General features: G+C 38.6%; 1 protein-coding gene and 1 pseudogene across 3 annotated transcripts; both read right to left on the bottom strand.

Moving 5' to 3' along the window:
- Nucleotides 1-797: 797 nt before the first annotated feature.
- Nucleotides 798-3001, bottom strand: LOC148847167 (cytochrome P450 94C1 pseudogene; annotated as a pseudogene).
- A 1701-nt stretch (nt 3002-4702) lies between these two features.
- Nucleotides 4703-51915, bottom strand: LOC148847168 (phosphatidylinositol 4-phosphate 5-kinase 9-like). Of its 3 annotated transcripts, XM_088950693.1 has the most exons (10): nt 51646-51873; nt 48771-49040; nt 46276-47681; nt 42444-42611; nt 39965-40130; nt 10146-10256; nt 9277-9464; nt 7172-7329; nt 5358-5523; nt 4703-5197 (listed from the first exon to the last, which is right to left on the bottom strand). In XM_088950693.1, the coding sequence occupies exons 3-10, from the start codon at nt 47538-47540 to the stop codon at nt 4933-4935; spliced, it is 2487 nt and encodes an 828-aa protein (XP_088806819.1). In that variant the 5' UTR covers nt 47541-47681; nt 48771-49040; nt 51646-51873; the 3' UTR covers nt 4703-4932. The 3 variants fall into 3 exon arrangements, with proteins under 3 accessions (XP_088806819.1, XP_088806816.1, XP_088806818.1); XM_088950690.1 differs by lacking the exon at nt 48771-49040 and having other exon boundaries at nt 51646-51915; XM_088950692.1 differs by lacking the exon at nt 48771-49040 and having other exon boundaries at nt 51495-51912.
- Between the last annotated feature and the right edge of the window lie 9033 nt (nt 51916-60948).

Genomic DNA, 60948 nt, shown 5'->3' on the forward strand with positions numbered 1-60948 from the left:
TCATATGTACTGCAATCAAACAAAATAAGCTAAATTTTGAAATAAAAATAGGCCTGAATTTACACTCGAATACCCAAAGGGAGTACAGTGCAAATACAAAGTTTAGGAATACCGAATACAGGGTTTTGCACCATACATATTTGTACTTCCACTCTTCCCAAACTGAGCCTAAGAGTGCAGATACAAATATGTCGGGTGCAAAAACAAGGTTTAGAAATACCATATACAAGAGGTTTTGCACCGAATATATTTGTATTTATACTCTTCTCAAACTAGGCCTAAAGAACTATCATGTTAACACATTCTTATCCTTTTCTCGAATGTTGGCAAGTAATTAATTAAACCCCTGAAATGTACAGGGTTAAATAGAAATTTGTGAGGTTGGATTAACAAATATGGGTTTTGTTATCATTTTGAGTAGAGGTTAGGGTCCATATTTAGGGTTGGTCTTGAATTTTTTTACTTTATTAGAGAGCCAAAAGGGTTTGATATATTTAAGAGGAAATAAGAGACTTAACGAAAGAGGGGAGACATTACATATGTTGTCTATGGAGAGAAATATAAATAGTATTGATCTTATTGGAGAGAGAGTGTGTGTGAGAGAGAGAAGAATGATCTTATTAGAGGTTAGGTTAAGATATTGAAAAAACTTGTAACCAATCAACCAATATCATAAAAGTAGTAACCAATCAGATGACATTTATCAAAATTCTGAGGATATTTTCAAAGAGAAAGATCTTTCCAACCCCCATAGAGTTTCCTCAATTAATAACTATAAAGAGAGTTTTCATTTTGAATTCTCATATTTTTAATAATTCAATTTAAAAATAAATAAGTACATGACTGAGAAATGAGAGGAGGTATTTGAGCATTGTCATTCTCTTAACCTCTCATAAGAATTAAATCAAAGCATCAAATCATTTGATGTTAATACCTTATGTATGCTTACCCTTTTGTCTTTACATACATGTACAACATGTGTCGACATTAGTGTAAATGTGTATATCATAGTTGTCTTAAGTTATGAAAAAAAAAGGATTTTTATCAGAAAAGGTCAACTTTTTGTGCTGAAAAATAATATTTTTGTAAAATAACTAAAATAAAGTAACTTTTTTTTTTTTTGAAAAATATCAAGTTTGGGCAATAATACTGTTCATCGTCTTCCTCTTCCTCTTCCTCTCTTCTCCTCTCTCTTCTCTCTCTTGCTCTTCTTACTGAGACTGAATCTCTGGTGTAACTATGACGTCTGTCTTAGTTATCTCACCGCGAGCTGGTCGATTGAATTCGACCCTGTCTTATAACCTCTTTTGCGAGGACGTCGATTAATCAGATAGCCTTCTTCAGCTTTTTCCCTGACCCAAAATTCAGCAGCCGCTTTATCTTCCAAATAAGCAGAGATAGTGAAAACGCTCGCTGAGCTAATAATTTGGACGCCAAATCAAAGGCCATTGCGAACTCTGAGATGGGAAGCGATAGCTCCAGGCAATCGGGGTCTAGTCCGAACGAGAATCGACAAATGTTATCGAATGTGAATCTTCGAAACACGTCCTGTAAATCTAGCACGTGTCCTTCGCCAGCAGCCGATGATAAGAGCGGGACAAGCCGACGCTTGATCTCGGTGGTGACTATCTCGAAGGCGAATGATCTTATCGAGACGCTACCCAGCTCCAGACTCGCTAGTTTCCGCTGAAACTTCCATGTATCTCCGTCAACGTTGAAGATGCCATGACCCAAGAGGTCACCCAGGGTCACGGAGAAGGGCTTCCCTTTTGGGTAATTTCAAACCTCGTCTTCAGCATATACTCGACGTTATCCGCATTGGCTGTAATCGTGTTTCCGAGCACATGGACATGGATGGTCCTGCTGGGAGACTTCTTGAGGAGATGGGTATACCAGTCGCAGAGATTGTCGAATTCAATCGACCAGCTCCCGGTGAGATAACTACGACAGACGTCACAGTTACACCAGAGCTTCAATCTCAGTAAGAAGAGCAAGAGAGAGAAGAGAGAGAAAGAGAGGGCGAAGGAGAAGAAGAGAAGACAATGAACAATGTCTTGCCCATTCTTGATATTTTTCAGAAAAATTATCTTATTTTTGTTATTTTATAAAAATATTATCTTTTTTTTATGTTGAGGGCAAAAAGTTGCCATTATCTGTTAGAAATCCTTATTTTTTAAACACTATAAAACAATATTGACCTATATTTTATGATTTTTTCTTATACTTAATTATTATAAAGATTCGTAGCAAATAATAATAATGAACTATAAGTTATTATATTTTTTTCAGAACTCTTGTACCAAATTTATGTTCAATCCCATGCATTGCATGGGTTCAGTTGATGGGTAGCGTGGGTCCTTATTATTGGTCACAACAGACCGAAACATAGCCAACAGCTGCAGCTACTCCGGACTCCACGCTTTTCCCATTAATCGGTTGGTTGAATTCCGACCATCGAGATCCTCGTGGGAGGGAGGTTTAAGTCTTTCACCCTTTATTTTTTTTAGGTGTCGAGTGATTTTCTCTTTGTTTTTATCTCTTTATTGCTGTTTCGTTTTCTCTTTTGCTGGGGTCTGTAGGTTTTGGTTAGAGCATGAATACAGACACAAGAGATTCACGCCCATGGTGTCTTCTGCTATCTTTTTGTTTGTACTCTGGCAGTTGATTTGGCTTCTTTACACCACCTTCCTAGAAATCTGGGTGACTGACATATGCCTAAATTCAAGCTTGTGAACTGTGAAGCCCTAGCGAAATATGGATTGGTGAGCTGTTGCTCTGCAGAGTCTACAATGTAATGGGGCCAACAGAGCCACACACAATATTGTTCTCACTTGTTACCCCAAACAAATAAACAAACACCGCCTCTTTTTCCCAATAATCCAGCAACTGAGATAACCATTCTGTGTCTCTCCAAATATGTAAAATTGTATCATACCTATACCTTCTCAGCATCATAGGTCCACTGTTTCTCTGTGGTGTTTTCCACCTTAAGACCTTCCATTTGGGAAGAGTGAGACAAATGTAGGGTTCACGAAAATAAAAATATATGTAGGGTTTGGAACCAATGCCAATTTCTGAGTGGTGTTTTCTCAGAAAATGATGCCATTTTTTGAGATGTGTTTTTTCAGAAAATGGTACTGCATAAGCATGATGTTTTCTTAAAAAATGTTTGTCTCAAATTTTCTATTTAGTACCACTGCCATTGCTGCTACATAAGCATTTTTCAATGCCATACCAGCATAATGTTATTAACAAGTAGAAACAGTGGAAAAAAAAAAAAAACAGAAAAACACCAAAAAGGGTATTTTCTCATATCACACCTGTCCCTATTTTCAATGTGTGGTTTGAAAATTGCTTTTCAGAAAAACAACTCTCCAAACAGCATTTTCCCCAAAAGACAGATTTCTAATATGATGCTGATATAGCAAGATTTTCTGAGGAAACGGCTATTATTTTTTTTAAAAACGAAGGAATATCATCATATTAGATGTTTCAAAACGAAGGAAGAGTAGACAATGAAGTCCAAAAGAAAATTTTGTGGGCTAACGTCATCAAACAAATGCATTGGAAACATCATAATTCTGCAACGGCCTCATATATCATGGCTTGTATGGCGAGATTTATCATAAACTATGATTATAAAGATCAACCATAAATTAATCTATTAGATATTACTAGAACAAAAGAAATCCACGTCAAAGGAAATAATGCCATGAAGCGAAGGTGAAGAAATGATAAAACTAACGTGGGTGTGAAGATCTTGCGTTGTTTAAACAGAAATTTGATGTTACATGCAACGATGAACGATCCTATGCCGCAGATTACACGTCCTCTCCGATCATCAAAAGATTAGATGCCCTCCAAATTAAAACCGGACCGGACCAGACAGTCAGATTGGAAAAAATAGAAACCGGTCATATGACTGGTTCCATTCTTCCCCAAAACCGGGATTTCTCAAAAAACTGTTGATTTTGATCAGCAAACCGCTAACTCAGGCGGTTAACTATTCGAACGGCTTCAACTATTTTTTATTTTTTAAAATTTTTTGTCAGAATGGGCCGACCATTCAAGTCAAACGGTCAAACCGTCCGACCAGGTAACCAGACCCCTGACCATTTCGGTCTCCAGATCGGTTTTAAAAACCATGGCTCAAAGTATAAAATGTACAATATGCAAAAATTGCATATCACATGTTTCAAAGGATCCATACTCATGGATGCAAAGAATTCCAATTTACACATCAAAAAGCACTCACACCAACCTCAGCAAATCCTACCGTGCATTGAAAACATCTCCCACGAATTAACAACATACAAGTACAGAAAATATTCCCAATTTGCAGCTGGGATGTGCCGTGAAAGAACAGATCCAGACTCGGATGCAAAATGTTCGAGCTGTCTGGCTTTGAACCTGAATAGGAGGGTATTAACTATTGAATATAGCCATATGCCCTAAATCCCAATAATTAGCAAATTAGTGACCTTGAAAACCAATACATGTGATAGGGAGATGACTATCGATACTTTGAACCTTTCATTTTGTTCTGAGAGGGGTTTTTTTTGAGAAAATGGTGCCTGCATTGACATGTTACTTTCTCACAAAATGTTTTTTTTTTTTTTTTCTATTTGGGACCATTGCAGTTGCTCCCACAGGCATTTTAAGGGTTTTCTCTCATACTACACCTTTCTAGATTTCCAAGATATGATCCGAGAAAATATTTTTTCAGAAAAACTCATGACCAAACATCAGGCATTGTCTGAAAAAACTGAATGTGGTAGTTTTCGTTAAAATTTCTAGGGGAAAAAAACTTCTTTCTTTTTTCCGCATGCCATAGGTCTATATGGCTAAAATTAATCACATGAACAGAAAGTGGTACATGCAGCAGTTGGGGCATTCTGAGCACCAACATAACTAGATAGAAAAATTCATGGATCAAGAATTTGAAGGGAACACTTTCTGAATGAATTCCAAGAAGCGCCGGGAATAGAATATAGGGTCCACAGCCGATATGGACAAGGAATCAAACTGGATGGATTTGTAAGCGTGCTCAATCTTCTTGCTCATGTTGTACTCCTGCAATATATCAATAATGCCCAGATAAAGAACAACATCATATACTTCACCAAAATCTGGTTTCCCTTCTGTTGGAATACGCTCTGCTCTAGCAGGCATGTTCACTCCAAGCTGAATCTGCAACCTGCTTACAAATGAAGAATCAGATTTCAAGATGTAAAAAGGAAGAGCTTTCCAGACGCCATTGGTTATATTTGCTTTACAGATTACAGTGAATTACAGTGAACGTAGGTATCATTGACAGGGGTGTTACTTGAATCAATTTCAATATTGATAGTTTATACCTTGCTGTGCCTGGAAGTAGGAGATCCACTTCCTCATAGCCAGCAGCTGATGCTCTTAACCGGCTACCCCTAATGTGAGGGCCCACAACAACACTCCCATCATCAGTTCCACGTGGTATCAAAACAAGGCTCTGAGGGTAGTTGGAAATTTCATCTTCTTGAACATCTAGCATTGATATTATCACCAACATCAGTAACACTAGAGTATGCATGTCTAAATGGATATTTATATCAAGTTTAATTACAATATTTAGGACCAGTAACGAAGGTTCTAAGTATCAATATGCCCGATACGCTGGTAGAGGCATATCCAGCAGTATTGGTACTTTTTTTTTCCTTTTTTTCAAATCCGGTTCAGGGGGGCCGGTTTAAGGTTCGTCCACCTCTGACTCGGTCAAACCCCGATACACCCTCTGTAGGGGCGTATTGGGAGCACATGTATCAACCGATACGGGCCAATACATGTCGATACTTTGAACCTTGCCAGTAACCAGATGAGCTCACACCCTTCAAGGAGAGACAATAAGAAAAGGCCCCGAGGCAAAACAGTAAGCACTTCACTGATTGCTCCCCTTTTCCCTCTTTCTTGTTTTGGTGGGGATGATAGAGATGAAAGGCATGAAGATACAAAATAGAAAGAAAATATATGGCTATGATGGGCTATAAAGCAAAGAATCAAGATCAGTGCTCTGAGTCGCAATCCTGTTACAACACATTGAGCCTCAATTTTCTACGTCAAAACATGTCCAAATGCCTCAATTTTTGTACTTTCAGAAAGCTTATTGAATTATATATCAAACAAGGTCAAGAGAATTTGCACGTGACTTTAGCAAGTAATAGCTAATTTACAAATAGGATAGGTTGTTTTGGGATTTTTCTTTATTTATTTCAGATAAATGGATGAGATTGAATTTTTAGGTTTAAACTGGTGTTAGGGTTTCAGTTTCCTATAATTAGATATAACCTAAACATTGTAAACAGGTTTGAAAGGAAATTCTGTCTTACTTCTTTTAATTCCATTGATAAACTCTTGGGTGTGCTTGAACTAACACTGCTTATGAGGTCCGTTCTGTTCAGTGCCATATCCATTGTTTATGAGCACTTAAATCATTTCTTACGACTTCAACATATATACACATCTGTCTATCTGCCTGTATACATACACAAACACATTCTGAATCTGGCAGCAACAGGACTTTTGTAAAACTAACCTGGCAGATCCAGACCCCCTTTTTATAAGGGACAATCTAGATTCGCCATTTGCAGAATTCCTTGTGCACAACAGCCTTCGTAACATGCTATGAGTTGTAATTATTTTCTAAAAGATGAAGCTGAGGGAAATGGCCTTTTGTTATGTGGCAGAGGACTATTGAGCTCAAACTTGCCACGGGTAAGAGGCGGAAAACACAGAATAAAACCACTTTAGGTTGTGAATTCTGCTACCACATGTCAAAAATGTATAGACAGGAGACCAAACTCCAAACCCACTTAAAGCAGTAACCCCGGACCTACCATAGAGTTACAATGCTCCAAAGCTAAACTATCATTCTGGGCAAAACCGCAAAAGTGTATTCATGAAGTTTAGATGGAAAATGGAATTTACTTTGAGCATTTTTATAATTTCTATTTTCCCTTTGTTTTCTTTTCCTTTCCAAAATTTCCTCAAAATTAGATTGGCCCTAATCATTGAATAGCATCCAACATTTCAAATCCTACCACCACTCTCATTTTCAGCTTCCATATGGTTAAAGGAAACCATAAGTAATTTATTTTGCATTAATTACTAAGAACCACGGCTTGGATTGGATACGTACCTTCTTCTGCAACAATCCCCAATCCATCTGCTGACAAACTTCGTTGGTAAGATACAAGGGATAGCAAATGTTGGGGAGCTCGATAATGAACACCCAACAAAAGGCTGTAATCCATTATGTTTTGTGTTTCTAGAAATCTACTATCAATCTCTATCTGCCTGCATAAGAATAGAGTTATGAAAAAAGTACAACAACAACTGCAACAGTTTTCAAGGGAGAAAATGATTATAGATAGAAATTAATAACTATCAGTAACCACAAGCATATGAAGGGAATTTTATTCTACAGAGTACAATCTTTTCATATCCAAAATACATGTAGAGGGTGAGATAATGAAAATAGACATCCATATTCATGTGACAAGCAACATAATACTGTGTATAAATTATAAAACATTACTCACAGCAACAGAAACCATTATTTTCTTGTAATAACAAAAGTTAACCATTTTGATTAAAAAGTAAATTGGAATTGGGGTCATTGCCAGATATGAGCCAGTTTAAGTATGTGGTGACCCTAGTGATGGAGCAGACCAGGATATGGATCTTCAAACCCCATGAACAGATGTAGGCATCAACAAATCATATTGCTAACATCAAATTCAAAAAGGTCTTGATAGAGATTATAAACTCAGAGTTCATCTATTCTGATAATCGGAAAGGATATACAATTTGCTAACAAGAGTCCTTGAATATGCCATTACTTGGATTTTTTTTTTTGATAGGTTACTTGGAGATATTCTTAATCAACTATATGCATAATTAAATGAAACTAGACAGTATTGTTTCAATACCAACCAAAATTATATTCAAAGTTCATGGTATTTTTACCTAAAGCAGAGGATTTTATTGGAGTTCAACAGTGGGAGCAAAAGATCCTGTTTTTTCTCACTTTTTGATCTCCATATAACCTTAGACATATTAAAGTACTCGGATGCTTCACTCAAATGCTTTTCACATCAGTTGGATGGTTGAGATTGGAGAAATTTTTAATCAACCATAAGCATAATTAAATCCTTCCAGGCATATTAAAGGACTATTCCTCAACCTTGACTATGATTTTGACTGCTATTGAACCAATACTGTCTAATTTCATTTAAAACAAGTTTAAAATCTGGAGCATGTTTGTAAGCACTGTCTAATTTCATTCATAAAAAGGGCATTCCATCAAGTATCTGATGGGTTCAAGACCTCAGAAATAGAACACGATTAGAATGAATTGTAAGTAAACCACTAATAGGTTGTACCTTTTACCAGTGAGTTCTATTTTTAGGGTTACCTTTTTTCATGTTAACTAGGAGTGGCTTTTCCTTTATTGGCAAGCATCATCTAGGATTATGAGATAGGTCTGTCTACAAAATATTGGGGGAACTGATTGATGCAATAAAGAACTATTTTGATCTGTTTAGTAATTCTTCCCACAATGATTTCTCTAGCTAGAAATGTAGGTAATGAAATGAAGGCAGTTGAGAAACTTGAGATCATGGGGATAGCCATTTTAGAGGCAATCAAAGCCAAAATGACAGATGATATTGCAGCTATTACATTGAGAACGATCATATTGAGGCTTCTCTTTTGATACACTCAGATGCCCAATGGTAACATCTCCACAAGCCAATAGTATACTTGTGCTTGAAGAAATTCGAATTGCCTAATTAAGTGAACCACATGCCCAAAGTTAGAAAAACTGAAGGACTAAATATCTAAGAATACCAACTTAAATATGAATACGCTATATGATAAATTTTATTTAGTGAAACAATTGCAGCAGAACTTAGTTATCAATTCCCAAGGCGCAAGAAATTATAGCTGCATGCTGACTGGGGAATGCATAAACAAATAAAATCAAAACCCAATAAAGAGATCAAAACAAACAAAAAGAAACAAATTTACAAAACTTATGACACAAACATAAGGTTCACTGAGTGTGAGTGGTCAGCTTCTTTGAAGGATGATTTCCAGTAAAAATGCATCAGGGTCCACCATTATAAAAGAAATGATTGACATAAAACCATATTTCAGATGTTTCACAATTAGACCAATAATTCATGGACATCCAGAAGTGTGTAAAAATAGAAAAAATCAAATCAAATAAAGTATCCTTACTGTAACAGAGACTCTCGCCAGGAGGGTTCCAAATAAAAACAAAAGTTTAAGTCCAGATCTTTGAGTGTTGTATTCTCATCAATTTCAATATTCTCTGAAGACCGCCCCAAGGAGGAACCTTTCAAATCAAATCTTCGATGAATCCTTAACTCTGTGCAGAACATGTTTCCCATTACTACAAAGCGAAACTGCAAAAGCAGAATTGGTTCACAAAGATTACCTTCTTATATATCAAGGTGCATATTCCTAAAAGTAGGATTTAATAGAAGCATATCTCAATGTTTTTAAAACCAACCCGGAAATGAAATTTTCTGTCTGGTGGGCAGTTCAACCATCCAGGTCAAAACGTCAACCCATGACATGATAAATTAATTAAACATAAAGATATAAAAATACAGAAAAACAGAAAATGTAGAAAATTACAATAAATTTACAAAAAAAAAAGTCATGTCTCTAATTTCTTATATTCATCATATTAAATAAAAATAAGTGTGATAAATGATAATTATTGTTATTATTATGGAAATGGCTAAAAATAAATAAAAGATAAAAAGATAATAAATGTCTAACCCATGACCCACTGATTGGATCAAATAGTTCAGTGGTTTAACCAGCTGTGTCGGTAGACCATTGACTGAATCAACATTTTTTTTGCAAGTGAGCAGTTCAGGGGTAAAATGGAACCAGAAATATGGCCAGCTAACAGGTTAACCAGTCTGACCAGCCAATTCAACCATGGTTTGAAAGCACTGACATATCTATGTATAAGAAGAGGGAAATTGAATAATCATGTCCAAATTTTCATTGCAAAATAGACATCAGATATGAAGAGCTAAAAATGTGTTTAATGGTATCCACTATAGCACTACCTTTTGTCCACTTGATGGTTTAATCCTGTGAAGGCCAAAAAATTTAGTTATGAGTGTATTCTCATATGTGCGCACATGATGATGATAATCTGGAAGCATCCTCAGGAGAACCTATAAGGGAGGGGGCACAGAGAGAGAGAGAGAGAGTAGTTAGCATGACTTCAAAGATGGTGTATAAATGTACAGTGCATAAAATCTTCCATGTTCAGATGATTACAGTCAGAAACAAGCATGCTTAATTGAAGATGAGATACTAGGGTAAATAAAAAAAAAAAGCAAAAAAATTACTGTAAAAAGACTTCATAGGCATGACAGGAAAGATGAAATTATACAAGCAAGAGGTACATAAATCCTCAATTTTACATTTGTACTTGAACCTGAATCAGAACAATTGTATCAGAAGTCAGTATTTGAAGACTAGTTAATACCTTTTTTGTGTATTATGTTGGTTCGGCTGATATTTTGTTATCCTCTTGTCTGGGTTGGGTATTAAGTCTTTAGTTAATGGGCCTTAGTTACTGGACCTATTTTTATTTAGTGTTTTATTTGACTGGGTGTCCCATCACTAATCAGGGGCATTCTGGTCCTTTTATGTAACTTTATGTACTGTTATTATATAAGTGAACAGGGCCGGCTGATGAACTGTGCCCATTCGAACATTTCTTCATTTCTCCTCTTCTCTTCCTCTTCTTCTTCTCTGCTCACTTGACAGGTTCAGTTCGGCAAACATGATATCAGAGCACTAAAACTCGCCTGGTTATAGCAGCTGCCTCGCACCTCTCTCTCTCTCTCACCTTTCTCTCTATCTTGGTACTGCAAAGAAACCCTAGTTCTGGTCGTAGAACCCAGCAGAACCTATATCTAGGGTTTCTCTTGGTTGTAGGGTCCAAGGGGAGTTAGTCCCAGTAGCTGATGCCCTAAGAGACACACACAGTAAGTTGTAGCCATTCGGCCAAGTGAGATCTGTGTAGAACAGATCTGGAAGAGAGGACTGAGGTCCAAGGGGAGTTAGTCCCAGTAGCTGATGCCCTAAGAGACACACACAGTAAGTTGTAGCCATTCGGCCAAGCGAGATCTGTGTAGAACAGATCTGGAAGAGAGGACTGATCTCAGCAGTCCTAGAACAGTTCGTGGGTGAGGGTTCAGCCTGCGATAGCAGTGGTTAGCGCGTGGTAGAAGCCACAACAGCAAGGTCCAGGCTGCGGCAACAGTGGCTAAACACAGCAGAAGGGTTTCAGTTCGGTGCTTCAGCAGTTTGGTGGCAGCTTGCAACAGCAGTAGCTAGAGCAGTACAGCAGAGTGGAACTTGGTATTTCAGCCCTGATACGGACCCTCCAGTCTGAGTTTACAGTGCTGCAAGCTCCGTAAGTCTGTGGTTTCATGTAACTTGTGTGACAGTTTTTGGTACTCTTGCAAGTCGGAGAAGATGTCTTCCATATCCGGGGAAGCGTCTTCTAGAGATGTTAGGGCTAGTGGGAGGTCTCCTAATCTAGAGAACCCAAATCTGCACAACCTACAGATAACAAATGTGTTGCTAGACGAATACAACTTTAGGGAATGGTCTGTTTCAGTCATGCTCTTTATCACATCCCGGGATCTTACTGGCTACTTGGACGGGCAGAAGAAAGAACCCGAAATAGGGAGTGCTGAATATGCTATTTGGAGAAGAGAGACTGCTACAGTCATGTCCTGGCTACTTGCTTCAATGACTCCAAGGGTAGCTAGGACCGTTCAACACTTCTCCACAGCTGCCAAGATATGGGAAAAGGTGTCTAAGACCTATGGGCAGAAAAAAAAATAATGCCCGAATCTATAGACTGAATCAAGATATTGCTGCCCTGAGGCAAGGAGATATGAGTGTTGCAACATACTTTATTACATTAGAAGGACTATGGGAAGAGCTGGATCACCACCTCATCATTGACTGGGAGAATGCCAAAGACAAGGAGAAACATGACAAACAAGTTGAAGAGGGTAGAGCATTCAAATTTTTGGCTGGCCTAGATCCAATATATGAGAACATAAGGTCCCAAATTCTGTGAAGAAGATGAGATGCCCGACTTGCATCATGTCTACTACCTTGTGAGAAATGAAGAGGTGAGAAGAAAAAAGATGCAAGTTGATGCTCAGACTAAACTAGCCGAACAGTCTATAGAACATTCAGCCCTAATTTCTACAAATCAAAGGGGGAACAAGTTCTCTGACAAGAGACACCTGAAGTGTACTCACTGTGGGGGAGAAAAGCATGTGAAAGAGACCTGTTGGGTTCTCTATCCTCATCTGAAACCAGCTACATTGAGGAAAGATAAGAAGCACCAGAAGGGCCAATCTGCAAGTGGGAACCTGGCAGCAAGTCACAGTGATGAAGGTTCCAAACACTCATCCACAGTTGCTTCCTCTTCCATGGGACAAACTACTAGTTCCCAAGGACATGGGTCTATGGATTTCACAGCTGATGAAGTAGAGGTACTTAGCCGGGCACTGGCCCGCCTAAGGACAAATTCCCTTGCTTCCACCTCCCTTGCCAGATCAGGTATTATCTCCGCCTTTAGTGCAACTAGTTCCATTGATCCAGCCTCCCGGATTATTGATTCTGATGCGACTGACCACATGACTCACATGTCTTCTTTATTTTCTTCCTATCATTTAATGTCTGTCCAAGACAAGATGAAGGTTGCTGATGGTTCCCTCTCTACCATATCTGGGAAAGGAGTGGTTGACCTAAGCAAGGACCTCTCACTCAAATCTGTCTTGCATATTCCCAATCTCTCTTCAAACCTTTTATCTGTTTCAAAACTTACCAAGAATTTGAACTGTAGCATAACCTTTTTTCCTATTCATTGTGTTTTTCAGGACAGTTTGACGAAGAGAACGGTTGGGAGCAGTCATGAGCATGGAGGCCTCTACTAACTTGATGCTGACATCAGTTCGGCCCTACAAACATCTACTACTAGTGGTCAATCTAATGTGGAGTCATTAACTAAGCTACACCTGTGGCATGCTAGGCTAGGTCATTTACAGTTTTCGTCATTGGAAATGTTGTTTCCAGAATTGTTCCAAGGTGTTTCAAGTCAAAAGTTAGTCTATGAAGTCTGTCAATTATCAAAACAATGTAGAACTATGTATTCAACTTCTAGTAATGAAATTCAAGCACCTTTTGACTTAGTCCACTCTGATGTTTGGGGTCCTTCTCCCATTGTTTCTATTGATGGCTATTGATACTTTATCAGTTTTATTGATCACTATTCTCGATGCACATGGATCTACTTATTAAAGACATGAGATGAAGTGTCGCGGGTAACTACAGCATTTTGCAAAATGATTGAAACACAATTTGGCAAGAAAATCAAGCAATTCAGGTCAGATAATGCTGTTGAATATTTCGAAAGGTCCTTAAACTTGTTTATGGAGGATGTGGGAATGATCCATCAGTCATCTTGTGCTAGTACCCCCCAACAGAATGGGGTTGCTAAGCACAAGAATAGACACTTATTGGAGACTACACGAGCTTTACTATTTCAGCACAAGGTTCCAAAAGCCTATTGGTCTCAAGCAATCCTTACTACATCATATCTGATAAACCAAATGCCATCTAAGGTCTTGGGGATGAAGACTCCATTTTCTGTTCTTTGCCCTCACCTTCCTGTTTTTTCTCTTCCACCGAGGGTCTTTGGGTGTGTATGTTTCATACATGTCAAGGATCCAAAGAAGACCAAATTGGATCCTCGAGCTACGAAGGGAATTTTCTTGGGGTACTCTCCTACTCAGAAGGGATACAAGTATTACGATCCAATCACCAAGAAAAAATATGTCACAAAAGATGTGGTGTTCTTTGAGTCTCAATCCTACTTTCAATCTTCCCCGGATCCTCTTCAGGGGGAGACTAGTGGGATGGAAGAGGACCCTCCTGTTGATCCTTCTATTCCCTCCTTCTTTGTGCCCCTCTCTGCCTCGGATCTTCCATCCTCCCTCTTGATCCTCCTAGTTATGGTATCCCAGGTGAATCTAGTGAGGCTCCCATTGGCCCAGCTACTACTAGTGATGTTGCAAATGTTATTAAAGACTCCAGCAGGCAGCAGAAAGATATCAGAATCACCTACAATAGAAGGAAGAAGAGTCCTCCAAATCATGACAGCAACCAATTGGACTCGGATCAACCTGTCTCAATAACTCAAGGTAATCCTATCAATTCCTTTGACTTGGATCTTCCGATTGCCCTTCGTAAGTCTACCCGTTCTTGTACTATCAGACACCCCATTGCTGATTTTGTGTCTTACTCACATTTGTCTCCTCGTTATTGTTCTTTTGTGTCTGCTCTCTCTTCTGTGCATGTTCCTACTAGGTACTCAGAGGCAGTGTTTGACCCAAAGTGGAAAGAGGCTATGAATGAAGAAATGAAGGCCTTAATGAAAGCAGGGACTTGTGAATTAGTAGATCTACCAGAAGGGAAAGGCATTGTTGGATGCACGTGGGTGTTAACTGTGAAGCATAGGGAGGATGGGTCCATTGAAAGATACAAGGCTAGACTCGTAGCAAAAGGATTTACTCAAAAGGAAGGAATTGACTACAAAGAAACATTTGCTCTGGTAGCAAAACTCAACACTATCAGAGTTCTACTACCATTAGCTGCAAATTTCTCATGGGAGCTTCATCAGCTGGATGTGAAGAATGCCTTTTTAAATGGTGATCTACATGAGGAAGCATTCATGGATCCTCCACCAAGTTATGAATTTGGCAGGAAAGTGTATAGACTGAGAAAAGCATTATATGGCCTTAAACAGTCCCCTCGAGCTTAGTTTGAGAAGCTATGTGGAGCCATGAAGAAAGGTGGTTATACTTAAAGCGGGGCAGATCATACCCTATTCATAAGGAAGAGAAATGGGAAACTTACAGCTCTTACCGTCTATGTAGATGATATGGTAATTACTGGGGATGATAAGGAAGAGATTAAAAGGCTGAAGGAGGTCCTAGCTACTGAATTTGAAATCAAAGACCTGGGTCAGCTGAGATACTTTCTAGGGATTGAAGTTGCTAGATCCAAAGAGGGCATCTATCTGTGTCAACGGAAATACATCCTTGACCTTCTACAAGAGACAGGCATGTTGGAGTGCAGGCCAGCAGATACTCCAATAGAACCAAACCATGGTCTACAGGAATCAGTAGGAGAGGACTACCCTGATAAGGAAAGATACCAAAAGCTAGTAGGGAAGTTAATTTACCTGTCCCTCACTCGTCCTGACATTGCTTATGCTGTTCATGTTGTCAATCAGTTCATGCACAATCCAAAAATTCCTCACATGAAAGCTGTAGAAAGGATTCTCAGATATTTGAAGTCTTGCCCTGGGAAAGGGATTCTGTTTAAAAAAAACAATAAAATTGAAGTTGAAGGATATACTGATGCAGATTGGGCTGGTTCTGTGGGTGACAGAAAGTCGACTTCAGGATACTACACCTTTGTTGGAGGAAATTTAGTTACATGGAGAAGTAAAAAACAGAATGTGGTTGCCAAATCTAGCGCAGAGGCTGAATATCGGGCTATGGCTCATGGTGTTGCGGAACTGTTGGGGCTTAAGATTCTTCTTGGTGAACTGGGAGTGAAGATTGAGTGTCCTCTCAAGTTGTACTACGACAACAAGGCTGCCATCAACATTGCAAATAACCCAACGCAACATGATAGAACAAAACATATTGAGATAGACTATCACTTTGTTAGAGAAAGAATAGTCTCAGGAGAACTCTGCATTCCTTACACTCCCTCAGAGATGCAAATTGCAGATGTCTTAACTAAAGGGCTAACCACAGTGAAATTCTTGGACTTACATGGCAAGCTAAACATGAATGACATCCATGCTTAGCTTGAGGGGGAGTGTTGGTTCGGCTGATATTTTGTTATCCTCTTGTCTGGGTTGGGTATTAAGTCTTTATTTAATGGGCCTATTTTTATTTAGTGTCTTATTTGACTGGGTGTCCCATCACTAATCAGGGGTATTCTGGTCCTTTTATATAACTTTATGTACTGTTATTATATAGGTGAACAGGGTCGGCTGATGAACTGTGCCCATTCGAACATTTCTTCCTTTCTCCTCTTCTCTTCCTCTTCTTCTTCACTACTCACTTGACAGGTTCAGTTCGGCAAACATATTATATGTATGGAAGGGGTTAGATGATGCTAAACATGTTACCTGCCTCCATCCCAAAAAACAAAAAAGCAAGTAATGTACACCCTTGACAATCCGCACAAGTCTGAATTTCAGGAAGCTTATATGCTTTGCAATTTGAACCATAGTTCTCAAAATCATGGCATATGATTCACAATACAAATTGTGAATTCCAAGAGTTTCTATTTGAATTTTGTCTGATTCATTTTCTAAAAAGGAAACTAGCAAAAGAATATTAGAAAAGAAGAGAGAGCTGCGGCAAGGAGAGTTAGAGGATGAGAGTTTCGAACATAACCTCCCTCTAACTCTCTAATACACTTTTATTAAGTTAATCTTTTAGTAATTACAAGAGAGGTCCTTAGTTGGACAAGAAATTACAAAAAGAGGAACATAAAAGAGTTTGGGCCCAGAATAAGGCCCATTACAGAGAAGAACATAGAGATAACATACAGTAACAGCCTATGGGCCATTCGGCCCATCTTCTCTACACTCCCCCTCAAGCTGAGCATAGATGTCAATCATGCCCAGCTTGCCAGTGTCATGATGAAGTCTAGCCTTGGAGATGCCTTTGGTGAGAAAACCTGCCAATTGACCTTCAGAGGTAACGAATGGAAGGCACACTTCTCCGGAGGAGACTCTTTCTCGGATAAAATGTCTATCAACTTCAATATGTTTGGTTCGATCATGTTGTACCGGGTTGTGAGCAATGTTGATGGCAGCCTGATTATCACAGTACAACATCATGGGTCTGTCATGATCAATCCCAAGTTCTTCCATTAAGGACCTTAGCCACAACAATTCCGAGACCCCATGTGCCATGGCCCTATACTCTGCTTCTGCAGAAGATCTGGCCACAACAGATTGTTTCTTACTCCTCCAAGAGACAACATTACTAACCACCAAACTGCAATATCCTGAAGTAGATCTTCTGTCATCCATATTTCCAGCCCAATCAACATTAGTATAGGCTTCAAGTTTCAAGTGGTCATGCTTGGTAAATAGGATTCCTTTCCCTGGAGAGTCTTTCAGATAGCACAAAATCTGTTTTGCTGCTGCCATATGAGTATCTCTAGGAGCATGCATGAATTGGCTAATGCAACTGACAGCATACGCAATGTCTGGTCTAGTCATACACAGGTACAAGAACTTCCCAAGAAGTCTCTGAAAAACCCCTTTGTCTTCCAACAGAGTTCCATCTGTAGCTGAAAGTTTGTGACTCATATCAATGGGAGTTGCAGCTGGTCTTGCACCCAGTTTTCCAGTTTCAGACAATAAATCAAGAACATATTTCCTTAGGGAAATAAGGATCCCATCCTTGGATCTGGCAACTTCTATGTCAAGGAAGTATCTCAACTCCCCCAGATCCTTAATCTCAAATTCTGTACGGAAGAAAGACTTAAGAGCCAGAATGCCTGAGGCATCATCACCAGTCAATATAATGTCATCAACATACACAATGAGATACACTGCCAAAGATCTACTTCTCTTCACAAACAGAATATGATCCGACTGTGTCTGAACATAGCCGAATTTAACAAGTGCAGCTCTAAATCTCTCAAACCAGGCTCTAGGAGATTGTTTGAGACCATAAAGAGATTTCTTCAATCTGCATACATTTCCTTGCATACCTTTCCCATACATCCCTGGGGGAAGGCACATGTAGACTTCCTCATGTAAGTCACCATTCAGGAATGCATTCTTTACATTCAACTGATAGAGAGGCCAATCAAAGTGAACTGTCAGAGATAAAAGAACCCTCACAGATGTCATCTTGGCAATAGGGGCAAAAGTCTCCAGGTAGTCAATCCCATATGTCTGTGTATACCCTTTGCAACAAGCCTAGCCTTGTACCCCTCAATAGTTCCATCAGCCCTATATTTAATGGTGAAAACCCACTTGCACCCAACCGGATCCTTCCCTTCAGGCAAATCCACCACCTCCCAAGTACCATTTGCATGTAGAGCATCCATTTCGGTTTCCATGGCATCTCTCCATTCTGGAATCCCAAGAGCTTCTGAGACAGACCTAGGAATGGGATGGGGTTAGAAGCAACAGAAGAGAGGTAGGCAAAGTATGAAGGAGAAAGCAGGTCATAAGAAAGGTGTTTGGAAATGCAGTGTGCAGTACATTTCCGCTTCCCTTTCCTAACAACAATGGGGACATCAAGGTCTGGAAAAGATGATTCTAAAGAAGTTGAAGCAGTACCTGTTATCTCATTTGTGATTGGGAATGTATGAGCTTCATTTGTCGTAAGGGAAACCACTTGCTCATTCCTGGATCTCTGCCTTTGATACACTTTGGGATTATGGATAGGGCGAGGGGGTAAGGAAATAGGGTCCCCTGGACAAGAGGTATGAAGTGATTGATCCTCCTTTGACTCATTTGGTGAGGATACAGGTTTGTCAAGAGACTCAACTGGGACAGGAAAAGGAAGAGCAAAAACTTGTGACAAACTCTCCCCCTGTTGACAATGTCCTTCCTGAGAGGAACCATAAAAAGAAGAAAGCTCATCAAAGGTAACATCCATAAAGACATGTCGGGTGCCAGTCTTTGGATCAAAACAACAATAACCCTTTTGTGTGGGGGAGTAACCAAGGAAATGCATTTGTGGGCTTTCGATTCAAACTTATCTCTCTGCACACTTGGAATGTGAACATAGCAGGTACAGCCAAACACACGAAGAGGAATTGGGAAGAGATCCTTGTCTGGATGAAGAAGACAGAAGGGGGATTTAAACCCTAAAACCCTGGAAGGCATACGGTTTATGAGATAGGTAGCAGTAATTACAGCATCACCCCAAAATCTTGTGGGAACATGTGAGGCAAACAAAAGGCTCCTTGCAACTTCAACAATATGTCTATTTTTCCTCTCAGCAACTCCATTTTGTTCAGGGGTTTTAACACAGGAGCTTTGATGAATAACCCCCATGTCTGAAAGATACAAGGATAAACTCTTCTCAAAATACACATTTGCATTGTCAGATCTGAAAACCTTAATTCTAGTACCAAATTGAGTTAGAACAAGCTCATGAAATTGCCTCACAAGTCTTGGGACTTCATCCCGGGATTCCATTAAGTATATCCAGGTGAATCTAGAGAAGTCATCAATGGACAAGATAAAATATCTGTATCCCCCCATAGAGGATAAATGGTATGGCCCCCACACATCAGAGTGCACAATATAAAAAAGAAAAGAGGATCTTTTATTGCTCACAGGGTAATTTTTTCTACAATGCTTTGACAACTGATAGGACTCAATTAAGACTGGACACACCGACTTCCTTAAACAGTTTTGGAAACAAATGGCTTAAAGCAGAAAAAGGTAAATGACCCAACCGACAATGACTCAACATAATTTGACTAACAGGCTCTGAAAAAGTAGAACCAAAAGCAACATTCTTGGGATGATCACAGCATTGGCCAGGGGTGTCGAGCAAGTATATTCCATTCGCTTCATGGCCACTCCCAATCACCTTCTGAGACTTCAGGTCCTGAAACACACAGTGAGAAGGGAAAAAGGTTACACAACAATTCAATGATTTGGTCAAGCTACTTACAGATAACAAATTGGTATTTAATTTAGGCACATGAAGAGTGGAAGGTAAGAGTAAGGAGTCTGTAGCCTTGACAGTTCCCTTACCGGAAATAGGAGCAAGAGAACCATCAGCTAAGGTGATTTTGTCACGACCAGGAAGTAAGTCATATGAAACAAATAAAGTGGAAATGTTGGTCATGTGATCAGAAGCACCTGAGTCTATGATCCAAGGGGTTTTGTGTTTACCTGAGGTGGATGCATGGTTAGCGGAAGTCCTTATACATGAGTGAGCAAAGGCAATGGTGGCTGAACTTCCAGAAGGGATGGATGATGAAGATGCACATTCAAGTTGACTGATCATCTTTCCAAACTTCTCATATTCAACCTTCATCGCTGCCAACTGTGCACTAGTAGATTCAACCTCTGTATCTGTGCCTGTGGCTGAATGTGCACTTCCTGTCTTTCTACTATCATTCTTCTTCTGGAATCTGATAGGTACAAGATTGGGATGCAACTTCCAGCACTTGTACTTTGAATGTTTCGGTTTCTTACAATATTCACACACCACTTCTTTCCTTTCTGAGCCACTGTGAGCTTCTGTAACCCCTTTGGGTTTAATTCCCATATTTGCAAAATGATCATTAATACCAACTCCTTGAACCTGCACTTGCCTTCTACTTTCTTCACTGCTAACCAGAGTATATGCTTGTGACAATGAAACATCTTCCTTGGACAAGATGTTTTGCTTTGTAATATCATATTCAGAATTCAGCCTTGTCAAGAACTCAAACACCCTATTCCGTTCAACCAATTTCCTGTATGTTTCAGCATCCTTAGGGGTATCCCAAGTCACGGCCTCTATCAAATCAATCTCTTGCCATATAGATTTTAAGATTGAGAAGTATGCTGCAAGTGACTTCTCCCCATGTCTTAGACTTTTCACATCACTTCTCAGTTTGTAAGCTCTAGCAACATTCAACTTCTGGGAATAAGTCTCTGCAACACTATCCCAGATCTCTTTAGCCGAATTCATCCACAGATAATGTTGACTGATCTGTGGCTGCATTGAGTTCACAAGCCACCCAATCACAGTGTAGTTTTCTTGTACCCATCTCTCATAAGATGGATCATCCTCTGGAGGAGCTTTCTTGCTCCCAGAAATAAAACCCCATTTTCCTTTGCTACAAATATGGATTTTCACTGATTGTGACCAAGCTAAGTAATTGGTCCCATCAAGCTTGACTGTAGTTACAGCTAGCATAGAATCGGTTGGGGTTCCTAACATCTGCCCATATTCGGCAATACTCTTGTTTTCAAAGTTTGAGAAATCCATCATGCAAAGTTCGATGATAATTCTTTTCTTTTCTGTTTCAGCCTCCAAAAGACACCCAACAACCTCCAAACACAAGATATTTCTGATTCTAACAGCCGATGTCCCAAGAGGAAGGCAAAAGAAATACAGTCCTTAAGAGACATTCTGTCGAACACTCAGTGTGCAATACTTAACAGCCCACTGTTTACTGTTTCATCCTTCAAAGTATAGGGTACTGTTTACTGTTTCAGCCTTCAAGAAGGGGCTGGAATGAAGATGAGACTAGTACCTCTTAGTTTTAATAGTCTCAGCAACTTCCCAACCCAATAATCAGCCGAATAGGACCTCCAAAAACCCAGAAATTTCTGGGTAGGAGCAGTCCAGCAACAGTGGCCGAATGATGCAGTCTCAGTAGCAGTGATTCCAGGGGTATTTCGGCTACTTGACAGTCCAGAAAAGAGATAAAAAACAACCCAGAAATCTCTGGATTAAGTCAGACCAGAGGATAGCCGAATAGTAGCATTGTTTTCAAGGAAACTTCGGCCCTTTTAACAGTCCAGAACAGTGAAAAATTAACCCAGAAACAACTGAGCAAAGACTTACAGTAAGAAAATCTCTGGTTTGTACAATAAACCAGGCCGAACACTAGTCCTCTAGGATGACTTCGAAAAACCCTTTTCTCTGATTTTAAATCAGGCAAAGCAACTTGTTCTTTGATTCTTCCTGGCCACCGAACCCTTCTCCAAGTGTGTAGAAGCCTAGGAACCCTCCAATGACCTTCAAGAATCAGGCGGATGACTGTAAACTCTCACCCTAGAACCTCCTCATGTAGTTGGCTGGACTAGAACCACATGAGGGACACGCCAAGCAGTGGCCCGCTCTGATACCAGGTTGAAAAACAGTCCGAGAAGTAGGGGCTGTGTTTGAAACAAAGGAAACTAGCAAAAGAAGATTAGAGAAGAAGAGAGAGCTGCGGCAAGGAGAGTTAGAGGATGAGAGTTTCGAACATAACCTCCCTCTAACTCTCTAATACACTTTTATTAAGTTAATCATTTAGTAATTACAAGAGAGGTCCTTAGTTGGACAAGAAATTATAAAAAGAGGAACATAAAAGAGTATGGGCCCAGAATAAGGCCCATTACAGAGAAGAACATAGAGATAACATACAGTAACAGCCTATGGGCCATTCAGCCCATCTTCTCTACACTTACAATTATTGTTTGAATGCAACTCATCTTCTAAATCTTATGGTTAATGAATTCATGTTATTTTTATCAATTCAATTGAGACCTAGTTTTATCAATTCATTTTCTAAAAAATTGTCATTCCTTTGTTTCTTACAACTTTTTTCAAGGGGCCCTTGTTTTAAATCCCTTACTAGAGTTGATACTTATTTTGTTTACTTAAGACCTATGTTGAAACTTGAAACATAATTCAGTCATACATCATATGTAAGTTAAAGAGCCATTATACCTGGATTAATTGACCTTCAAGTTAAACTTGCATATAACATCTTAAGCTTCTAGTGTGCAAGTTGTAAAATTTGTTGCATTAAGTACAAATATGGTAAGTATTGGTTAAAGGGGTAAAATTATTTTTCTGCATGAATGAAATATATTATTAGGGGTAAAATTATTGAGGAATTTCAATACCTTAGCAAGAGGGAGGTGGGGGAAGTGTAAGGTTTTTGGGATGGTCTTCAGAGAAGACAAGAGTCGGGTCTCATAAGGGACCAGGGGTCTGTTGCTATATTTGCTAATATATGACTTTTTCATTTTTTTTATCAATAAATATGTGTTTTATTAAAATCCAGATTCAGATTGTAAACATTTTATACAATTTGATGATGGGACTGTTGATCCCTTTTCCTCACTCTATTTATCCCTCATTACAATGTAGCCCAAAATAATTGTTGTCTCAATGCCCCTTGTTTTGCTAATCCATCAGCTAGCCCATTTGCACTTCTACGGACCCATTTAAATTCAGCCTCAACCTCCTTGGCAATCTTCTCCACTTCCCTAATCACATGTTTAATCGTCCATGGGGTGTGGCTGCTATTTGTTGCCCATGAAACTACTACTTTCGAATCCCCTTCCACTTCAACATGTTTGCATCCTAGTTGTTCGGCTAGCTTTAACTCTTGTAATAATGCCAGTAGCTCAGCCTTCAGCAAGTTTCTGTTGCCAATCGGCCCTAAGAACATACCCAACATCCTCCTGTCAGGGCTTCTTAATACTCCTATTCTTGAGATACTTATATTTCCATATGAGCACCAGTCAAAATTCAGCTTTACTTTATTGCCTACAGGTGGTTTCCACTCCGGCCTTATTTTATCTCTTACTCTCGAAGATTGTGCTACTTCGGACCATGTTCTTAGAATATCTTCAACTGAGAAGACTTGAAAGCAGTCCAAGAGTTTACCCAATGGGCTACTTTCACTTTGATACTATCAATCACTTCCTCTACTGTTCTACTTTTTTCCAGGAAGATTCTGTTGTTTCTCTCTTCCCATATTACCCAACAGATTACTGCCTTTGTTGCTTTCCACGTTACCATCCCTGTTTTCTTTCTCTGTCTCAAGAAATCATGATTGAAAAGTCCTGCCACAACTTGAGGGGGAGCCCACCTGCAGCCAAAGAGAGTACAAAGGGAATACCAAATTCGATGCACAAAAGAACAAGATATAATTAAATGAGATAGGGTTTCACCACTTTCCTTACACAGTGAACACACGTGACGAGAAAGGCACATATATGGCCTTCTTTTCTGAAGCATATCACAAGTGTTTACCTTACCAAGGAATACTTCCCAACAGAAAGCTTGGATCTTCGGGGGAATAGGCTTGCACCAGATTTCTTTCACAAGGAAGGTCCCACCTAGAGGGTTGGAGGAAGCACGTACTTTGAAGAAAGAGGAGCAAGAAAAGAGGCCGTCTGGAGAGCCTACCCAGATTCTTGAATCTTCCAATGAAGGGTCCAAGTGGATTTGCCCTAAGAGGTTCAGCAAACGGGTTAAGGATTCACACTCATTCTCCCTTAGTCCCCTTCTAAAGCCTAAATTCCAGTTCACACCAGTTGGACACAGAGATCCTAACATGGATATAGCTTTCCCCTTAAGGTTAGTTAATGCAAAGAGATCAAGAAATCTATCTTTTAGTAGGGTTTCCCCTACCCATAGATCTTCCAAAAACAGAATTCTATTACCCGTAGAGTAGATTTCATAAATTGTTTCCCAAGGAGCAGCCGAAGACCTGTGAGGGGAAACTTTTGCATCCCAGCCATTTCCAGCCACCCCATGAATGCTCTCAATCACTTTGTGCCACAATTTGTCACCCTCAAATGGAAACCTCCAAAGCCACTTACCTAGTAAGAGTTGTTTTCCTTAAAAGGATGTTTCCGATTCCCAAACCCCCTTGTTCCTTGGGTTTACTAAGCTGCTCCCACTTGATCAAGTGATCCTTCACTTCCTCTCCTGGGTCCCATAGGAAATCTCTCATATACTTTTCTGGGCAGTTTGCTACCTTAGAAGGGATTCTAAAAGTTGAAAGGAAGTAGGTGGGGAGGTTCAAGGTTATTCTTCCACCCAACAAAATGTAATTCCTCTTCCAAAGGGCTAACTTCCTATCAAACCTTTCTATCACGGGTTTCCAAAAACCAACTAACTTGGGGTTTCCTCCTAAGGGTAAACCTAGGTAACTAAAAGGCTAGCTTCTAATCTCACACCCCAAAATTTCTACAAATCTTGTAAGTTCCCCTTCCTCCAAATTGACCCCTACAACTCCACTTTTGGTCCAATTTATCTTCAGTCTTGTCACTCCCACAAAATTATTCAGCAGCACCCTCAAATTTTCCACCAACTCCTCATTGTTTCCTTCACAAAAAAATATGGTGTCATCTGCAAATTGGAGATGGGTAACAATCACTCGGTTTCTACCTACCCTCCACCATCTGATGAGGCCTTGAGCATCAGCTTTTGCCACCATTCTACTTAACACTTTTTCATATTTTACTTAGACATAGTAGTCGATCAAGACTACAATCAATCTCGAATCCAAAAGTAAAAGAAAAGATTTCAGAAGGAGAAAAGAAGAAGAAATGAGGGAGAAAAGCAGAAGCACAAGAAGGGTTTTAGAAAAAGAGAGAGAGGGTCGAAATTGTATATTCTGCCGACCCACTCTTAATATTTATATGTTTACTAATTGTAAAAAGGCTGAATTGCCCTTATTGCTTACATGGCAAATAAACTAATAATAAAGCTGAAATAACAAGTTACAACGACAAACTGAAATAACTACCAACTAACACTGACATAACTAACAAAGAATACATGTTGTGCTGCCATATGAACACAGTGGGGACCACAGCCGTGGGATCCACATCAGTGTTCTCTACACTCCCCCTCAAGTTGGGAATAGATATTTGTCATTCCCAACTTGCATAGGTCTACCTCTAACTTCTTCCTTAGAACAGCCTTGGTGAGAAGATCTGCGAGCTGCATGCTAGAGGTAATATACGGGAGACACTTCTTGAGATGAAACCCTTTCTCTAACAAAATGTCGATCGACTTCGATATGCTTAGTTCTGTCATGTTGTACCGGATTGTGAGCTATATTAATAGCAGTCTGATTATCACAATACAGCATTAAGGGCTTCTCATAATCAATACCCAACTCTTCAAGTAATGACTTCAGCCATAGGATTTCAGCCACACCATTAGCCATCGATCTATATTCAGCTTCGGCACTACAACGAGAAACAACACTTTGTTTCTTACTGCTCCAGGAGACAAGGTTACTTCTTACAAAGGCACAATATCTAGAGGTAGACCTCTTGTCATCAGCACTCCCAGCCCAATAAGCATCTGTATAGACCTTTATCTTCATGTGATCATTATCCTTGAATAATATACCTCCACTTGGACATCTCTTCAAATATGCTAAAATTCTCTCAACTGCAAGGAGGTGAGTAGTTCTAAGAGAATGCATGTATTGACTAACAACGTTGACTGCATAACTGATGATTGGTCGTGTGAGACAAAGATAGAAGAGTTTTCCAACCAACCGTTGGAACATAGCTTTGTCTTCAAGAGGCTCTCCACCCTCTGCACTGATCTTGTGATTCTGTTCAATGGGTGTATCTACAGGCTTAACACCCAACTTTCCAGTTTCTGCTAATAGATCTAGAACATACTTCCTTTGAGAAATAAAGATCCCGTGTATAGATCTAGCAACCTCAATACCCAAGAAGTATCGTATCTCACCCAGATCTTTCACCTCAAACTCTTGATGAAGGAGTTGTTTAAGGGTCTCGATCTCACTGTTATCATTCCCTGTCACCACAATATCATCCACATATACAGCAAGCAAGGTCAAAGAAGAGTCCACTCTTTTAATGAATAATGTATGGTCTGATTGGGCCTGTACATAGCCGAATTTTTCAACGGCTTGTCTGAATCTATCAAACCAAGCTCTGGGGGACTGCTTTAGTCCATACAAGGCTTTATTCAGCTGGCAAACCTTCTTACCTGTCTCTGCATCATAAAATCCATGAAGTAATTGCATGTAGACTTCTTCCTGTAAGTCTCAGTTGAAAAACAGTTCACTTGATGTATGGAACTGTTAGAGATTAGAAGCAAAACAGAAACTAAACAAACAAGAGAAGAAGAGAAGAGAGAGAGAGCTAGCGGCAATGAGTGTTAGAGAGTGAGAGTTTCGAACTTAACCTCACTCTAACACTCTAAACATTTCATTAAGGTGTTAATCTTTGATAAATTACAGAGAGGCCCTTGAGTGGACAGAAAAACACAAAAAACAGAACATTACAGAGTATGGGCCCAAAATAAGGCCCATAACAAAGAGAAACAAACATAACATGAAATGACAGTCTATGGGTCATTTGGCCCATCTCCTCTACACTCCCCCTCAAGCTGAGCATAGATGTCAATCATGCCCAGCTTGCCAGTGTCATGTTGAAGTCTTGCCTTGGAAATGCCCTTGGTGAGAAAATCTGTCGATTGTCCTTCAGAGGTAACGAATGGAAGGCACACTTCTCCGGAGGAGACTCTTTCTCGGATAAAATGTCTATCAACTTCAATATGTTTGGTTCGATCATGTTGTACCGGGTTGTGAGCAATGTTGATGGCAGCCTGATTATCACAGTACAACATCATGGGTCTGTCATGATCAATCCCAAGTTCTTCCATTAAGGACCTTAGCCACAACAATTCCGAGACTCCATGTGCCACGGCTCTATATTCTGCTTCTGCGGAGGATTGGGCCACAACAGATTGTTTTTTACTCCACCAAGAGACAACATTACCAACCACCAGACTGCAATACCCTGAAGTAAATCTTCTATCATCAATATTTCCAGCCCAATCAGCATTAGTATAGGCTTCAAATTTTAGATGATCATGCTTGTTAATAGAATTCCTTTTCCTGGAGAGCATTTCAGATAGCACAAAATCCGTTCTGCTGTTGCCATATGAGTATCTCTAGGAGCATGCATGAACTGGCTAATGCAACTGACAGCATACGCAATATCTGGCCTAGTCATGCACAGGTACAGAAGCTTCCCAAGAAGTCTCTGAAAAACCCCTTTGTCTTCCAACAAAGTTCCATCCGAAGCTGAAAGTTTGTGATTCATATCAATGGGAGTTGCGGCTGGTCTTGCACCCAGTTTTCCAGTTTCAGACAACAAATCAAGGACATATTTCCTTAGGGAAATAAGAATCTCATCCTTAGATCTGGCAACTTCTATGCCAAGGAAGTATCTCAACTCCCCCAGATCCTTAATCTCAATTCTGTACGGAAGAAAGACTTAAGGGCCAGAATGACAGAGGCATCATCACCAGTCACTATAATGTCATCAACATACACAATGAGATACACTGCTAGAGATCCACTTTTCTTCACAAACAGAGTATGATTTGACTGTGTCTGAACATAGCCGAATTTAACAAGTGCAACTCTAAATCTCTCAAACCAGGCTCTAGGAGATTGTTTGAGACCATAAAGAGATTTCTTCAATTTACATACCTTTCCTTGCATATCTTTCCCATACATTCCTGGAGGAAGACACATGTAGACCTCCTCATGTAAGTCACCATTCAGAAATGCATTCTTTACATCTAACTGATAGAGAGGCCAATCAAAGTGAACTGTCAGAGATAAAAGAACCCTCACAGATGTCATCTTGGCAACATTGACAAAAGTCTCCAGGTAGTCAATCCCATATGTCTGTGTGTAGCCTTTTGCAACAAGTCTGGCCTTGTACCTCTCAATAGTTCCATCAGCCCCGTATTTAATGATAAAAACCCACTTGCACCCAATTGGATCCTTCCCTTCAGGCAAATTCACCACCTCCCAAGTACCATTTGCATGTAGAGCATCCATTTCAGTTTTCATGGCATCTCTCCATTCTGGAATCCCAAGAGCTTCTGAGACAAACCTAGGAATGGGGTTAGAAGCAACAGAAGAGAGGTAGGCAAAGTATGAAGGAGAAAGCAGGTCATAAGAAAGGTATTTGGAAATGCAGTGTGCAGTACACTTCCGCTTCCCTTTCCTAATAGCAATAGGGACATCAAGGTCGGGGAAGGATGATCCAAAGGAGCTGAAACAGTACTTGTTATCTCATCTGTGACTGGGAAAGTATGAGCATCATCTGTTGTAAAGGAAACTACTTGCTCATTCCTGGATCTCTGCCTTTGATATACTTTGGGATTATGGGTAGGACGAGGAGGTAAAGAAATAGGGTCCCCTAGACAAGAGGTATGAAGTGATTGATCCTCTTTTGATTCATTTGGTGAGGATACAGGTTTGTCAAGAGACTCAACTAGGACAGGAAAAGGAAGAGCAAAAACTTGTGACAAACTCTCCCCCTGTTGACAATGTCCTTCCTGAGAGGAACCATAAAAAGAAGAAAGCTCATCAAAGGTAACATCCATAAAGACATGTCGAGTGCCAGTCTTTGGATCAAAACAACAATAACCCTTTTGTGTGGGGGAGTAACCAAGGAAAATGCATTTGTGGGCTTTCGATTCAAACTTATCTCTCTGCACACTTGGAATGTGAACATAGCAGGTACAGCCAAACACACGAAGAGGAATTGGGAAGAGATCCTTGTCTGGATGAAGAAGACAGAAGGGGGATTTAAACCCTAAAACCCTGGAAGGCATACGGTTTATGAGATAGGTAGCAGTAATTACAGCATCACCCCAAAATCTTGTGGGAACATGTGAGGCAAACAAAAGGCTCCTTGCAACTTCAACAATATGTCTATTTTTCCTCTCAGCAACTCCATTTTGTTCAGGGGTTTTAACACAGGAGCTTTGATGAATAACCCCCATGTCAGAGAGATACAAGGATAAACTCTTCTCAAAATACTCTTTTGCATTGTCAAATCTGAAAACCTTAATTCTAGTACCAAATTGACTTAAAACAAGCTCATGAAATTGCCTCACAAGTCTTGGGACTTCATCCCGGGATTCCATTAAGTATATCCAAGTGAATCTAGAAAAGTCATCAATAAACAGGATAAAATATCTGTAACCCCCCATAGAGGATAAGTGGTAAGGCCCCCACACATCAAAGTGCACAATATGAAAAGGAAAAGATGATCTTTTATTGCTCACAGGGTAATTTTTTCTACAATGCTTTGACAACTGACAGGACTCAAAATTGAGACTGGACACACTGACTCCCTTAAACAGTTTGGGAAACAAATGACTTAAAGCAGAAAAAGATAAATGACCCAACCGACAATGACTCAACATAATTTGACTGACAGACTCTGGAAAAGTAGAACCAAAAGCAACATTCTTGGGATGATCAAAGCATTGGCCAGGGGTGTCGAGCAAGTATATTCCATTCGCTTCATGGCCACTCCCAATCACCTTCTGAGACTTCAGGTCCTGAAACACACAGTGAGAAGGGAAAAATGTTACACAACAATTCAATGACTTGGTCAAACTACTTACAGATAATAAGTTGGTATTTAATTTAGGTACATGAAGAGTGGAAGATAAGAGTAAGGAGTCTGTAGCCTTGATAGTTCCCTTGCCAGAAATAGGGGCAAGAGAACCATCAGCTAAGATGATTTTGTCACGACCAGGAAGTAAATCATATGAAACAAAGTGGAAAGGTTGGTCATGTGATCAGAAGCATCTGAGTCTATGATCCAAGGGGTTTTGAGATTACCTGAGGTGGATGCATGGTTAGCAGAAGCCCTTATACCTGAGTGAGCAAATGCGGTAGTGGCTGGACTTCCAGAAGGGTTGGATGATGAAGTTACACCTTCAAGTTGGCTGATCATCTTTCCAAACTTCTCATATTCAGCTTTCATGGCTGCCAACTGTGCACCGGTAGACTCAACCTCTGTATCTGTGCTTGTGGCTGCATGTGCACTTCTTGTCTTTCTACTATCATTCTTCTTCTGGAATTTGATAGGAACAAGATTGGGATGCAATTTCCAGCACTTGTCCTTTGTGTGTTTCGGCTTCTTACAATATTCACACACCACCTCCTTCTTTCCTGTGCCACTGTGAGCTCCTGTAACCCCTTTGGGTTTAATTCCCGTATTTGCAAAATGATCATTGATACTGACTCCTTGAACCTGCACTTGCCTCCTACTTTCTTCACTGCTGACCAAAGCATATGCTTGTCACAATGAAACATCTCCCTTGGACAAGATGTTTTGCTTTGTAATGTCATATTCAGAGTTCAGCCCTGTCAAGAACTCAAATACCATATTCCTTTCAACCGATTTCCTGTATGATTCAGCATCCTTGGGGGTATCCCATGTCACAGTCTCTATCAAATCAATCTCTTGCCATAGAGATTTCAGGGTTGAGAAGTATGTTGCAAGTGACTTCTCCCCCTGCCTTAGATTCTTCACATCACTTCTCAATTTGTAGGGTCTGGCAACATTCAACTTTTGGGAGTAAGTTTCTGCAACACTATCCCAGATTTCTTTAGCCGAGTTCATTCACAAATAATGTTGGCTAATCTGTGGCTGCATTGAGTTTACAAGCCACCCAATCACTGTGTAATTCTCCTGCACCCATTTCTCATAAGAGGGATCCTCCTCTGGGGGAGCTTTCTTGCTCCTAGAGATAAACCCCCACTTTCCTCTACTGCAAATATGAATTTTTACGAATTGTGACCAGGCCAAATAATTGGTTCCATCCAGTTTAACTGTAGTTACAGCCAACAAGGAATCAGTTGTAGTTCCCGAATTATGTCCATATTCAGCAGTGCTCTTGTTCTCAATTTCTGAGAAGTCCATTATGTAACAGCTTCAATTAGGGTTTCGGCAAGCCTTCAAAAGTGATCTGATTTCAAAGAACTCAGATTGAGTTGAAACAATAGCAAACACTGCAACACACAAACTCAGTTCAAATTTGACATCCTTGAGAACCAAGTTCGGTGGCAACACTTTCAAGGAGAAGAAACCCTAATTCAGCCTTCAAGGAACAATCAACAGAAACAATATGTATTCTTGGTTCCCAACAATAATTTCCCAAGGAAAACAAAAAAATACAGTCCACAGTACCTAAGAGGACTTTTTACAAACACTATGTATGCAACAGGCAACACTTCACTGTTAACCAGCAGAAATCACTTCAAGAACACTCCGTCTAGGTCCAAGAAGTAGTTGAACTAAAGTAGAGGCTTGTACCACTTAGTTTAAATCAGTTTTCAGCAGTTTGGAAGTCCAATAAAAGTCGAACCACACTTCCAGAATAACCCAGAAATTTCTGAGTAGAATCAGTCCAGCAACAGTGGGCCGAATGGAGATGTGCTTTGAATGCTTTAACAGTCCTCCCAAATAACAAAATAACTCAGCAAAGAACTGAGAAAACAACTTACAGTATCTCTGGTTTGAACTTCAAACCAGGCCGAACACTTTGCTCTCTGAGCTAGCTTCGAAATCCCTTTTCTCTGATTTCAAATCAGGCTGAAAAACTTGCTCTCTGATTCTTCCTGGTCACCGAACCCTTCTCCAAGTGTATAGAAACTTGGGCACCCTCCAATGACCTCCAAGAACCAGGCGAATGACTGTAAATATTCAGCCCTAGAACCTCCTCATGCAGTTGGCTGAACTAGAACCACATGAGGGACACGCCAAGCAATGACCCGCTCTGATACCAAGTTGAAAAACAGTTCACTTGATGTATGGAACTGTTAGAGATTAGAAGCAAAACAGAAACTAAACAAACAAGAGAAAAAGAGAAGAGAGAGAGAGAGTTGGTGGCAATGAGTGTTCGAGAGTGAGAGTTTCGAACTTAACCTCACTTTAACACTCTAAACATTTTATTAAGGTGTTAATCTTTCATAAATTATAGAGAGGCCCTTGAGTGGGCAGAAAAATACAAAAAACAGAACATTACAGAGTATGGGCCCAGAATAAGGCCCATAACAAAGAGAAACATAACATAACATGAAATGACAATCTATGGGCCATTCGACCCATCTCCTCTATAGTCTCCATTTAGGAAAGCATTTTTAACATCCATCTAGAACAAGGGCCAAGAATAACTGGCTGCAAGGGCTAACAGAACTCGAATAGTGGTCATCTTTGCCACTGGAGCAAAAGTCTCCAAGTAGTCTATACCATAAGTCTGAGTAAATCCTTTTGCAACTAACCGGGCTTTATACCTTTCAATGGAACCATCAGCATTATGTTTCACGGTAAATACCCATCTACATCCAACCGGTTTCTTTCCTTTGGGCCGGTCAACTATCTCCCAAGTATTATTCCTTAGAAGGGCATCCATTTCAACCTTCATTGCATCTTTCCACTCAGGAACTGACAAGGCTTCCTGCACTGTTCTGTGAATAGGAATATCAACAATGGATGTGAGAAAGGACTCATAAGAGGGAGACAGACGATCATAGGACAGAAACTGAGAAATGCAGTGAGTTGTGGATGTGGTGCAACACAGTTTCCCTTTACGAACTGCAATAGGGAGGTTAAGGTCATCCAAAGAAGGTGAAGTAGCAACAGTGGAAGATATCTCAATGGAACCTGGATCTGATAAAGGGACAGTAGTACCTGGATCTGGATCCGCAGAAGGAACTGGGGCTGGCTTGGACTGCTGATGACCGAAATCAACCTGCCTCCACCACCTGTGATAGACTTTCAACTCCTGACACCTCTGACAACCCTCCCCACTACATCCCTCATCACTCAATGGGATGGGTAAAGGAACTTCTGATGAGTTAACCCCATTCTCACTACTCTCCCCCTGAGGAGAAACCCTAGGGTAATAGGGCACCTCCTCAAAGAAAGTAACATCCATCGAGACAAATCTCCTCCCGGAAGTAGGTTCATAGCAGCAATAACCCTTTTGATTTTGCGCATAACTGAGAAAAATGCATTTGGAAGTCTTAAGGTCAAATTTGGAACAATGAGGTTCAAGAATCTAAACAAAGCAAGTGCAACCAAAGGTTTTAAGGGGAACAGTAAATAATTCTTCATCGGAGTATAGAAGGGTAAACGGAGACTTCATGTCAAGAACCCGTGAAGGAACTCGATTAATGAGATACACTGCTGTAAGAATAGCATCGCCCCAGAAACGGATAGGCACATTGGAGGTAAACATAATGTTTCTAGCCACCTCCAATATGTGCCTATTCTTCCTCTCGGCAACCCCATTCTGCTGTGGTGTATAAGGACAAGTACTCTGGTGAATAATCCCATGAGCAAGTAGATAAGAGGCTAGTGGCTTGGTAAAGTATTCTTTCACGTTATCAGATCTGAGGATTTTGATTTTGACCCCAAACTGGGTTAAAATCATCTAATGAAAGGTCTGGGTCAGAGCAGGAACCCCATCTCGAAAACATATAAGGTAAACCCAAGAAAAACGGGTATAGTCATCAACAAACAACAAGAAATATTTGTACCCCCCCCCATAGAAGGGATGTGATACGGGCCCCAAACATCGGTGTGCACAACATCAAAAGAATTACTACTTCTTTTATTACTCAAGGAATAAGATGTTCTACAATGCTTTGCAAGCTCACAACTCTCACATCTCAAATTTGACATCTGAATAGACTCAAACAAATTAGGAAACAAACTCTTCAAAGACCGAAAGGATAAATGACCTAACCGATTATGCCAAAGCATAACCGGACTAACAGACTGAGAAATAAAAGATTTTTTATCTTCATGATCTTTCCAATGAGAACTCTCTCCAAGAAGATAGATCACATTCGTCTCACGGCCAGTCCCAATCACCTTCCTTGTCTCCAAGTCCTGAAAAACACATCGGTTAGGGAAGAAGGTTACTGAACAGTTCTGATGTTTTGTAATACTACTGACTGAAAGCAAATTAGTATCAAGCTTAGGAACATGCAAAACTGAGGATAAGGAAATGGTATTAGACAACTTGATGTCTCCCTTGTCAGAAATGGGAACAAGGGAACCATCAACAATGGACACTTTATCTCTACCAGAAGATAAGTGATAGGTAGTGAACAGTGATGGCAAGCTAGTCATATGGTCAGATGCACCTGAGTCTATTACCAAACAATGTTCAGTGTTACATGGAGTTGAAGCATGGTAAGCTGAGGCCCGAGTACCTGAATGAGCAAAGGCAGATGTGGAAGGAGCTGACAATGACTGAGATGATTGAGCTGAATTCCCAACTTCCTTTTCCAACTGTGTTAGGGCAGCCCGAACAACAGCTAAGGTGTCTAGAGGCGTGCCTTTTGTGCCCGATGAGGATGCAAAATCGGTATTAACAGCCATATGGGTATTACCCTTTTGTTCCTCAGTTTTGCTGGGACTAGATGAGGGTGCAGCTTCCAACATGTGGTTCTTTCAAGGGTGAACCCAGTCCAGAATTCTGTATGAACCCAGTTCAGATCTGGTCTGAAACCAATCGACAGTTCTGAATTTTAGAGTTTTCTCTCAAAACCCTAAAGAGAAAAAAATTTTCAGCCGCACCTCTTAGAATAGACCAAGATGGTTCTTTCAAGGTTGTTCTCAAGCAAAAACTTACTTTGTGAAAGAAGATCTCTAGCCGCCGCCTTCTATCTAATGTGAAACCCTAATCTTTGGGATCCGAAGCCTTTTCTAATTCTTCCTGACTACTGGACCTCTCCCAGCCTTCTACAATCTTCTTAGTAGTAGCCGCACACTACCAGTAGCCTCCAAGAATTAGCCGATCCTCCTTCTTAGTCTCCCAGCCCTAGGCAACTCTCATGTGGTTGGCTGGATCAGACTCACATGAGAACCCCTAATCCTTGCTCTGATACCAAGTAGTCAATCAAGACTACAATCAATCTTGAATCCGAAAGTAAAAGAAAAGATTTCAGAAGGAGAAAAGAAGAAGAAAAGAGAGAGAAAAGCAGAAGCACATGAAGGGTTTTAGAAAAGGAGAGAGAGAGGGTCGAAATTGTATATTCTGCCGACCCACTCTTAATATTTATATGTTTACTAATTGTAAAAAGGCTGAATTTCCCTTATTGCTTACATGGCAAATAAACTAATAATAAAGCTGAAATAACAAGCTGTAACAACAAACTGAAATAACTACCAACTAACACTAACATAACTAACAAAGAATAAATGTTGTGCTGCCATACGAACACAGTGGGGACCACAGTGTGGGGTCCACATCATTGTTCTCTACAGACATGATATACTATAGCATTGAAGGGGATTCAATTTTGTAGAGAACAGTGATGTGGGCCCCACAGCTGTGGTCCCACTCTGTCCATAGGGTAGAATGTAGCTAGTCACAGCTGTGGTTATTTTTCTGTTCTGTTATTTCTAGTTTCAGTTTCATATTGTTTGTTATTTGTTAGCAGTTATGATGTAAACACCAAGGGCAGATATGTCATTTCAAGTAACTAGCATAACCTATATATATTAACTTAAAGTGGCGGCGGCAGAATATTGACATTCTGTTCTTCTCCTAAAATTATGTGTTCTATTGCTCTTCCACCACTCTTTCCTCTACATCTTCTTCACATTCTCTTTTCATCGAACCTGAAATCTCTTAGTGATCAAGACTGAATAGCAGTCTTGACAACCTACAAATTTCACCAATATCATCATTGAAGGAGATTCAAAAGTGGTGGTGGAGTGGGTACATAATGAAGGATAGTGTCCTTGGTAGTATAGACACCTTATGAGAGAGATCATTGAGCTAAAAAGAGGCAGAGTTGTTGCTGTTCAGTGGGTTTCAGAGCTGCCAATGGTTTGGCAGATGGGTTGGCAAGACAAGAGGTTGAAAGAGAGATTCTATTCTGGGGGATGGGATTTCTACTAGATGTGTTGTTTATCTGATTAGAACAGCTCTGTGTTAGACCATCTCAACCACTGGTATGGCTGATTCCTTGTCCTTTAATATTTTTATCTTGATGAAAGTGTTCTGTTATTCATAAAAAAAAAAAGGTAAATTACACAGACCCCCCTTATACTATGGGGTCTGTGACAAAGACCCCCTGTGCTTTTTTTTTGCGATAAAGACCCCCCTCCATTAGTATTCCATCAGTTAACTTTGAAAAGGATTCTACTTTAACTGTTCAAAGTTTTCTGAATGCCCAAATTACCCTTTTCTGGCAACGATCACTGGTGAGAATTGAGATTTGGGAAACGGACGGAGGGAAGAGAAGAGATGGGTTGGTAGGATTTTAGAGCACCACAACAGCTTTTCCATCAAGAAGGTTTCTGGCAAAGGGAAGTCTGCGGTCTTGGATGGTCGGTGGCGAAGAAGACCTCTCCATCCGAGTTGCCAGAGGAGAACAAGGAGATAATAGATGAGAAATCCTCAGCTTATGGGCGACATTAGCTCCAAATGTTGAGGATTACAGTGGTTGGTTGCCTGGATTAGGAGGACTGCTGATCAAGGGGATTTTATGGTACGGTGATGTTACTGTAGATAGATTGAAGTGGGGAAATGAATTCTTAAAGAAGGGGATGGGACCTGTTCAAATGCAGAGATTAGTCCAGAAACTATGAAGAAGATTAGAAGGTTTGATTTTCAACTGATTGAATTGACGTTTGTTTCTTCACTCTTTTGCCAAGGGTTGTATTTGTATGTAAAGCTATTTGTATGTCTTTATTGTACTTAATTGTATAGGTTTTTGTGAGGGCATCTCATCCTTTTTGGATCGTTGAATAATTTCGTTGAGTTCTATGCTAGTGAGAACCAGCTGAATGGCTCACTACCTGCAACACTGGTGCATCTTAACGAACTCACCACACTTGATCTTACTGTTCATACTCAACAGTATAAAGTGTAAATTAAAGAAAAAGGTAGAATAAATTAGAAAAGGGTTTTGATTTACAGTTAAGTTCAGAAATTTTGGTTTTCTCATTGTAATTCAGCTGCACAGTTGGAAAGTTCATTTCAGGGCTCTCATAAGCAGCATTTCCCAAGTATCTTCAAGTGTTCTAGTGGTGGACAGTTGTCCTTCCAATGCCACTTATTAAGTTACAGAAGTAGGGAATGTAATAGTTCACTGGCTCCCAGAATGCATCCTTCAGATCTTGTTCTGTTGCTGTTGCAAAACAGCAACAAAATTCCAGGAAATTGCAAAACAGCATTTCCCAGAATGCATCCTTCAGAAGTAGGGAATGTAAAATTCTGTCTTGTGTCTCAACTCAAGAAAGCGTTATCAAAAAATAGAACAGGACCCTGCACCTTCAAAATTCCAGAGTGCAAACAAATGAAGTAGGGATAGGGAGCTTTGCTTTTGCTTAAATAGGGAAAAAAACAGGAAAAACTTCACAATCAACAACTTTCATGGGATTCTCAGTCCCTACTTGAGAGTTCTAAATGGATAGTAATTTTTGGTGATTGAATCTATATATGGATGGAACTATGAGACTGAGTATTGCCTTCACATGCAACATCTAAATCCCACCTCCAATATCAAGGACAAAGAAAAAATGAAACAGAAACTTTCACTTGGTGTTTCACGAAGTTAAATCTGCAAAAAGGGGTTTTGTATCGCATGATTCGCATCTCTTCTTCTTGGAGATTTTTTACTTTTCCGGCAATGATCACTGGTGAGAAAGTTCGATTTCTCACTGCCGGAGATTTCTCACCAAAGAAGTCAGGTATTTTCTTTCCAGTGACAATCAAAGGTATTTTTGGGTCAGTTGGGTTTTAAGAGAAAATGGCAAGAAAAAGAAAATAGAGAAAATTTAGTGGGGTATTTTGGTAATTTAACGCCTTCCGTTATCTGACTTAACAGCCAAGGGGGCCTTTGTCTAACTATCAAAGTTCAGGGGGTCTTTGTCACAAAAAAAAAAGTGCAGGGGGGTCTTTGTCACAGACCCCAAAATACAAGGGGGTCTGTGTAATTTACCCTGTACAATTGCATTCATTATTTTTTTTAGTTTTCTGATAATGTATAAGAAACAGAAATGACCTTGCGATATACAATAAAATTCACAATTTTTAGTTAGTATTTGTATCTAATTTCGTTTTCATAAAGTTTAAGTAGGTAAAAAGCTTTCAAATGAGTTTCAAATACTCTATAAAATATGTGAATAATGGGATAAATAGTGTCATTATCATTAAATAATATGGCTTTCTCAAATATTGCTACTTCTACATATTCTCATTTGGTGCATACAACATACCAAAACACACAGAAACTCGTAAATAAAAAATTAAGAAGCAAATGGATATTATACTAAACTAATGCCACATTGCTGCCTTATGTCACATTCTGACAACAAAATCCTTGGTTGCAGAAACGCAGGTAAGATGGTCCCACCAATCAATACAAATATATAAATAAGATACGTGCAGAACGAATACATACATGAGTACAATCAATCAAACAAGTAATGCTTATGAATCTAGATTTATCCCAGTAATTGGTATCTAAAAAGGACAAATTAACAAGCAAAAAATGCAATAACTAAACTTGCCACATGACAACTAAAAACTCAAAATGTAATAATGCATTAATTATTAAATATCTATGCCAAATGGGATTAAAGAAGAATTCCTGGTTGGACGCTAACTGCAAACTTTTAACTTACAACTTCTAATTGCAGTACATTGTTAACATTATCAGGGTATAATTATCTTCAGCATATTCAAATATATGGATATGTACCCAATCTATCAAAATTCAGCATCAGAAAAATGGGGAGAGGTTTGGAGAATCGAAGTATCAAACACTTCCCAAAACTTAAACCATGTCTAGTCAAGTCTAACATGGGTGTTTTAGGGAAAATAAGAGGTTAGATCATGATACGAAGCAAGGTCCCAAATGGAGTAATGAGGATGGAGAGGGGAAGCGGGAAGCCTCAATTTCATTTCCAAGTCCCAAATCTGGACAAAACATGGAATTAACAGAAATCACATATAATATCATGTTGCATTCTTTTTTCCCTATGACACATGATCCATAATGCCCTGACCACCTTATTAATGTCTTAAGGTCTTGTGTGCATGATAATGAATAACATATTCTGAGCATTCCAGGAATTCCATTCCTCAATGCCATCTTATTTAGTTCTTACATCCAATAAATGTGAGAAAAGGGGTAAAAACTTTCTTGTTTTGTTTTAGATTTTCTTTTATATGTTTTTTTCTTTTTTTTTATTTTTTGGAAAGGTGTTTGAAACTCACTGCCAAACATATAGCAAGTGATAATCACTACTATAGAAAATTGGCAAGAAGAAATGAAGAAAATGTGAAAAGAAGCTATACCTAATGTAAATTGTTGTAAGAAATAAAATGTATCATAAGTTCAGCTCCATTCACAATACTGTAATTTTATCTACCCCATGAGATATGGAAATAAGTCAAGTTTGAAAGAGATTATGCACACACACCTTTACTTCAGATTTGCGGAGGGTCTTAATCATAAATCGATCGTCTTGAGAGAGGAAAAAGACACTACCACTTTTTCCAGGAGAAGAAAGTTCCCTAAGAGCATCATTTCCACAAATGGACATCATATAGTCTGCAGCATCAATCTTGAACAGCTCCCTCAAATTTCTGTTAAAAAAGTAAATGAAACTCAAGAGGCATATTTTGATTGTTAACGACATAAGACATGCACAATTATTCATTTTCTCATATTCAATTTATTAACAATTTCAAGGTCCATAAGTGCATTTCAAAAATGAAAGAATTTTCCAGAAAAAATGCATTTCTACAAAACTTTTAACAGAAAAATAGAGACAGATATTTGGACAGATTGATAGTGTGGGGAGAGGACACTACAGGAGGCTTTCAAAGGCACCTTCAGCTCCTTGCATTGCATGAATCTCAAAAAAACTACCCAAAATCAAAAGAAAAAAATCACCACAATCCAAACCTTGAGCACAAAGTTATGGCCTCTAGTAGTTTTTGCACATCTTCCCTAATTATAAATGTATATAATTATATGTGCAGAAAATAATACTTTCATAAATACATAACTTCATGGATACCCCACATAGATACATTTGCATGGATCTAGGTCGCAATGGAGAAACCCAATCATTGTGCCAAGGCCCACTCTTTATGGGAACATACATAGGTATTAATACTAATTTAAATCTGAAAATAAAAAAGTATAACCCATGACCCATTATCTGGGAGAAGTGGGTTAGGAGTTCAACCATCTGGGTCGATAAGTCTCTGACCAAAACAAATTTTGACCAACTACTAGGTTTGGGGCTAATCCAAACCAGAATTGTTTCCAGGTGATGGTTCAAATGGTTCAACCATCTGGGTCAAAGACAGGTTGAGAACACTGATTCACCCAGGACCTTCTCAGCAAGCTCCTTAGGAAACTGAACTCAGTCTAGGATCCTTTCCAAGTAATAAACTGGTGTCAACAATCCAAATGGAAGGAGAAGGATCTAACCAATACACATTGTATGATATGCTCTCGTGCTACAGAAACCCTAGTCACCTCTTTATTCATTACCATACTACTGCAGCACTTTAGCTTACTTCATTGGTATTTTCAGGCTTAAATGGTGCACCCCCAAGACCTCAGAGCAGCTATTAATGAGTTGGCAATTTGGCATTTAAAAGAACTTAGTAGAAGAGGCAAAAAACACTGATAGGTTACCCTTCTATAGTCTTATGGTCAACTTGGAGTGAAAGGAATTCTCACATTTTTTAGAACAAATGGAATGCCTGAGATACTGGTTGTCAGTGCAGCAACAGCTTAAGGGAATTCCCCATGCCTCCAACTTTTATTTTGATCACTTTTGGTAGGGGTGCAAATGAATTGATCATGATCCGATTTGAATACAAATATAATCCTATTTTTCTGGATTCGGATATTCCCCCTGCAGATTTTTGGATCGGAATGGATTGGGAAATAGGATCCATTTAAAAATCGAATCACCCCCTATCCAATCCTATATATTGAATTTTTTTTTAATTTAATTTGTTGTATTATTTATGTTTTTTTGTAAAAAAACAATAAAAAATATTTGAAGAAATCCTTGTGCTTTTCGTTTTTCTTCATATAGATTGTTTTATTTCTTCTTTTTCCTATTAATAATTTGATAAATTTTACAAGCCTATGGGTAATCGAATTGGACCAGATCAGATCTGACGTCTTCAGTGGATTCGAATTCGAATTCTTTTTTGTAAGATCTGTCGAATCATTGAATCAAATCAGATTCAGATAGGGGCATATCCGAATCCAACTCGATCCGTTTGAATCCCTAATTTTTGGTCATAGAAGCATATAATCTTTTCCACAATCAAACCATTTATTCACAACCTCAATTTTATAATTAACTGGAGATGGACAGTATTGGTGCAGCACTATGGTTTCTTCTGATAAATAGCAAATCAAAAGATATTATCAGAAGTCTATGTACAGGTGGGAAAGGAACTATGGTAATGCCTTTAATCAATCAAAGGCAATACTCCCTCTATGTACAGGTGGGAAATGAACTCAACATTAGAAAAATTATTAAAGGCAACTTCAGCAATGCTGCAAACAAGTGTCTCAGTACAATAAATTCAAAAAGCTGGATGAAAAATCCAACTTGCCAACAAAATTGTTAAATAAAAGAAAAGCTTGAACATTAATTGGGAATGTCCAACGAGGCCAAATAACTAAAACAAAATGAAGACTGTTCCACAATTTTGACAAAACGGAAGAGGAGGTCAAAATAATTATGAATGATGTTGGCTGGCTAATCATAAATTCTTTAAGGGAAGAAATTATAGTCCTTTTTACTTTTCTGATTTTGATAATCTTTTTAGAAACAGTTAAGATATGCTTAAATTGTTCTCTTGTACTTTTATTATCATACAATACTATAAATTTTCAAAAATAGGGAAATAAGTACTAACCTGAAAACCATTGGACAATAGTCTTTCCACTTGAAATCCTCTGATTGGTGAGGAGGTGTTAATTGAGATCCTTCCTTGGGAAAGTTCATCCAAAAGCTTGCGCGTGGACCAAAGTCTGATGCACGAACTTCTCGCCTTTGTATTGGTGTTATTTTCCCAACAGTGTACCTAACCATATACTAATATATTTTCAACAAAATTTATGTATGGAAAATCCAATGATATGAATTCATGTTTATCAAGAAGATAAGAAACTTTTTCTCCAGTTAACATGGGTGAATATGTGTGTTAAATACGACTTCTTTACAATAAGAATAAAGTAAGAAATAAAATCCAAATCAAACACAACCAAAGCTAACAAACAACTGAAAAAGATCAGAAGCATAGACGAGTAGTGTGGTAGAAAATATGGTTTATTTCTAATACTAAACTTTTAAGATAACTTACTTACCTATATAGTGTATCTTAATAATGAAGTTAACAGTAATTCATGAATAGTGTAGCCATAGTTGTCAAGGAGATGCCTAGGCGACAAGGCGCCCTTGGAGGCTCGCCTCGCCCAATCACCAAACAGTTTTGTGTACTGTGTTATAAAATACTCTTATATCCATTTTATGTGTTTATATACTAACTTATTTTTATTATTTTCTTATTCGTTAGGGTTTAATCAACACAAAAATTGCTAACTGTTCTATTGAACCTATGGTTCAAAATATCGATACACCTCTGCGTTCGGTACTTATAATGATACTCCCTCTATTTCTTTTATTTTTTGGGTTTTCAATTTCATTTTTAAATATAACCATATATTATTTTAAAATTTGTGTTCCTGAAAACACCTATAAACAGGTGTATTGGGACCCCAAAGATACAATACAATATGCCCGATACGGGGCGTATCGTATCAAAATTTTGATCTTTGATTGAATCCTCGATGATTTCAGAACCTGAATCAATAAGCAAGGGAAGAACTTAAAGTTTTGTCTAATCAACACATTTTCTTCTTCAACATTTTCTTTTCTTCTTTTCCTATAAAAAAAGTATGGGTTCAGTCCCTATATTTTTTGAATTTTCTTTCCTTCTTTTTCTTCTCATAAAATGTTGATTTTTCTAGACTTAAACATGAAATTTATACTTCTCTTATGAAAATTATGGATAATTATTAAGGAAAGATGGTTATGGAACCTAGGGAACTACCTTAAGATATATGGTTTTACTTAAAAAACATCTCTCACCTAGGCATTGCCTAGGCGGCAACAAGGCGCCCCCCTATCATCTAGCCTCGCCTTGGTGCCTTGAAAACTATGAGTGTAGCTTTTCTACTGATTTGGCAAGTTTGAAATAGTGTTTTGTATCTCTAATAATAACAGAAAAGGGCCAAATAAGCCAGGCCTTGATAAACCAACAAGGATGAAAAAAACACCCCATAGTCAACAAAAAAGGAATGCAAAATGTAATATGTACACAATAATGCTCAGAGTATCTTCATACAGAATACTACTTAACCCTCAAGGAAGATAGTGCATCCCTTACAGGGGAAGTTTCAAGAAGTGGCCCTTTTTGTGTATTTCCCCGAATATGTAAATCTGATGGTGAATGTTGTTACCACTTACTAACCTCTTGTTCCTTTGCTGCAGACATTTGGGATTGGTTTTTCTCTTTGTCTGGATGCAGGTGGAACATGCCAATGGAGATTAAGATGTTGTTTGATCCATCTACCTTTGTGTGGCCAAAGAGAAGGGGAAGAATAATGTGGACATGCACTAGAGCAGCAATTATTTGGACCTTATGGGAGGAAAGAAATGCTAGAATCTTCCAAGAGAAATAGAGAAGCAAACAAGAAATTATGGATTGTGTATTCACCAGAGTTAAACATTGGCTATTAACTTTGAATCTGTTTAGACAGTTCTCCTTGATGATATTTGGAGGAATTGGTTGTCAGTAGCTTCTAGCTCAGTACAAAAGGTTAAAACAAGGCTGATATGGGCATCTCCCAGTGAAGATTTCTTGAAATTAAATTTTGATGGGAGTAGTCCAGGCAACCCAGGTCCTTCTGGAATTGGAGGGGTCATAAGAGATAGGGAAGGGAATCTGGTAGCACTTTTTTCAGGACCAGTGGGGAATGGAGACTCTATAAGGGCTGAACTGTTTGCGGTCCTACAAGATGTTCAAATTGAAAATTGAAGAAGAGATGAACTTGGAAAACCTGGTGATTGAAGGGGAGTCCAAGGTGGTGGTGGGCTGGATAAAAGACCCGAATTCAGTGGTATGGTGCTATCGAGACGAAATGAAGAAGTTCAGATGGTTAACACAGCAGATGAGTTTGATTATACAATGGGTGGGGAGGGAGGCTAATGCTCTGGTTGATTCATTAGCTAAGCAAGGGGTAAATAAGGATCAGTTGTATTGGGCTCAGTTATAATTCTGGTGCTGTTTTTTCTTTATGAGTGAGGCTGCACCTCGCGCCTCCACTGGGGAAGCTTGTAACAGTTGTTTATCTTTACTGATTTAATGAATCTTTAAAGAATTTTTACTTGTCAAAAAAAAAGGTTTCAAGTACATTCTTAATTCATCCAATATATACACAGGATGGGTGTTCTTTTGTATTGGATAACACAAAAGGAACACTTCTATTTCCAAATTGTGGCTTTGGGAGATCCACTGGTTTTGTGAGAATTTTGTTGGTACAGAAACCAGATTCCTAATTGTCATGAAAGTGCAACAAAACATAGTTGTCAAGAATCTGCCTTGGTGCCTGCCTACAATGTTTTCAAAACCAGACCGAACCGGAAAAACCAGGAACCGGTCAGGTGACTGGTTCTGTTTTACCCCAAAACCGCTATTTGGCCAAAAACCGTTGATTTGGTCAACAAACCCCGGGTGGTCAAACCGTCGAACCATTTGACCCGGGAACGGTTGTTGGCCGTTTTTTGGGTTTTTTAATTTTTTTATTTTTTTCAGAGCAGGTCTTCTGTTCGGACCAGACGATTAGACCGTTCAACCTGGGAACCAGACCCCAAAACGGTTCCCTGTCTGGTCCGGTTTTAAAAACCTTGCCTGCCTAGGCAACAAGGCACCCTTGATGGGGCACCTAACCTGAAGCCTTCATTGGGATTGTTTGGTTTTCCCTTTCCAAGAAAAATAGTAACAAAGATCTATGGTTATTCCAATAGGGTTTTTTGACTTGGTTATGGCTTAATTTTGTCAGAAGATTTCACAGAAGTATTTTCTGGTTGTTCCAGATTTCAAAATTAAGGAACAAGTTTTCGTGTTCCAAGTAAAATCTCAGTACTCACTACTGACAAGCTGAACACTGAGAGTTACTTGACGTAGCCTGCAGAGACCCCACAGGTAAAGGATTTCATACTTGAATTTGGGTAATATTAACGGTAAAATAAAGGCAATGCAGTTTAGCGGTCTGCATTATGACAAAATGGGAGGTTAGACACTAAGATAATGTCTTAGTTGAACATTAAAGCTCTCAATGATATGGGTAAATGCAATATTAATGAGTTTTTTTATAAAACATAAGCATATCGAATTTTCAACTACACATAACTCACAGTAAAACAGTAAAACCACCACAAAACATAAGACATTCATCTATTTCAAGAAGAGCAGTTTGACAAAGGTTAGCTGTCAGATGAGGACAAGTACAATTTATCAGTTGAATGATGAATTAAACTAAAAATAAAGAAATGATGAAGAATATGTATAAGATCTGTCAAGGATAGGAACTAATGATGCACCAAGAACTAGAAGTCTGGATCCATGAAGGATGGAAATGCATAACAGCTGAAAATGAAAAAAAAAATCAGTAAAGTGATAATACCTAATCCCGAGCTGCAAGCTGAGCATCAGATCATAACTCCTGTGACCTTTAATGATTGTTTCACCAGGCCTTTTGACCTCTTTTGCAAGTTTCTTCTGCCGCCTTCTTGCCCTTCTGGATGATGATGAAAAATTGTTCAGTACAACCTCACTGATAAGAACTCCCTGCATGTATTCTCGCTCTAGGATTGGAGCACTCATTTTGGTATCTTTCTCATCACCTTCTAAAGTAGATTCTCCTGAATTCAATGACAAATCATGTCCAATAACTTTTTCAATAGATACCTCAAGACTCCAACGTCTTTCCAAGGAATAATTTCTGGAGCGAGATTGCTCAAAATTTATAAGGCTTCCTTTGGAGAGTTTATCATATGAACCACGACGTGACCCCTGATTACTGCTTACTTTGACATTCCCCATATCCACAGAAGAAGCATGACGGATGTGTGAGTGATGATTTTGCTTTCTCAGATCTGGCAATAGCCCTCTTTTTCTGAGAGCATTGAGGTAAAGTTCTTGTACAGCTGGAAATCTATTACCTTTTGGGTAGAAAGCTCCAGTTCCATCCTTCAAACCCCTTGTCCAAGTTCCAACATAGCAACCACCATCACTCCATGCATATATGCCAAATCCATGCATCATACCATCCAACCAGTTTCCTTCAAATGAATCCCCATTTGTCCAAGTAAGAGTTCCTTTTCCAGACATTTTACCCCCTTTCATGTTGCCCAGATAAACATTTCCATTAGCCCAGACATACTTACCGGGCCCTTCTATAACTCCCTGGATCCAGGACCCTTCAAAAACATCTCCATTGGGATAAGTCTGACATCCTAACCCATGTTTAAGGTTCAACCGCCAACGTCCCTTATAGATAATGTTATCAGGTCCAGAATATGTTCCTGTACCATGCATATAACCACCAGAAAATTCACCATCATAAACAGCTCCTGAAGGCCATTGGATATTCCCAACTCCATTCCTCATCCCCCTTCTCCATTCACCCTCATATACACAACCATCTGCCCATACATACTTCCCTGAACCTTCTGGCATGTTACCCAGCAAGGACCCAGAATATGATTCTCCATTAGGAAGTAAGAGCTCACCAACTCTAAAGCCAATGGTTTCAAAAGATGCATGAGAAACTTGCCCATTGGAAATATGGTCTTTGTCACCTATTGAAATAGCATCAAGAGATCTAGTTCTTTCTGCACATGAAAGTGCCCCTGTAGCATTATCAACAGGTACCACAGGGCCAGACATGCATAATGACTAAAAGATTTGTGCCACTTACTATATGATAAGAATTAGGTATTCACATAAACTGAAAGACAAGTTTTAGATACCATAAAGCACTTTATATGGACATTGCAATGACTTCACAAAATCTTCTCACTCTTCAACCTGATAAAATAAAACAAGAACACAGTAAGGAACAGTTAATGACATATGCTTTTAAACCAAAAATATGCCATCAACCACATGAAATGAATGGAAATACCAATGCAAAAAAAATGAAAAGAAAAATGAAAATCCCATAAGACATGCAACAAATAATCAAAAAACAAGCTCCAAGGCCCACTAAAAATAAGCTGCTTCCCATTCCAATTGCCACTAACCACAATATTTGAATGAAAATTGCAAGTTAAAAGATTTACAGTATTGATATCAATTAAGGGTAAGAATGTCTTGGCCTGCAGACAGAATAGCAATGACCATCCAAGCTTTCCAATTTCTCGACTAAAAGGTTCAAAATCCCATCAAAATATCGATGTTATGACACACAAAAATATAAGAAACCAGTAAGCCAGAATTTCATCTATTCTTCTTAGTTTCTTATCTTTTATGTGTTGTATTCTTCATAGTTACTAATAAAGAAAAAGGTTATGATAGACCTATGGAAAGGTATTTTGCAACTTAAGCATACAAGGAAACCAAGGGCACCTGTATCTTAGTTGTACAAGGTTGAGATCCAAAATCTCCAATGGAACTACTTTGGTAAAGAAACATTTACTTTCATGGAATAAATAAGTCATTTTAGACTTTATAAAGAAACACAATAATTATGATGCAGAACCATTACAAACAACCCTGTTTCGTGTTAGTCAAAGAAATAAAACAGAGAAGTTATCAACGGGCAAGAACAAAGAAAATTAGAGGGAGTAGAATGTGTGGAATCTGAACCACATGAGACAAAGGAAAAGTCAACATCCAGAGAAAGGTTTCTAAAGCTATTCAGAGTAATCACCTTCATCATGAAGCATGAGTTGTTGATTTACCCCTTAAATTCCCCTACTTTAAATAAATGAAACCTAATGGCATTCTGCCTTCTACACTTAAGAATGTGCAGTTAGCCACTTGGCCCCCTTATTACACTGTTATATATTATTAACAAAGTCACTTTAATCATGGCTAAAGAAAAAAAAATGTTTTGTATTGATAAAGGAGAACGGGAAGGAGCTCATATAAGAGAACGAAAAGCTTGACTCTTACCACATAAAAGGGAGCAGGCTAAAGGATCCATGAAGCATGGCACCACAATGTGCAGAGTAACAAATGATAACCCTTTGAACCCTTAATCCCCAATATTTCTATGCTTGCCTCGATAAAATCACTACTGTTATTCTTACAACTTCTTCTGTTCCTCCCCCTCCCCTCCCTTTGAACCCTTAATCATCCCAACAAATATTCAAAGAAAGCATCCGCCGCATGATACCCCAAATTTCTGAAACCACATCTTGCCACCAATGGTCATCAATCCTACTATAGGAATCAGTTGTAACAAAAAGTGGCACCAAAGTAGAATCAAGTAGGTCATATGCTCATGAGATGATTAACAGTAGTCAGCTATGCTAGATAAAGTAAACATTGCATTATAAGTGGTGATAAGCAATAATAAAGCCTATATGCACAGCATAAATCCATTAAAAGGATCATACACATTGTGTCATGGAATTATACATTTTTTTCAACACTTGTGCAGTTAACAAAAATCATTAATCTACTAAACAAAAGAATGACCAACAGCATCCCTAAGGTTTTTTTGCATAACCAATTAGATGATAATTTGAGATGTGATCCTGGATTATGTTACAAGGTCAAAATCAACCCAAAGTTTATTGGAGTAAATGACAATCCGTTTTAACATATTCAACAATGGAGCCATCTCACTGAAGTAGGAACTAGGACACATGAAGTTGTCATTGAACTGTTTCGTGAAATCTATCTCTAGTCTTAAGCTTCAACCTGGATAGTTTATGCACCAGAAAGATGTAGTTGAGTGGTTAAGCTTGGTTGGTAAATGGTAAACCATCATATCTCAATTATAATTTCACTTTTCAAATGTGATGCATAGTCAAGAAATTCCCATTATGACTGGAATAAGTATCCACATGTGCCTTCTTTATTTTCCCTCTTTTTTTTCCCAATTGCATGTCCTACAAAGTCGTGGACATAATTTTAACTCTTCTTTTCTTATGATTGCACAGATAAAATGCGGTCCAAAATTCTTAGATGTTGAAAGATTGTCATTTTAGGCCAGTATCTACTTTCTGTTCTAAGATAAATTACCAGGTATTCTGATATAAATCCAGAACTATCAATAATGGGGCAGCCAAAACCACAGATGGGTCCTTTATCTTTCTCTTTTGGACTCAACATCATCCAGTGTCACAATGTCAATGTTCTTCAGTAGTGGTACAATGACAGCCAAGATTGATGCTAAACACAATGGAACTCCATAACACTCAAGGGGAGTTTGGTGGGTTCCCGCTAAATCACAACGGTGAAGATCCCTTTTTTTGTGTGCAAGTACCTAGCTGAAGTCTATACCTATCACCCAAATGCTACAATCATGGGGTTACGGGCTTTTGTTAATAATGTGATCCAGAAGATCATGAGAGTAACTAACTTTCATATAATTTCAACATGTGTCAAAGACCCTAGTAGGTTGGGTCCATCAACAATGCTTGAAAGTTGTTTTCATTGCCAAAGATTATCTAGATTTCAGAGAAACCAACAGGATCTTCCCCGTCACCCCCATTCATTTAACTTTAGCCCTTTATGTAATGTTGTGATTGTAAAAACATTGCATCCTTAGGTTTTACTAAATGGCATCACTTGCATGCTCTCTTGGTTACAAGTCTATGTAGATGAATTGAAATGTCAGCTCTTCTTGATAAGATCAGACAACGGGTTACACCAGAATTGCATTATGAATTCCTATCTCATTCACCTATATGATCATGAAAATTGACACTGCATGTTTACCAATCAAAAAAAAAAATCACACTGCATGTGTTTGGCTCCTCTCAACTATATAATAAAAATAAACACCATGCCATTAAGGTTTTATCCAAACAACTCAGAAAATCCAGGTCTAGATTATGCAAGTAGTTACTACTTACTAGTAGTAAGTGCTAACATGTCTACACTATGCTACTATTTACTAGTTATCATTCTGCCAATGCCATAAAACCATTTCATGTCCTCCAAATTTCAAAAATTACTATTGATTAGAGGTAACCTCTTAACTCTATCCAATCATCATGCATCCTACTACAGAAAGACAAAAAGAGGAGAAAAGAATACACAAATGAAAAAGACCAGGTCATGATGTACAATTGTAAGGGGTATTTTTTTTCTTATTTAATTCAATGTTTTTATGGGGAAACATCTATCAAAAAGTTAGTTACAACAACAGAACCCATACCGACAAACTGAATAGATTGGCAATGTTCATTGTTCATGACGCCAATAAGAAAACAATGGGGACTAAAATAAGTAATCTCAAAGGTAAGGAACCTTATAACGCTTGAAGATTTCAACGTGCAAAAATAATCAAACTAATAGAAAACTACATTACAAAAATTAGAGAAAATTAAGGGGTATTTTCCAAGGATAAAACAACCAACTGTGATAAAAGCTTTCGGAAACTATGACCATGGAGGACTACAAGGACATAAATTGTTTTTATTTGAAGATTTCACATGTCATTGAAATGTATAAAGTGATAATTCAGGAGTTTCGTTAGCTCCACCAAAGAATGGAATATGTTGACTGAATTCTGTAACTATAAAATCTACCTCTTTTCTCTTCTTTCTCTCCATTTCATCCCTGTGAATCTAAAAATCTTCATTTCCAGATAATTACAAGCTCTGAACTTCGAAGAATAATAAAAAGACTAAACCACTAACACAAACGAAAAAAAAAACATACCAAAAACTCCACACAATCAAACAAAATCTTCAAACCCCTTCAACAGTTACAATTCCATAGTCAAAGTCTGGCGGTTCTTGCAAATCGGATTCATATGCAAAGATCTAAAAGCAGAAGCAGACCAAATTTCCTAACAACAGAAAGGCAATACCATGAGCAAGGAACGAGGAAATCAGACGAAGAAAACCAACAGCTCCACTTGGAAAACTGTAGTGTAGTAGTTGGTGGTTGTTACTGGCGGTGGCGGTGGCGGTGGCGGGGGTTGTGGCGGTGGTTAAATTTCATTTCAGGTTGGTTTTGGTCACAGGAGGACTGAGGACACAACAGAGCGATTTCAAGTGAGAATCGACTCCAACCAGGTACTGCCCAAGAACCAGACACACAATACAGACCACGCGAATTCAATTAATGTCTCGATATTCTTCTACTTTTCCTCTTATATACAATATAAAACTTCCAAACGGGGATTAAAATATTAACCAAAATATTCGTTGGTTACTGATCCCCAGTTACTCACGTACAACAGCATCTTAGAACTTCACCTTTGACTCGGGATGGTGTGGCTTGATTGAGACGTTGCCAGCCGCTGATGCTTCCACTGAGCTCTGATATATTACTTTAAAGTCTACGATATTAAATGATGCTCTTACTTTTCTTACAGTGCGGGTCCCACTCATCGCTACCCTTTGACGTAAGATCGTATGAAAAAGGAGTTGATGATAAAAGAGAGGAGAGAATCAAAGGGATGTCTTGTCCGCGAACTGTTATATAATAGGGAAATTTCAGATTAATACCCACTTTGGTCTCCCCAAACTTTAAAATGTGAAAGTTTAGTATCGGAATTTTCAAAACGTTATCTGTTATTAATCAATTTCTTAATCAGCCGTTAAAAATGACATTTGAAAAGATATAAATACCTTTTAAGTGTCATATAATTTTTTTATCAACCATCCAACACTGATAAATAAGGTTCAAAGTATGACATATATCCGCCAATAGTGGGTATATCATTCCACGACCTCTCTGATACATCCCTATAGTGGGTATATCAGGGGTTTGACCTGTTCACGGGGTGGAGGAGACCTAAACAGGCCCCTTTGAACTGGTTTCAGAAAATAAAAAAAAACAGTATCGATATGCTCATACCGTATTAAGTATATCAATATTTTGAACCTTGTTGATAAGAAATAAATAGTCCTAAATCCTTACCTCTTTTATTTAAAAAAATTGGAATTACATCTCAATCTGAATTCTAATAACCCCAACTTTATTGAATAAAAGAATCCAAAATTTGAGATTATTCATTTTTATCGATATTTAAATGATTGATAAAGATGATTTAATAACACTAAAAAAGCATTTGTATCTTTTCAAATGATATACAACGGCTGGTTAATAAATTGGATAATTACATATACTGGATTGACACTTTTGAAAATTCTTGTCGCATTTTAAAGTTTAGAGACGAAAGTGGCGCAAATTAGCTATGCCTGTTGCTTTTTAGATTTGTCGAGTGACGCTATTACGGACCCACCGGTCAAACAATGAGATGAATTAGCTCCAGTAGAATCTCCTCTAGACAGCTGCGGTCCTATAATGGCTGTAGTCCAGTAATTCACTTAATGACGATTAAGAAGTTAACAAGACAATCAAGCCACACATCGGCAATGAAGGGAGATGTTCCCGATCTGCGGCCGGAATGGAGTCTGGGTTAATTGCAGGGGAAAAAACGTGTACGGACTTTTCTCTACATATGGAGCCTATGCAGAACCAATTGACTAAGGTTACGTTTGGTTTGCGAATAGCTGTAAGCGGAATTGGAATGTGCCAGTCTGATTCCAACTCTTTCGTTGGATGGATCGAAATTCTATTCTCATTTTTGGTGGAATGACTATTTCCTCTCCCTCCTTTGATAACTAAATCTTATTTCAATTTATTCAAATTTCCATCTTCATTCCTATCTGAACCAAATAGATTATGTAAATAGACCATTCTGATTCTAATTTCTAAAGATTTTGATTCCAATTCCAATTATGAACCAAATGGATGTTAAATCTTTCCCTGTCATTGGTGTCCATTAACAAAAAGATGAAAAAATACTATTTAATATGTCATTTTTTTAAATTTTTGAAATGTACCATTTGAATCGAGGTTTTTAAAACCGACCCAAACAACAAACCGGTCAGGGGTCTGGTTCTCGGGTCAAATAGTCCGATCATTCAAATTGAACAGACGGCCCATTTTGACAAAAAAAAATAAATAAATAACCGACCAAACTGTTGAATGATTTAAATGGTTCAAACAGTTTGACCTGAATCAACAATTTACTGGCCAAATCAACAGTTTGGGGGAAATAATGGTTTTGGGTAAAACAGAACCGATCACCTGACCGGTTTTCTGGTTTTTCTGGTCCGATCCGATTTTAGAAACCATGATTTGAACAACACCGTATAAGTCTTCTTCACATGACAAACTTTCTCCCTTGGTATTTGACTATTTGGTAAAGCTTTCTACCGGATAAAGATGTCCAATAAAACTATTTCCAACCCAAAAACTAAATGGGGGATCATTTCCCTCTCTGTTGCTGCAAAGTACTCTAAGTAGGTGAGTAGGAGGGATCATCTCCCACTCAAAAACTAGCTTTTGAGGATGTCATCTTAACTCTGGTTAGTCCCATGTCCATTTGTGTTCTTGACCTTCAATCAAGTAAATGTTGAAGATTGCGTTATTGTTTACAAGGTGAATATTTAGTTTTATTTTGATAATTTGAAATTTGATGAAAGGAAAAATCGATTTACAAAAAGGTAATATTGGGTTTTAAAAAAAAATTACATTATCACATAGTGTCACATGTAAACGGATACAATGCTAATGATAGAATCAATTGTCAAAAAGCTAAAGGTAATTTAAGACAATATCTAAATAGCAGGAGTGGAGTTGGTCAATTTCCTAAAAATTAAGAGTAGTTTAAGAGATTTGTCCTAAAACTCCCCATTCCCCACAAAACATGCCCTGGGGATGCAAATGGATCTGATCAGTTTCGAATCAAGGTATATTTGAACCCAATCCGACACTATTCATGTCAAATCCAATCCAATCCGAATATCTAGTTGGATCTGATAGGACTTGATTTGAATTTGAATTTTATCGATAAGTCGGATCTTTGGATCTAATCCAGTTTGGCTTATTTTCTTTAAAAAATAATAAATCGTTAAAAGAAAAATAAAATATACTAATTTAAATAAAGTAAAAAACAAAAAATATAGGTAATTTTTAATTATTTTCATCATATATACATACATGTTTTTTATTAAAATAAATAATGTAACAAATTTATAAAATATATTTATAAATAAATAAATAGATAACATATATATGTATTATATATATGTTTATAAATATATAATATATATCGGATTGAATCTTCACGGATCAGATAAGGGGCGATTCTAACTCAACCCGATTTATGGCCATATCATATTATCCGACCCAATGATCCGAACAGGGGTGACCTGAATTCGATCAAATAGGATCAGATTGAATCATGATTTGATCCATTTGCACCACTGGCATGCCCCTACATGCACTGATGCCCAATGTGCATTGGGAATATCTTTTGTGCTTATCGGGGAGATGTTCCCAATGCACACTTAGATGGAGTCCGCATTCTATGCATCTATGGGGTTCATGGGAAGTGTGAACCCGCCAATCATAGGAGACCACGTAGTTTGGGTAACATTGAGGGTAATGTTAATGGGCCTTTGGCCATTAGCCTGAAGTAGCCAGTTCAACCAAATACAAAATGACAATCGACCATATTCAAACTCTTACTCCCAATTTTCTCTTCCACCGAACCTTACCCCCACAAGCACCAGCAAACTCAACCCACAGAGACCGGATCTGCTTCTCACACCTGGTGCCTCACAGGCACATCCTATCATGTATCGGGAACATCTTCCGTATTTATTATTCATGAGAGATGTTCCCAATGGACAGTGGATGTGCATGTGAGGCGCCCATTTGTGAGGAGCAGATCCCGTCACCAACACACACCGATGCTAGTCAACTCAAAAGCCACCAGTGCAGCGAGAGGGCTTTCATCCGACAGTACATTTTCTGGTTGTTCTTATTCCTCCCTAATGTTTTTTATGGTTTTCTTTTTTCAATAGATCAAATGTGAGTTACTTGAAGCAGAGAACGGTGGCGTATATCTCTTTCCTACGAATTTGAACTCATGGACTAAAGATGCCAAGAAGAAGAAGGGGAAATACCATACCTGCTGGAATGCCCAGATTTCTTGCCGCCGTTGCACAGTCAAGGATGGGTTAGGTCTCGGAGGAGATGAGGACAAGAGATGGGGAGGGGAGAGCTCAGATTTCTTGCCGTCTATTCACACTTTTTTTTTTTTTTTGCGTTTTTAGTTGTTTTCAGGTGATTTAATCAGCTAACGGCTGAATACCCGTTAGAGTTAGTGATTCTGCAAAAAGCCGACGTGGCCTCCTCTAATTGGCGGATTCACGGAAAACGCATCTCATGAACCCACAGATGCATACACTTAATGTGCATGTGGAGCACAATTAAGAATCTATTCATAACAGAGTTCTCTTACACCAATCGTAAATTGGTATGAGAAGAGATCGGCTTTTATCATAACAAATCTGTGCTCACACAATTCTAATATCATTTTGCAAAGTTGCATTGGAAATATCTCTATGAAATAAAGCATACAAACGAAGATATTCTCAATACAAGTCAGTAAAGCGCTTGAATGGACTTTGCCGTGACTGAAGCGAAACTCGTGTGAGAATTACTATTTGTATTTGAGAATAAATCCCAATTGTGTAAGATCTGATCTGAAGAACGTCCCAAGTCCCAACAAGCCATCGCAACCGTATATGAAAAAGCATCATTTGTGGCGAGATGCCTTTAATATACGGCTACAATGACTTGTTGGGACGTTCATGGTTTTTTTTTTAATATTTTTTAAAGAAAATGGATTCAGAATTATGTTTGAAGTTTCCAATTTTGACGGGCAAACACGAATCCGAATTATACAGACTTCCTAATTAGGTGTCAGCTCTACGTCACAAATCCATTTTCCAATAAAATGCATGCTGTTTGATAAGTCGTTTTTTAAATAATGTTTTCTCAGACCACGCTGTAAAAAATTGGAAAAGGTGTGGTCTGTTTTTTTACGGTAACACTTTCTTAAAAACACCTATGTAGCAGCAATTGAGAAAATGCTTTTTAAAAAACAACATATTTATACAGCACCATTTTCTGTAAAAACGCCTTTCAGAAATCAAAAAAACAACATCGATCCCAAATACCGTAGAAGGCAAAAACATAACGGCAACCGCATAAGAAATCACATGGCAAAACCAGGTGGCTGGCCTAAGTAGAGCAGCCCGACATGAATATTGGATGGCCCCCGGGTCCTGACAAACATTGTTAACGGTAGGTCGGCAGCTCAGATCGCGACCAGTGGATCATAGATCTAAACCGTTGAACAGGTCGTCGACGTTAAGTGGTGGACCAGATGCTTTATCTAGCCGTACAATTGGAAATGTCAAATTGTTGAAAATTGAAAATTGAAAATGACCAAAGCTTTTTTTCTCCGCCACTACTCGATGATTTCTGATTTCTGAATGGACAAAACGGACGACGACGAGACGAGCACCAGACATTTTTTTTTTTAACTAATGAGGTTTCTTTCAGCAACTCCGTGAACGATCCCCATCAAATGTAGTGGCGGTCCATAGGCCACATTGCATGTGATGTGCTTTTAAACACAAAAAGGAATTGGAAAGATTCAAAATGGACAGTGTTTAGATCCGAAGCTGTGACCTCCGAGAAACACATATATCAACATCTTAAAAGCTTATACCAGCTTTTGTTTTGGCATGTTTTTTTGGGGAAATCCATGCTGCCGAAAAGACATGATATCGAAAGGAGTTGGAATGTGCATCTCACACCGTCATATGCATTTGTAATATTTTTATATTTGTGTATTTTTGTTCATGTGGATATATTCTTAATGCATAGTTGCAATTGGCTGTGGATATGATGGTTAATCTCATTTTCAACCAATGTTTTTAAAGATCAAACGGTCCGATCAAAAAAATTAGAATCAGTTCCGTTTAACTTTAAAATCAATTTTTTTGGCAAAAGATCATTGATTTGGTCAATGAATCATTGATTTTAGTAGTTGAACTGTCAAATCATTTGACCCGAGCATGGTTTTAGGTCATTTCTTGTGTTTTTTATTTATTTTTTATTTTTGTTTAAATGGGCCATCCATTCAGACAGGATGGTCGGACTGTTTGATTCAAGAATCAAACCCTAAAATGATTCTTTGTCCAATCCAGTTTTAAAAACCTTGCTTTTAACATAACAATTGGATTATTTGCAAACAAAAGCTTTGTATACATTAAAAGAATAGAAATCCAATTGTACTTTAGGAATATCTCATCATGAATTTAACATATATAGATGTAGGTCTCTTGGGAGACATCTGATCATGTTGACACGTTTTTGTTGAGAGCAAACGAGTCTCAAATAAAAAGTTTTCATCAAGAAAAATGACTGTAAATTTTGATGAATATCATTTGATTGATTACCACTTTTTATGATACCGTTGATTGATTACAAGTTTTATATTACACATTATGGAACAGAATAGGGTATAAACAAAAGCAAGTGCAAAATTGATACTTGATTAAAAAATTCTACATCGCAATAGGCTTAGATTTCAGGGCATAACTTTCCATTTAAATTTTTACAAAATCCCAACATGAGTCCAAATTAGACCCTTAAAATCTATAGAACTTATCACATAAGTCTGTAAGTTATGGGTTGATGATGTGTAAAAGTGGCACATCAGTCACTCACTGTCACGTGGACATCCAAAGCCACTTCGGATCGCGTTGGCACCTAACGTGGCAAGACTTCGGGAAAGTGCCTATTAATGATGAGGCTCATGCCGACCAAATGCACCTAAGCTCGACTGGAGACAGGTTGGCAAAACTGACCTAGGACATCGGTCATCACCTCGGAACATTCATGCGACCTAGACATTTGGCAAGTTGCCCGACCTCATAGAGGCCGACCTACGTGATTTATCTGCTTTGATCCATTCAAACCATTTACTGATCCCAAGATATTTGCAGGGCACGTCGTCCACATAGTGACAATTACATGAGTCTCCCCCGTTTCTTGGGGAAATGGTGAATGGTCGACTTAGTGTCCGTTCTCTAGTGTTCCCCAGATTTTGGTGGTGGTCGGAGATGTTCCAGCTGATCCCAAAGTCCTATATAAGGGCAACCTCTTTCCCTCTAAGGCTTTGATAAGTTCTCTTCTCTACTCTCAACTCTCTCTAGCTTTCACACCTCAATACTAACTTGACCATCATAGCTCCCTTGTTTGGATCCACCACATGGACACTCTGGCATTTGCTTTTCAGATTTGATTGTGTATTTTCATGTTGGAGGGATATTGAGTGACCATTTCAACCATTTGGTTATCCGTTATGGTTGTAAATGCATTTTTGGGATGTATTTAATAATGTATTTTAAATCATAAATTATTTGTAGGAAATATGGCAAGATAAAAGTCCGGATCAAGTCCTAAATGTGCAGCTGTAGTTGCATGCTGGGACAAAATCCAAACTCGACCATATAGGTAACGACTAACGTTTTAACCAAAAAGGCAGGGAGCATTCATTTATTGGATTTTGAGAGGGGGGAAAGTTGGTCAATGGGATTTTAGTTCCCATTGACCAAGAAACCCATGTTCTTTTTTTTTTTAGATTTATGTGGAAATCTGAGAAAATTTATTTTCCTAGGTATCACTTATCTCCTAGGTGGGTAAATGACTTTCCCACTTGGGGTGAAGTTGCCTACACTTGAATGAGACAAAATTCCCCATTTGATAATTGATTTTTATGGCTAAAATGGTTATTGTCTTATTTACCTTAGAAATAAAAAGAACATGGATGAATACACTTATCCCCATGAAACACTTATCCAGGTAAGTGCATTTACCTAAGTAAGTAACTTACCAAAAAAGTGAACAAGGCCAAAAGTTCTTTTGCAAGTTGAGCCATGGGGAAGTGATTTGGGCACATCTACTTTTTATAACTCACCCAAATCACGAATCAGGGTCTACTACTCTCCATTGAGCGCTCCCAATGCATGGCTGCAATGTGCTATGGGGTTGGTGAGGGGAAACTCTAACCTATGGTAGCAAAGTTTGATTCCTTATACATGTCTATTTTGAGTCAAGATCTGCTCCTCACAAAGAACTTTGATATCTATTCTAAGTTTAGCATGTATGACTAAGGATGTCAATGGGACGGTTTTGGATTAAGCCCATCTATTCTAAAATCGATTTAAACAGATTGAACGAACGAACGAGACATATTGAATTAGATCAATCCAGTCCAAAATATTTATTAGATTGGATTAAACCTGATCCACCCATAATAAATTTATATTGAATTTGATTGGATTAAGTCGATATCTAATCCATTGATATAAGTTAAGAATATAGGTGTTAATGGACCCGGTGTGAGTTGAAATCAAACTAAATCAAAACGAATTTAAATATATTGTACAGTCCAGACCTGGATTGAACTTTCCAGTCCAATTGACACCCCTATCTATGACTGCCTTCGATTTGAATTAAATAATCTTACAAATGGACACTCAAGAATTAACTTATTAACCCCATAAAAGCTGTTAAATTTTTATATGATTGTATAATAGGATATGGAATCAATGATAATACCCTAAATTAGTGATAAAATGCATATAGCCCACAACTTCTCAATCTCCCACTTAGCCTTTACAACTGGTGTGGGGTATTATCATTAGTTCCACCATCACATTTTATTCAAAAAATTGAACATGCCACTTGGCTCAGGTATCTGACGGGTTGCAGCAGAGACTTGGAATTGATTTCCCCACCTTCACCTAGATTTAAGTGGTGGGGTTGTGGGTATGGGGCAGGTGGCAATGTTGGATTGCATAGCCCCATAAAGTTGAAAAGGTTATCCTTCTTTGATTCAGGCATCCATCCTATTCCCATCCACAACCACCAACCCTAGTGGGAGCAGGATTTAATCTTGAATCTCCATCTCAACTAGCCAGAGACTTACCAGCTGAGCAGTTGACAGTAACAGTAAGACACCATCACCCAAAAAAATCTCAATTGATATTTGATGGTTGTATATTAATTATAAAATAGACATTCTATAAATGCCAGCCAATAAAAAACCAAAAGAAGGGTATTGGGATAGGTTTCAAAGCTGACAATGACGGAACAGAACATTCTATACTAAACTTAAGGCTACATTCTAATAAGCTTCAGGATTCGTGCTTTTAAGGTCTAAAAGCACAAAGCCTAAAATTTAACCTTTGTCAAGCTTAGAAGTGTTTAGACTTTAAATTATGAT

This window comes from Nelumbo lutea, chromosome 6, assembly GCF_056320005.1.
Source record: "Nelumbo lutea isolate HS-2025 chromosome 6, American lotus-T2T, whole genome shotgun sequence".
NCBI lineage: Eukaryota > Viridiplantae > Streptophyta > Magnoliopsida > Proteales > Nelumbonaceae > Nelumbo > Nelumbo lutea.

Bases quoted from the DNA above. Each gene is read 5' to 3' on its own strand.
- LOC148847168 (XM_088950690.1), bottom strand. From the start codon at position 47,540: ATGTCTGGCCCTGTGGTACCTGTTGATAATGCTACAGGGGCACTTTCA. The intron at 7,330-9,276 runs GTAAGGATACTT...ATTCTTATGCAG, and splicing joins TGGCGAGAGTCTCTGTTACA to GCAGATAGAGATTGATAGTA. The intron at 5,524-7,171 runs GTACGTATCCAA...TATCAATGCTAG, and splicing joins GGGGATTGTTGCAGAAGAAG to ATGTTCAAGAAGATGAAATT.